Source organism: Colias croceus, chromosome 18 (assembly GCF_905220415.1).
Source record: "Colias croceus chromosome 18, ilColCroc2.1".
In the NCBI taxonomy this organism is placed as follows: domain Eukaryota; kingdom Metazoa; phylum Arthropoda; class Insecta; order Lepidoptera; family Pieridae; genus Colias; species Colias croceus.
In genome coordinates, this window is record NC_059554.1 from 8367912 (window position 1) to 8440000 (window position 72089).

General features: G+C 33.3%; 3 protein-coding genes, 1 long non-coding RNA gene and 1 other non-coding gene across 5 annotated transcripts; 1 reads left to right on the forward strand and 4 right to left on the reverse strand.

Moving 5' to 3' along the window:
* Nucleotides 1–2464: 2464 nt before the first annotated feature.
* LOC123699918 lies at nucleotides 2465–3523 on the reverse strand. The gene has a single exon (XM_045646966.1). It carries the CDS (start codon nucleotides 3521–3523, stop codon nucleotides 2465–2467), a length of 1059 nt encoding a protein of 352 aa, XP_045502922.1.
* A 4136-nt stretch (nucleotides 3524–7659) lies between these two features.
* Nucleotides 7660–7766, forward strand: LOC123700006. Its single transcript, XR_006752588.1, has one exon. It is a non-coding gene; the product is annotated as a U6 spliceosomal RNA (small nuclear RNA).
* Nucleotides 7767–19233: 11467 nt separating this feature from the next.
* Nucleotides 19234–20898, reverse strand: LOC123699919. The gene has a single exon (XM_045646967.1). The coding sequence runs from the start codon at nucleotides 20896–20898 to the stop codon at nucleotides 19435–19437; it is 1464 nt and encodes a 487-aa protein (XP_045502923.1). The 3' UTR covers nucleotides 19234–19434.
* Nucleotides 20899–34849: 13951 nt separating this feature from the next.
* LOC123699921 lies at nucleotides 34850–39868 on the reverse strand. The gene is made up of 5 exons (XM_045646970.1): nucleotides 39806–39868; nucleotides 38061–38224; nucleotides 36770–36963; nucleotides 35476–35674; nucleotides 34850–35060 (listed from the first exon to the last, which is right to left on the reverse strand). The coding sequence occupies exons 1-5, from the start codon at nucleotides 39866–39868 to the stop codon at nucleotides 34856–34858; spliced, it is 825 nt and encodes a 274-aa protein (XP_045502926.1). The 3' UTR covers nucleotides 34850–34855.
* Nucleotides 39869–40770: 902 nt separating this feature from the next.
* LOC123699934 lies at nucleotides 40771–41723 on the reverse strand. Its single transcript, XR_006752575.1, has 2 exons — nucleotides 41566–41723; nucleotides 40771–41436 (listed from the first exon to the last, which is right to left on the reverse strand). It is a non-coding gene; the product is annotated as an uncharacterized LOC123699934 (long non-coding RNA).
* Nucleotides 41724–72089: the final 30366 nt, after the last annotated feature.

Below are 72089 nucleotides of genomic sequence, written 5' to 3' on the forward strand. Positions count from 1 at the left end.
AGTGTATTGGATATTTTTTTCTACTAAAAGTGATTTTTTGGCATTTATTAACATTTACACTTATACGATTCTTAATATAATATGCTGCTAGTCTATCTAAGTCACTTTGAATTAGGCGGCAGTGTTCGACGGATTCAATTCCGTAGTAAATTTTTTTATCATCAGCGTACATTAAGTAGCGTACGTGTTGTATGCAGGTAAATATATCAAATAAGTAGGCATTGTACAGCAATGGCCCGAGAATAGATCCTTGGGGTACCCCAGATACTATGCCCACAAAGTCACTCTTAGCAGAACCCAAAACTACCGCCTGTGTTCTGTTTACTATGTAAGAACAAATCCATCTGTGTAGGTCACCTCTTATACCAAGTGCGTAAAGTTTATTTTGAAGAATAATGTGATCGACACGATCGAAAGATTTTTCAAAGTCCGTGTAGATTACGTCTACTTGCCGTCCATTGTTCATTTCATCAAAAGTATAATTGATTAAAACGGATAGGTTAGTGACAGTGGAACGTTTTTTCATAAAGCCATGCTGTTGAGGTGGTATAAATTTATAGACAAGTGGTGAGATGCGTTTATGAATAACGATCTCGAAAATTTTACTAAACGAATTCAGGATAGATATTGGCCTATAGTTTACAATCTGGTTTCTTGGTCCACTCTTATGTATTGGAACTATAAGTGCCTCTTTCCACTTGGCAGGAAACTCTCCATAACGGTTGACTGACAAATTAAAAATAATAGACAAGGGAAAGCTTAAAGAATCAGCACATTTTTTTAAGAACACTGGGGGTATTCCATCACTACCAGCGCCTTTATTTGTTTTGAGACTTTTTAAAATATGTTTAATTTCAATTGCATCTATTTTAATTTGAGAAATCAATTCATTGTTCAAGCAAGACGATGGAAGGAGGTAATTTTCATATGAGTTAGCAGGGCTTTTAAAAACGCTTTCGAAATGCTGGCTAAAAGCAGAACATACTTCAGTCGCGTCGTTGTAGCTGCTATTCATATAGGCCATAGTATTGGGGTAACCTTTATTATTCTGTCTAAGTGATTTTATGTGCGTCCAGAAGCTTTTTGGGTCTTTACGTATATACTCTTGAATGCGATCTACATAATGTTTGTAGCATTTCTTTTGCAACATTTTTTGCCTAGAACGAAGCAAACAAAATTCATCAAAATCTAAAGGGTTCCCGTACTGTTTCCATTTTTTGTGAGCCTTTAGTTTATCCCGCACAACATGAATAAGTGGCTTACTGTACCAGTTAGGGAATTTAAGTGCTGTTTTTCCCTTGGTCTTAGGTGTAAAAAGGGTGATTTGAGCATAAAGTCTCTGATAAAATACATCTACTATTTCGTTTATATTATTACCAACCAAAATTGTAGACCAGTCAGTTTTAGACAAATTATCGTTTATCACAGTAAAATTAGACCGATGGAAGTTGTACCGCGGCTTGCAGGCTTTTTTCATGCATTTTAATGTTAAATCTCTAGTGTCGATTTCTAAGCACGGATGATATGAGTCCTCAGGTACGAGTGGTTGTGAAGCTCTAAGGACCTCGACTTGAAAATTGCAAAATATTAGATCAAGAGTATTGTGCGCGATATTGGTAAAAAAATTAAACTGTTCCAGTCCAGATAGGTTACATAAGTCTAAAAACTCGCTACAAGCCATTTGTAAGTCCACTGAACCCCTTTTCAATTGAGTACAGCCGTGTTCAGACCATTTTACATGCGGAAAGTTAAAATCCCCAAGTAATAATATATTATCATTCGGGTTATCAAGTAAGAAGTTGGAGAGTAATGAGGTGAAAGCCGCGACAGTTCTAGCTTGATTTTTATCAGGAGGTATGTAAACGGCACCAATATGAAGGCATCGACGATTTTCAGATCCCAAAGTGTTTGAGGGTATAGTAACCCATAGCGATTCACAATCGTCGGTAGACTTCACAGGCTTTTCTTGAGCGAACATAGATTTTTTACAGCAGATCATAACGCCACCTCCAGTTTTCTTGCCAGAAAGATTCAGGTCACGATCATATCTAAAAATGTCATAGCGATCATCACATAACTCTCCATTATAGAAACTGTCAGTTAGCCAGGTTTCGATTGCAATAATCACGTCATAATCATGTAATAGAACATTCAATTTAAAGTCCTCAATCTTCGTACGCAGACCACGAACATTTTGGTAAAATACTTTTGGAGCATTAGCCATTGATATATTGTACTATAAAATTCAGAAATATCGCAATACATAATAGAATCCTATCCCATATACATATTATATTATTCAACGCTATGTATAAAAGCACTATATCAAGTGTAATTATGATGTGTAGTGTAATGAGTAAAGTGTGAGTTTCTTTACAATGCATATTCAAAAAACAAGAAAAATCAACATTTAAATTATACGTAGAGGTTAATATATTAGAACAGAAAATAGCAAAAGTAAATTCTAAGCAATTTTCGACAAGTCCTTTTTTGACGCTATAGATAAAACTGGTGATTCCTCGTTTTTTCTTAAAAAAATATGGCAGTTCCTCACCCAGACAAATTTGTAAGACTTTTTTGCAGCAATATCCTTAGTTTCTTTTAGAAGGACTTTGTTATTGGGGGTCAAGTGATCGAAGACGTAGAACCTGGTTGGCTTGCCGGCAAAACCAATATCCTTCGTTGTAATACCCTTAGTTTTCCGTAAGCCTGATAGAATCCTGTCTTTTACGTTACGGTCTTTTAATTTGATGACAAGTGATCTAGGGCGATTGGGAATGCTTTTGAACGGTTGAACTCTGTGGGCAAATTCTACATCTTCCGCAGACAATTTAACTCCAGCGTGATTAGCAATTTCTGTAATTAACAATTTAGGGTTTTCGTTCGATAGTTCTGGCAACCCAATGACTTCAATATTCGATTGACGACACCACTGTTGCTGCTTGTTTAGCGAGTTATGGAGTTCTGTAATCTGATTGTCCCTTTCGGTGATGTCAGCCCTCATTTTAATAATTTCTTGTTTTAGGTCGCAGTGTTCATTTTGAAGAATCTGATAGGAATTTTCTATATTTTTTACTTGTGATGACATAGCCTTTATTTCATCTTTTATCTGGTTAAGGATGGTGCTTTTAATTTCCGCCACTATTTCCTCTTTAATACTTTTCAGTTTGATGTCAAGTAATTGTTCCAAGTGAGGCATCAGGTCAGGTGTTATTTGAGAGGGAATCGTTCCAGAGTTTTCCATTGTAGGTATGGCTATATCCTTAGCTTTTGAGTGCGTAGCCGGCAGGTTCAAATTTGTTTGAGTTGCAGCTTTAATGCTACGAACGGGCGTGTCGCTATTGTCACCCACCTTTCGCTGGGCTACTGCACAAGAAGGGCACTTCCACTGATTGCGTGAGAGGGATGTAGTATCGCCAAAGTCTACACATTCAGAGTGGAATGATTTTGAGCATATTGTGCATTTTATACGACGTTGGGTGACGCTTATGTTGTTGTTGCAGGCTTCACATTGCAGGCCCATGGCTTACTTATCCAAATTTGTAGATAAAAACAATGACTAATAATTGCTCGGAGGCAGAGATTAATTTTGCAGAAAGTTAGGCAAAATTTCTTTATATGGCAACACTACGTCTCCGTTGTCTTTGCAAAAATGTCATTCAGGATTGACATATGCCATATGGAAGTGACAGATAGTGAAGCTCGTTCAGTTTCAAATTATAATTTATTATTCGCCTACCTTCAATAACATTACTATCGGCGAAAGCGTGTAAGAAATCTTCGAGTTTCAGCCACAAAACGGAGGTTTAACACTGATTTCAATTGTTCACTGTGTTCTCCAAAATAAGTTTAAGTGATATTACGGCAGTTTAGATAATAGATATGATTTTGTGATTTTAAAATCGTTTTCAACAACAGCAACAGATGTATACCGTGAGTGATTTTGACAGATGATGCATAAAGGAATAGAGGTAATTCAATTTATTGATTTATTGAAACACGTATTGCGCTGGAACGCGCCCAAAAATATAACATAATATTAAGTACAGTTAAAGGAAAATTGTCTTGTACCTTTTTTTTTTAATACTTTAATCTATTGAAAGTTGTAGCAATGTTGCTTGCTTGTTTAGCTAATTATGGTTTCAGGCGTTGTAGGTAATTAATTAATTTTCAGATAATATCCGATCAATCAATTTGGTGTCAAGTAACAATAATATGTTGTTACGTGGGATACAACATGCAGTATGTTTGTTACAGTCTGCACGAAAAGCTAGCAATACCAAATAACAGAACACATTTCTACTTTTAAATAAATTGCGTGTAATATTTAAATAATTTAATTTATTGGACCCGGAAAAATAAAAAGCGTTTTTCCTTGGACAAGTATACCTCGATTATGATATTGTATTTCATATTTTTTCTTAGAAGTGGCGGACGTTTTAAGTTTGTTAGAACGTGGTAATCTCAGGAATTACTGGTATGATTTGAATGATTCTTTCGGTGTAAGATAGCCCTTTTATCGAGGCTATATTAGACTACAAGCCCGCATAGGAAAAAAATATGGGTCAAATGAACCACCAGGGGACATATCTAGAACGATAGCAGAGCAAAAAATAATAAGATTCATCACTATGCCGTCACTTGTAAGCTGTCCAACTGAGTGCAGATGAGAATTGAAAAGTACAGGTAGACTCGGTAAATTTTGGTCATTTGACCATGTACGGCATTCTTAACCATCGATAGATCCATTAAAAATAATAAGAAACCGCTCAGTGCCGTACAAAAATGGTGGTCCACAAAGTCGGAATTTTTATTTAATTTCCGAGAGTTACCGGGGGTAAATTTGGTCATTTGACCATGTACGGCATCTGTGTCATACTATGCCTATACTGCTTTTAATCCATTATTCCGCAACGCCGTACAAAAATCATGGGGACAAGGGGAAAAAATCGAGAGTTGCAATCCCCTCTCTTTCCCCACTCCAGGGGGTCATTTGACACAACACGAAATAAATTTATTTTTAAAGTATTTTATGCATAGATAATATTTTTTCATGTGCCGTACATTTTCGTTGGTTCAAAGGGGAAAAATCTGAAAAAGAAAAAATCCATATAACGAAATGTTTGCTTTATATTTTGATAATAAAATATAAATATACATTAATATTAAGAAGCTCGAGGTGGTTAATTATCACCTTGGAAAGTCGGAGTCAGGTGGAATGGACTCCGTTAAATTGATGAACTAATAAAGAAGCTATGAACGAAAAGATGTGAATTATATGCAATCAGCCCATGAATACAGGTAAAGTCACAAGCAAATGCTAGTAATATATACATATTCAAAATGTACAAGTAAAGCGCTTTCAAATGATACCAAACACGGCATATTTATCTTAACTTTATTTTTTTACTCTGTATGTTTTGTCCGCTAGAGGGCGCCACATTAGATTTTGTGAAACCCCATATAGCCTTTAGCTAGCTGGTCGCTGGCTATCCAGTGAACAATTCAGACGCTTCTAATGATATGTCATTTGTCGAATTCTGATAAGTAGTTTAGAAGTTACGAGGGAATAGATGAACATACATACATGACCTGTCAAAATCATAACCCTCCTTTTGCTTTGCCGTAGTTGGGTAAAAATATGTTAATGCCGTACTGTATCAAATGGCCATAAAGCACCCTTAAAATTGTAGCTTTCTTCGCTTTCATCAGCCTAAAAGATGTGGTCTGCACAAAAATGTACGGCATCGTTTTTTCCTAATTTATCTATGTTAATACTATTTAAAACAACGAATAAAGTGTAGAAAACTATTATATTTCATTAATCTACGATGTTTAAACTTTTACAAAATTTCTGTTTTTGCATTTCTCTATAACTTTTTTTAGAACGGTTTCTTTTGAACGGCAATACTATACAACAATTGAATTTTACAATATCATGTTAAAAAAAAAGTTCCCGTACAGGGTCAAATGACCTTACAGCTCTTATATCAAGAATTCGATGAAATTAAGATGATTATTGGTATACATTTAAAAGAACAATTATTTTTTGACGGCATTGCTTTTAATAGTACTTTTGAGTGCTAGATAATGTTTTGGAACCGAAGCCGTACTTAGTCAAATGACCCCCTGGAGTGGGGAAAGAGAGGGGATTGCAACTCTCGATTTTTTCCCCTTGTCCCCATGATTTTTGTACGGCGTTGCGGAATAATGGATTAAAAGCAGTATAGGCATAGTATGACACAGATGCCGTACATGGTCAAATGACCAAATTTACCCCCGGTAACTCTCGGAAATTAAATAAAAATTCCGACTTTGTGGACCACCATTTTTGTACGGCACTGAGCGGTTTCTTATTATTTTTAATGGATCTATCGATGGTTAAAAATGCCGTACATGGTCAAATGACCAAAATTTACCGAGTCTACCTGTACTTTTCAATTCTCATCTGCACTCAGTTGGACAGCTTACAAGTGACGGCATAGTGATGAATCTTATTATTTTTTGCTCTGCTATCGTTCTAGATATGTCCCCTGGTGGTTCATTTGACCCATATTTTTTTCCTATGCGGGCTTGTAGTCTATATATCATCACGCTAATACCATCAGCAGCGGAGCAACGCGGGTGAAACCACGGGACACAGCTAGTATTGTAATGAAATCGTAAACGTTATAATATTCAAACATACACGTGAAGCTAATAAAAGCTTGATAAAAAGTAAAACGTCTAAATAGCTATCAAGATTATTTAATCTTCACTGTATAGTATAAAACAAAGTCCCTATGTCCCGTTGTATGCTTAAATGTTTAAGCCTACGCAACGGAGTTTGATGTGGTTTTTTTAATAGATAGAGTGATTCAAGAGGAAGGTTTTAGTATATAATTTATTAGGTTTGAGACAAAACGGGTGAAGCCGTGGGCGGTAAGCTAGTATATTATATATTATTCTTAAATACCTACACGATATTTAAAAAATAATTTTACTATATTTATTCCTGTTGGTTACTGGATATGAAAATATTTTCAAGAAAAATATATCCAAAGGAAATGTTTAACGCGAAAATTTGTTATGGAGAATGTTAAAATATTTTCCACGTGACGAGCCTTCGTAACGCGGACAGCACAATTTCTCTTACATATGTATCGCCAAGGTGTGTTACATACTCGACACAGGATTTTTTAATACATATTTATTTGTGTTATTATTATTTTAAAGTATAAATGAGATAAAAGATTTAGTACTTTATAGTTCAGATTTTTTATTATGAAACATTAATGTTGAATGCAATAGATACTGTATGTATTATAATAATAGTGGATTGTTTGATTACTCGTGATTGCGTTTACGCAACTTAAATTTTAGATCAAACGTATCTTACCTTTTAACCAATAATAATATTAGTCATAGATAATAAACTAAACTAACTAAAGATAATAGTTTAAATTATTTAAAATACATCAATATCTGCAGGTTTTATTTAATGTTGTTTAATTATGAAGGTCTAGTTCTAGATATTTAAACCTTTTAAAACGATTGGCTGTAACTTCTTTAAAAAGTGACCTCTAGTGGCACTTTTAAGTATCATCAGCTCATCCTGAATCGCGATGTAGTTTTTTTTGTGTCACTGACTATATATAAAGTATTTTAACAATAATAAGTGTACTCGCTTCGGCAGTACATATACTAAAATTGGAACGATACAGAGAAGATTAGCATGGCCCCTGCGCAAGGATGACACGCAAAATCGTGAAGCGTTCCACATTTTTTTATCAATTTGATTTCTATTTTATAAAAATGATAGATCATCAAGAAGTTTGTAGCTCAATAGCCTATTTGCATAAAAATGTCTGAGGAGCATAATCACAAGTTACTTTATTAATTTAAAAAGATGAACTTTTATCGCGGAGTTATCGTGGTAAAGAGTTTTAATAAAAAAAAATCATACAAATATAAACACTTTATTTGCTTCATCAATATGAATTCATGTAATCAAATGACAATGTCATCGAAAAAATGTGTATTTACGGTTAGGATATAATTATACTCTATGATAAATATCTTGAAGAATTCATTAAATCTAAGGAAACGGCCGATTAAGGATATTATAATGTCGTTAAAAGGAAAATTTAAAATACTGTTACTTATCATTGAAAAGAAAAAAACTCTTATATTTACTTGTTTCAGAAATGTAAAAACGACTGTTAGAGAATATTATGCATTTGTTTCCGAATTTCAAGCAGGTATAATTTTATCACACATACAAAATAACACAGAGTTTGAATTGTATTTTCTTACATACAGATCCAGTTAAAAATATGCATATAATTTAAAATATCAATTTACCATCAGGCTACTTCACCAACAAAATATTTATTAAAATTATAATTAGAAGTCGATTATGCAACACGCCCAAGTCAGAGTTTACACAAATTGAAGCATACTCTACTATCCAATTTGACGGCGAACGGTTAGCGTCCTTCAGGTAACGAGCGGTCCAACTGCCTCGAGTGTTTTAGTTTATTTTAAAATATTACTTTAGTATCCTTTTAGATACAAGATTTAGATTTTCTTTTTTAATGAGTATAATATGTAGAGTTGTAGAGTATGTTTCAAAATTACTTTAACCAAAGCAGGTATTCAAGTCAAGAATATGTTTGGATTTCTTGAATTAAAATTAATTGCTGGAATAAATGGAGGCTAGTTGCCAACATGACTAGTCATTTGCTACTATATTTTCGACTGAGAGAGCTGAAAATTATCAGCACATTCCGTTATTTCAAGCTAAGGAGAGCCTTATAGATGTGGTTTCACAGAAACGTAATTTCACGTGTACTTTTTTTGCAAAATTCTGTATTAAAATTATTACAGCTTAATAGTAGGTACTTCATCGAATTGACGTCAGATAATAATTGTTATCTAGCAGATTAGGATATAGTGGATAGTGCAAATAATACAAATTTAATCCAAATTTCAGTCAGACTCGTGATTTATAGCGCAACTGAATAATATTAGACATTTCCAATCATAGCGAGACAAGCCAATCTGTATTTCAAAATGTTATAAGATTGATTAGGTTTATCTCTGATTCTTATTTGATTCATTTTGCATATAATATATTATATTTTGATGTATTTTGTTGTAGTCTATTTTTGTTATATTTTCTTGTCATGAATCACACTTTAACTCCGTCCACGTCGTTAGCTTTTTTAACGATACAGTGTAATGAAGTTATTAATATATTGTGTTATAGAAACGTTTAGCGATTTTATAGTAAATTCGCTACTGAATGCAATCAACTGCACTATGCATGCTGAAATTATAATTTTTAAAATCGTAATATCAAGGAATTTAAACATACCAAGATATATGCAATTTATATTACTTACTTTTATTATGTCGACTAACATACCAAGACACATTTAATATCATATACGGCAAACATAATTCAAACTAATTTCAACCAGCCGAATATCATTACGCCGCCGTCAAAAGTGACGACCATGTTTATATAACAAGAACAGACATCAAATGGTAGGTAATAAGTTTACATTTCAAAATTTAATCCCCGTGGTATTTGTAACGATTTGAACATAATGGGCCCTTTTCACAATGGGGAGTGTTGGGCGAGTAGAGGCAATCACGACAGTGTAGAGAGCCTAAATGTCTGTCTTTGGAGGTGGTGTACGAATAACGTAATCGTAATTCGAAATTTCATTAAAAAGGTCTATTGAGATTAGAGCGGTATCCGCTACCGTGGATAGCGATATCCCGATGGCATGCGATTAAATCTCTTACGTAGTATATTATAGAGACCGATCGGTATACTCTGATAGGCCTAAATATTCTCGAATGGACTCTCTTCACAATGGGCAGCATTGGTCCAACAAATGATCGTCGATGTTTGCCACCATTACGGGGATTATGGATAAACAGCTACAATGACGGATGATCATAGACATTTAGGCTCTCTACACTATCGTGATTGCCATTTCGCCCAACGCTGCCCATTATGAACATGGCCCATTACATTTCAAAATTTAATCCCAGTGGCATTTGTAACGGTTCGAACATAAATATGACTTGTCAGAATGTCACAGAATATTTAATTCGCTCTGTGAGTGTGCATGGCACACAGAATTGAGTCGAGAAACTAATTTCGTAGCGTAGTCCGAATTTGGTACTCGTTAAAACTTTTACTGTGGCATGTGAATGATTAGCGATTGAACTTAGTGAGTCGTATGTGTTACACGTTTCTGAATAAATAGTTTTGTTATCTATTTATGTCAAATTTAAATATACACACACAATAATCTATTTCTATTTTATTAAATATCTGAAAATCTGTGAAATATTTCATGATTCCGTTAATATTATTACAGTAGTGAATAAAAAATAAATTTATTAACTACCTCAAACAAAAATATATTATTATTTTATTATTATTCATCCATGGCTGTCCCACTGCTGGGCAAAGGCCTCTCTTCCCTTCATCCACGTTTTCCTATTGTGAGCAATTTTAGTCCACTCCTTGCAATGAGAGTCCAGTTCGTCGCGCCATCTGATTTTGGGCCCTCAACGCAGCCTTTTCAATTAAATGTAATAACTATTTAATTGAAATTAAATTTAATATTGTAACGATAAGACAATATTGAATAATATATTTAGGTTCAAACAGGAGGTTTTGGAATAATTAGAACTTTAATATATTTGAACGAAATAAGAAAGTGATGTTCCTTTATATTTAAACAATATTTAGAACCAAGAAACTCGTTATGAAATAAATTCCAAGAATTGTAATAGTTTGTCAGTTGATAGAGGGTGCTATCTCTTGGGCCATGAACTTTTTAAATTATGCATGAATATTATCTGTTTAGCGAAGGGCCTTAATTTAAATTATAAGGGATGGTACATAACATCATCTCTATGAACACATGCTCGTAGGAGTGTTGGCAATAAATTCTTGACAACCAAGTTTTTAATGTCTATTTTCCTGTATTCAGAATGTTCCTATTAATCGATCTATGAGATTTGAACTGTAATTTTTATAATTCATGATCGTTATTTCTACTTAAATTGCAGTCTTAGTGAATACCTATCATGAGCATACCATACGTTTTAACTTACATACTAATAATAGAAATTGTTTAAGACTAAAACATTTCAAGGTAAAGAACGGTTGCAGTTAATGAATCTAGTTGCAGTTAATAACATATTCAATAATGTGTAACATATTCAATAAAATATACAATAATTGAGAGAATAAAGCGTGGATACTGCACAATCCATACTAATGTTATAAATGCGAAAGTAACTTCGTCTGTCTGTTACTCAATCACGCCTTAACTACTGAAACAATTTGCATGAAATTTGGTATAGAGATATTTGGATACCCGAGAATGGACATAGGCTACTATAGGTTTTATCCCGGAAATCCCACGGAAACGGGAACTATGCGGGTTTTTCTTTGACTGCGCGGGCGAAGCTGCGGGTGGAAAGCTAGTATACAATAATTGAGAGAATAAAGCGCGGATACTGCACAATATCATTATAAATTTATTGTTTCCTTTATTCACTCTTGCACCTGACTTTTATAAGAACACAATTTCTGAGTAAAGCGGATGAAAATGAAACTTCAGCCAATAATTTTCCCGAGTGAGAACACTCGACGAACAACTTATACAACTCCAATGTTTTAGAGAATAGAAGTTATTGAATGAATATAATATGAACAAAAAAACGCTTTAACACGTACATAAATGGATTTATTACCTTATTTATAAGTAAACATACGTTACCTATTTTATAGTTATTAATATATTTACTTTTTAAAACCAATTCCTAATCTTTGCTTTTCTCGAAAGGAACGGAATTTTATGATCAAATCAAATTATGTTTATTAGCTCTTCTTGACAGGCATTTTCTATTCAAGTGTATTTTGTAATTAAACATTAAACAGAAAAGAATACCATGGCCGGCCAAATTACCCATGCTGGTAGATCAGCTATGTCAACTATATAGTATGTGTAATTTTCAAAGCTAATTTCAACCTTATAACCATAGCTACAAGAACTACTCACGCGCAAATTACCCACTTCATCCAAGCCTTATATAAAACTAATGATAGAGTGTCTTCTAAGACCCTAAACTCTAAAGGGACAGTGTAGGGCCGTTCCAACCCATTAGGGACCAGGGACGTGCGTACCCTTTAATTTTTCCATAATCTCTTTCGAAGTTTAGTTTCCCGGGTACTTCTAAGGGCTATTTCTAAGGGCACTTTGCAAGTAATTAAGCTCGATTTCAATTTACGGAAAACTGATCCGTGACCGAAACTTTACCTGAAGCTTAGCTAGTTTTATTTCTTTTCCGAAGACCGAATATAATAAACTTTTAACAAGCCGTTTTAGATTGTATGGAAAGTTTTAAATTTTTAAATCTTTTCAGTAGCTTTCTTTTTACGTTCGATATTCTTAAAATTTTCTATTTTCTTTAGATGAATTAACTTTAACGATATAAAATCATTTCGCTTTGTGTTAAGTATTAATATCTAATATTATACAGCATAGATATATTATATAGAACATTATTTTGATCATTATTATTTTCTTGACCTTAGAGAGACCTCATCGAGTTCATCTACACTAATATTATAAAGAGGAAAACTTTGTTTGTTTGATTGTAATGAATAGGCTCATAAACAACTGGACCGATTTTAAAAATTCTTTCACCATTCGAAAGCTACATTATCCACGAGTAATATAGGCTAGGTTTTATCCAGGAAATCCCACGGGAACGGGAACTATGCGGGTTTTTCTTTGAAAACGCGGGCGAAGCCGCAGGCGGAAAGCTAGTATAATAATATAAACAATAAGTAAATTGCTTTCTATTACTCATTAGTTTAATAATATACTACTGCTACCATAAACATTTATAGCGACCAAGATCCAAGACTTGATTCCTCGTACCTCACACAACCAAGCTAACAAATTATTAACAATAATATCTTTAATAAAACATTGATAAAACTGATATAACACAAACAGACACACAAATATAATGCTGTTATTAATCGAAATTCCCTATAAAGCGAAGCCGCAAACGCCGACCCGGTCTTCTCTATAATTATTAGTGAATACGTTAGCAACACTAAATATTATGGTTTAATTAAGCGTACTGCTATTCCGTATATTGGTTTTCGTAAATAACGTAAACATAATTATTTATTAGATACTAGCTTTCCACCCGCGGCTTCGTCCGCGCAGTCAAAGAAAAACCCGCATAGTTCCCGTTCCCATGGGATTTCCGGGATAAAACCTATCCTATGTCCCGGGGTAAAAAGTAGCCTATGTCCTTTCTCGGATATCAAAATATCTCTATACCAAATTTCATGCAAATTGGTTTAGTAGTTAAGGCGTGATTGAGTAACAGACAGACAGACAGAGTTACTTTCGAATTTATAATATTAGTATGGATAAACATATCTAAAAGGAAGTATTAATAGAGAAATGCTTTTTGCGAGGTCTGTTGAAAGCAATGCGACTGAATGATGGAAAAATCATGATATATTTCCTTTTCTATTGGAGTATTGTTAGATATAATGTTAATTTAAAAATTCAATTATATACAATATAAAATAAACCCCAGTAATAAATATATGAAGCACATATAATACAGAAAATAGGATGGTTATATAGGTTCAAGACAAGTAGATACATGTAAGTAAGTACCTATATTGTAATAACATTAATTCTTGAACATCCAATACATTATATTTTTAGAATATAAATATTTTAAATTATTGAATTGTACAAACAAGAAACCAAACAAGATTAAATGACAACTTTATTTGTGACTCATGCTTATATTTCTTATTATCTAATGATATAGCCATAGGATATAGCATATCTTATACTAGTGGTCCGCCCCGGCTTCGCCCGTGGTACATATTTCGAAATTAAAGATAGCCTATGTCCTTTCTCGGGTATCAAAATATCTCCATACCAAATTTCATGCAAATTGGTTCAGTAGTTTAAGCGTGATTGAGTAACAGACAGACAGAGTTACTTTCGCATTTATAATATTAGTATGGATTGTAAGAGATAATTTACTACATAATTTACCTTTAAAGTTTATAATTATCCTGTTTGTAATTATTGTCTCTTTTCGTTTAAAGAGTACTCTAAGAGAATTCTGTATTTCGGTGTCTTTCTCCTTCATAAAGGACAGACAAAAAACCTCGCATAATCACTTACACTCGTATCGGTCATCACCAATTCATAAGAAGCCCACACACTATCATAATGTTAATATTGCTGCTGTATAAATTACTAAATGCACGGGATACAAAACAGCGTCTCGCCCCCGGGAAATCTTACATAAATTATTCCATCCCCCGACAGATTCGCTGTCAAATAGAATACTTAATCTACGGCAAAAGCTATATTGTGTAGCTTTTATTCAGATTGTAGGAACAAATACGAATTATTATGGTAGGTAGCGGATATTGAACCGTGTTCGTTCAAAGAGATCGCGTACGGTTTGCTGGGAAATCTATACTAATATTATAAAGCTGAAGAGTTTGTTTGTTTGTTTGTTTGAACGCACTAATCTCGGTAACTACTGGTCCGATTTGAAAAATTCTTTCGGTGTTAGATAGCCCATTTATCGAGGAATGTTATAGGCTATATTTCATCACGCTACGGGCAACAGGAGTGGAGCCACGGGGGTGAAACCGCGCGGAGCTGCTAGTTATTTATAAACTGACAGGCTCAAGTATCACTGAAACCATAAAGTTTGATTTGTATATTATGTAAATTCCTCATCACTAACATCCATACCTCTAAAAGCAACGTTTATTTAGATTATCTTCACGTTTTAATTAACTTTTAATCTAATTTTGCAATGGTTACTTACTACCTTAGGTTACTACTAAACTACTTGTAGTAACTAATTAATATAAATTATATTAATTGAAATTTACTCATATTTTTATCTGTGTAAGCAAGTAGATTAATTTGTCTGTAACTAAATAGGATAAGAATCCTTTAAAATTTATTTATATATTAAAACGTACGTCTATTTTACATTCTTACGTATCAGGATATTTCACAAAACGTGCAGACGTGCATTTAAATGCAAATTTGTTTATGGACAAATTCAACCACCGGGCGATTCTATTAGACATAAATTCGTAACCCTTGTGTGATTGAATTTAAAAAACACTGACCAATAAATTCTCAATCCAGTTTATTTAATCCGAAAGTTTTCTAGTTTAAATTTTCAAATAAACCTAAAATAATTCGATCAGAAATATTTTTATAACTTTCTGACATTTTTTTAAACATCTTATTTCATTTTCTCATTGAATTTAATTTAAAAATTATCTTATTTCATTAAGAAACAATAATTTTTGGGAGTTTTACCAACGTTAGTGATATAGAAAGAAAGAAGAGAATTCTTTCTTCTTCTTTCTTAATGATATAAACAAAAAACAAGCTCTAAATATAGGAAGAGCCTATTTTTTTACATTCAAAAAACATAGACAGATCTAAATAGGCTTTTTAAATTTTGAATTTCATCCAAAACTGTTTAGTTATTTAAGATAAAACCACATGATACTGGTGGATTAGATTCTCCAAAATTAATATGAGATACTCTACGATAAAAGTATGAAACATAAAAGTTAAAAACTCTTTATAACAAAACTTGTGTAGTTTTATTACTTTCACTTGATATTAATTCTAGAACTAGAGAATAATGTTCTCATAGCTGCAGTTTAATATTGTCGTCGCCTGAACATTTTAGAATTGTTTGATAGATGTTCTTCTAAAAATAGATAGCTTGAAGCTTCACAAAGAAAAAATCTATAGAATTAATAATATTTAGCGTTAATGTTGTCTTATGACACGCATCAATTCAATCATTAATGATTGAATTGCAAATATATTAAATGTTATAAAGTATGGCTAGGATCTGGGACTTCATAAAAAGTCTGGGCCAATTTTAGACGCGAGTATAGATTTTGCAAAAATTTAATTAAATTTGGCATTTTTAGGAATCAAAATTTCGACAAAATGTTAATTCTGTTTACCTGCACTTGGCAAACGTGCCTCTCTGTGAATTTAAACATGATGGGGCTGAACATAATGATGAATGACATTTAATTTCGACATAGATAATTATTATAACCATAAATAAATATAAATTCATGATTTCAATGTAATTAAACATAGTATAATTAATGTAAAATTTTTGTTTACTTTATTCAAAAGCAAATATTTACAGTTCACAACAGTTTCAAATAATAAAAATGGCTGCAGTCCATATTTCAGAACAGCAGATGTCAAGATGCTTTCATGAAGACATTTTATTGTGGACAATGCATTTAACACTACTTTATTTAAAATTCTTTTTCTCGCCAATATAAATTTATTTTTTATTTATTTATTTATAACATTTATTTCAGGTAACAGACAATAAATTGTACAGACCCATAGAATAAATACCTTATAGACTAACATACATATAATATTTTATAACTAAAACTATTAAGCACTACACTATACACAATGCATGGCACTGGCAGAGTCATATTACGCTGAATGGGCTTCGGCTGGGTGTTTCGAAGCCGCCCGCGAAACCGCCGGAACATGACACCACGGGGCCAGAACTCCTCGCTCATGAAGGTCGACAGCTGCTCGCTCGGTACACGCACAACAAATGAATTAAAATTAAAATTATTGCGCGGCTCCAGGCGCTGGACAAAGGTATTCACCAAAATTGACAATGTAGATACCCATATGCATATTTAATTAAATAAACGTAGTATATCTCTTAAAAAACAATTAAGAGTACCTATAAAATTAATCGATGTTTACTAAAAATACTTTTCTAAACTTAGAATAATTGTTAAGACAGTCAATATTTTATTAATTACATTTTGTTACTTTGTATAACATAATCCTGTAACTTATTGGAAAGACATTACACAAAAAATATTAAATTAAAATATCTCATTAGCGTTAAAATTATGCTGTAAGTCTAACGTTCGTAGCAGCTGTTACCGGAATAAATTTTAATCGTAAGAACTGTAATAAAACCAGCGTCTAATCTTGGTGAAATGGTGTAAACTTCGTTGTTATAACTGGGAGTGTTAGTTTATATGTATTATTGGAAGGATATCGACAGTCGAGATATTAACGGGAATCGAAGTGACGTCTCTGGCTCTGCCTTGTGCGACTATTTGTGTTGTAACTGAATTGAGAATGAAGTGTTGCAGATTCTTTGCAGAATCCTCGTATTGATTGTTACTGATTATGAAAGTAACATAGACTGTATGCTGTAAGCTTTTTCCGCGTGCTACAGAAATTAAAATCAGGGCCCTTTAATAAAGAAAAAACATCTTTCTTTAAGACCGGCAACACAGTCACCTTATTGAATGTGCAAATGAACAACGTTGATCATCATTAACATCATAATATTATTACTCGTCTGTTCATGGGCTGGTTTTTATAAAATAAATATGGCGGCATCCTTTATTTTTCACTCTCTCATACAGCTCAATATTAAATTTGGGATACATAATAATTGGTAATGCTTTTGTATCAGTAATTCTTAAGTGATATAAATAAGAAATCAGATACCTACTGACGTATAAGTTTTAATTTCTACCAAGTATACGGAAAATTAGACGGCATGCAGTATGTAAAAGACACCGTTTAAACTTCAAGTTAAGTTCAGATAACTTGGTGGCACTAGTTAAAGTGAGAATTTGTTTCAAATCTAAACTTTCTCCGGTAGCTTGGAATTTTCTACTTTTTCTTTTTAATATTGGATAAGTTTATTCTGTAAAAGTGATGAATATTTTTTAATAATCACCCAAACTGGTGCATATATACGCGTTAAAACTCTATACATAAACTTGAGTTAAACTTAAAAAAAAATATTTAGACGTGTTTATACAGGGTTATCTACTTGTAAAACACCAGCAACCTCGCAGGATAAGATAGCTAACATCATAAGTAACAACATTTGTTCTACGACTTTTGATAATTTATTAGATTTTATTTTCATTCAAAAATAAATATTCATTTAATTTTCCGTTTGAATATCATAAACTTTACGCGCATTCCAAAAATTACGTAAACAAGAAGCGAACGGGAGGGGAAAGGGGGCGACGCGTCGTCCTTTCGATAATGAATAGAACATAGACTTACAAATGTTAGGAGAGTACAGTAAAAGCTTAAAAAATCATTTAAAAATAATTTATTGCGTTATGCCAAAAGTATATTTGGCGTAATACACTGCAAAACCATTGGTTCGTAAAGAACATAATAAAATATAGAGTAAGTATACGACTATAATAGAACACTCATGTGAATTTTGCTTCAATATTTATACGATAAATCCAATATATACAAAAGCTCTTAAATTATTAAATTCAACAGTCACGCATCCTAAATAGTGATTATCTAACTATATCCAGATTACCTTCAAAGGTGTCACTTACTAAAGGATAATAGCCTTAAGGTACGGAATAAGTTACCCTTTTGACCCTTCAAACCTAAACCTTTATGTTATAAATTATTAAATTATTTATTGCTCTTTGTAGTTCATATAATGTTGACGTCACGTATGTGATGTTATAAAAATTAAAAACAGTTTTTCAGTCAAACGTTCGTATGAATTTATCATGTTACCAACAATTAAAAAAAGACATCTGAGTGGTAAAGAAAACAATAGACTATCCAAATATTCAAATATAATTTGGAAGTCTTAACTATGTAGAATAATCGTATTTAATAATAATATTAGGTACCTATAGCTAAAACTCGCTAAGACATTCTTAGGTGTTTCAGCTATTTCATATAAACAGACTTTACACTCCCCGGCACGGAATCTTGGCCACTTACAAATTTGCCGATAAAAAATGTTTGAAGTGCTTTTCACGATTTTTTTGTACTCAGATATGTTAACATATTATTTCTTTAATTTTATGTCATGAAATCATTAAGTTTGAGAATAGTCTTTTACCAATTTTTAAGAGTTAGTCGAAATTTGTGATTTGTGCGGTTAAGCCGAAGTTACGAATTGTTCGTTTTAAACTTTTTTCGATATCGGTTATGCCGTTTTAAGATATTGTTATTGTTGTGCTGTAGTCAATGATCATAACAAACAATAAAAAATGCCGTTAGCAAGTTAAATTCACTTTCCAGTGAATTAATAAAAAGAATTATATATCTTAAATTATTTTAATTAAAAAGTAAAATTACAATATACGTGTTATTATGAGCACGATGCTTCACAATGTGTCTTTATTCTAATATTATAATTTAAAGGAATAAAACGTTCTCACGAACGAAAGCACACCGTCAGCGCTTCACATTACATAATATAGCGTAGGGTTGTCACATAACTCCTCCCCCCGCAGATCCGCAACTATTTTAGGACATTGAGTGAAAATGTTGCGGCAGGATCAACTTCTGGGGCTGAAGAGTTATTTGATCTCTGAATGTTCATTTTCTTTGATCTGTAGCGACGATAGCACAGGAACATTAAAGTGGCCGCTGCGCACAGTAGAAAGATGTAAAATGGTATTGTTGTATGGTAGATGGCGAACTCTCTTTCAGGGGCGACCGTCGTATATACTTCTATTTGTCTCTGTAGGTTGTGTAATCCCTGTAGGTTGATGGAGTGCAGTCCCAAGGTTTTTAGCGGTCTCGTCGGAATATGATTGATTGGTGCAATTAAAATTTTTGTAGGTGTCCCTTTAATTTCATTATTAATATTTACAATAGTGAGGTCGTCAGTACGTAGAGAACAGTTTGTCGGCAACGTTGCTATGAAACTGCCTTGGAGATGAAGGTATTCCTTATGATTGCAGGATAATTCAACTTTAGTGAGATGTGGGAAAATAATGGTGTAGTGACTGTCGTCCAATTTCTCCATTGCTGGCTTAGTTAATGTTAGGCAGGTGGATTCACAGTCGCTGGATATCTCTTGCGTGGTGATGAGGTTTGCGATACAGTCGGGTGAACTTCTTGTATGATGGTTTAGGGTCTCTTCACATAGAAACCGATTGCTCAACTTCGGGCATTCAGCCTCTATGTACACATACATATCTTTATTGGTTGCTATATAGGGATAGGGAGGTATGATGATGTGATTTGTACGATTAGGTAAAACGGATAGTTTGTAAAGGTTATAAGTGTGAGGAGTTATAATGGGGAATCTTAATATAATTACTATCCTATTTTTACTAAAGTATGATCCAGTGCGAATTATACCATAATATTCGCGAAGATCTACATTAATAATTTGTTCTGAATCATAAAAGGAACGTAAAGTAACTAACATACTACGTAATATGTCTATTCCTAACATAACATGGTGCGCTCGCGATGTACGCGTAAAAGCTAAACTATCCTCTATATTTCTTATAACTAAAAGTAAATCATTAATATTATCGTCTAAGGAGTCTAGGAGTTGCGCTAATTCTGCATATTTAAAAGAATCTGATTCGTCAAACCTCGATATAATAAATTGCATAGTTCTATTAATTTTCATTTGGTTTTCCACTAATTTACTTATTAATTTTGTATGTTCAGACATCCATGCTTTGCTCAGGCTAATATACCGATTAGAATCAGAATTAAATTTATCCTGATTATTTTGTAGAACTTTTATAGCGTTATCATAAGTAATTGCGTCATTGTAATCTAAGTTGCCTGTTATGCTTTTAATAATAGAACCTAATCCATTTATCAATCCACGTTTTACACGGCCTGGTTTTAAAGCTTCTAACAAGGACGATGCCTTATCCAATTTTTCGTTTAAACGTTGAACCTTAATGTTATATAGTAATAATGTACGATTATCAAAATTCTTTTCAAATTCTAACATTTGTTTTCTAACTAAATTAATTTTTAAATCAATGTCGTCTATATCTATGTAGTGTAAAAAGGTATGGTAATGGGTGATAATGTTTGTCAGGCCGAGGTTAAAGGGAAGTAGCCCTGGTCCATTGTCCATAGTCTCAAGTTGTATTTCCTGAGCCAGTATCATGCCCTTCAGCGACATCAACGTCAGCAGCAGTATTCTGAAACAAGTTAGTGGGTTTTGGAGTACGCTTGAGTCGAGATTTCGAAACAGGTAAGCGTTTTTTGGAAGTATATACATGTATAGGTAAATTAGACACAACTTTGTCTTTTATGAATCGTGAAGCTAACTTTTGTCTCGCGGCTAACGGATTACGTATATATACTTCTTGATCGGGTGCATAGTCAATCTCAGGTTCTCTCCGGGTATTATGTCGCGTCATAATCGCTTCACGTTCTGCGAATGACGAGTCGTGTATTAATTTATAAACTGTCTCCATATTAATGCGATGGTTATGTATGTATTGTTGTAAAAGTCTTTCCGATAAATTTAAGTCAGTTGGGTCTCTAGGGTCATAATGTCCTGTAATTACGTCATAGGGTCGGCATTTAGTCAGACTGTGTACAGAACTATTATATGCTAAGATCGCGTAGGGCACTAAATTTACTGCAGTTTCATTTTTATGCTTTAATTTTAATATTCTTATATGCTCGATAAGGGTGCTATGGAAGCGTTCTATCATACCGTTTTCGTTGGGGGTATGAGGAGCAATCATATGATGGTTAATCTTATGCAGACGTACAAATTCGGAAAATAATTGATTTGTAAATTCAGTACCTCGGTCAGTAGTTATCGACATAGGCGAACCGTGGTGCGTCATGAAAAGTAACAATGTTTTAATTATATTCGGTGCAGTACTGTCGCTTATTCGGTACGCTTGAGCATATTTAGAGAATGAGTCAATAATAGTCAGATACTTATCATGTTCTAGAGTCAATACGTCAGCATGAACAATCTCAAATGGTTTAGAAGGAGGAGGCACGATTTTAAACACTGGGCGTACAGGGTTACGGTCGTATTTTGCACTGTTGCAAATTGGGCATGTATTTATGTAACTTGTTATGTCGGTTTTCATTTTAGGCCAGAAGTATCGTTGGGATAAGGAAAGGTAAGTCTCGTTAATACCGCGATGGTTCGTTTTACCTTCGTGATATTTTCGAATAGTATCTTGTTGAACTAAATAATCAGTTATATCTTCAATCTGTCGCTTAACAAGAAATAATTTCATACATGAATTTTTAAAAGTATTTTGGATTAAAGGTACTATATCGAACATTTTACTAACAGGATTGACCAAAATTGCAGTACGAATTTTAGGATCTACATACTTCTTAATCAGCTCTACAATGTTTTCTTGTAAGCTATCTTCGTTAATTTGTACTGAGACACGTAGGAAAGTTTCAAATGGTTTCTTTATGGTAGGTTTCGTTGAAGGTGAGTTATTCGTGATTTTTATAAATATCTGTTTACGAAATGTGTCAAGTGGGTCATCACTTATAGGAATGTCTAGAATAGGATTTTCACGGCTAGTATGTTTTGTGCCTTCTGGATTAATGTTAAAAGTTTCGTCTGTACCGTGAGCTCTTAAGGAGGGGGCTGTATCTGTTGATGATTGGCTAATTAAAGGTCTGTCGTCAGGTGCAGAAACAGTCGATGATCTACTATCTAATGGTCTGTTGTCAGGTGCAGTTACAGTTGATTCAGAGCCAGAAATATTCACTATCATAGATTCTACGTTTTCATTATGCAATTCTATGCGCGACAATGCGTCCGCGTTCGTGTTACATTTACCTTTCTTATAAACTATCGTATAATCATATTCAGACAGCTTAAGGCGCCAACGTGTCAGCCGAGAATTCGGTTCCTTGAGATTCATTATCCATTGTAAGGGCTTATGGTCTGTTATAATTTTGAACTTTCTGCCAAATAAGTACGGTCGGAAGTATTTTGTTGCCCATACAATTGCCAATAACTCTTTTTCAATGGTACTGTAATTCATTTCACTATCATTTAAAGTACGCGAAGCATATGAAATAGGTTTGTCAGAACCGATTGGGCCTTGGGATAATATGGCACCAATAGCTACGTTGGATGCATCAGTCGTAAGTATAAACTCTTTCGTAAAATCTGGGTATTGTAATATGGGGTCATTCAATAGAAGTGTTTTACATTTTTCGAAACAATTGACGTATTCTGAATCTAGAATAATTTTACTACCTTTTTTCAAACATCTAGTTAACGGTTTTGTAACACGGGCAAAGTCAGGGATAAATTTTCTGTAATAACCTAGAAGACCTAAAAATTGCTTTATTTCTTTAGAAGTTTTTGGAATAGGGTATTTAGTTACAGCTCTAATTTTATCTGGGTTTGGTTTAATTCCGTCTCTACTAATTATGTGTCCCAAATATGCAGTTTCTAACCTAAGAAATTCGGATTTGTCCATTTGAATTTTAAAATTTGACTCACGTAGACGTTGAAATACTTTTTTAAGGTTATCAATATGCTCTTGTAAGCTGGTGCTAAAGACTATAATGTCATCTAAGTAAACTAGGCATATTTCGTTCTGTAGACCGCGCAAGACATTGTCCATGACCCTCTGAAAGGTGGACGGAGAATTCTTAAGTCCCATGGGCATTCTCAAAAATTCGAAATGCCCATGTTCCACGCTAAACGCAGTTTTAGAAATATCACTAGGATCCATCTCCACTTGTAGAAACCCGCTAGCTAAATCTAATGTACTAAAGTATTGACACTTGCCTAATTTGTCAAGGACGTCAGTAATATTAGGTATAGGATATCTGTCGTCAATAGTTTTTTCGTTTAATTTACGAAAATCTACGACTAATCTCCATTTCTGCTTCCCTGAAGCGTCTGCCTTTTTGGGAACAATCCAAATTGGTGAGCTCCAGGCTGAGTCTGAAGGTCTTATTATTCCTTGACTTAACATTTTTAGAATTTGATCTCTAACTTCATTTTTATGTACAAATGGATACCTATAGCTTTTAGTATGAATTGGTACTTCGTCCGTGGTTCGTATGCGATGTTTTATTTTATTAGTAAATGTAAGTGGTTCATCTTCTATATAGAAAACGTCTGAATACTGTGCAACTAATCTTTCTAAGTTAACTCGCTCTTCCTGATTTAAATGATCTGTACGTAACCGAGATATAACGTCTGATGTACGGGTTGATAACTTATTTTGATTAAATAATTCAGTATTATAAATTTCACCGGATACATGTCTATCCATTGAGAAAATGATATCATGTTGAGTTGGATTACGAACCTCTAAAATTCCTCTGTTATTTTTAACCGACGTTAAACAATGAGGTATAACGCAATTTGAAATAAATTGTTCTGGTATGAAAGTGTCACCATTTGGTACATTAACGGGTAATTTAAGTAATTTGGAAGACTCCGCTGGTAAAACGCATTCATATAAATTTACATTGCACGAATTATACATTTTAATAGGGTTAGTAGCATTACGCGTAATAAACTGTCGATTTTTTAAGTCAATTTTCGATTCCAATTTTTCAAGCAAATCAAGACCTATAAGTCCGTCAAATACGTCGTGAAACTTATATACGAATAGTGTAATTTTATCAGTCTCTTGAAACTCTTTGAAACATGGTATAGTAATAGAGAAATCGTTTCTAGTGGTGGCATGTATATTAGTGACTTCGAAAGGATCGTAATTTAATCTTATATTTGAATAAAACTTTTGAACCGCTTCGGGACTTATAAATGATTGATTAGCTCCAGTGTCTAATAATAGTTTTAATGGTGGGTCTAAAATCTGTATGTACGGTAGCTGCCTTTGCGTCTGCAAATTAATTTCTATCTTGGTTTTCTTGTATGGCTGGCCTTCGGAAAATTTTCGTTGTCAGTCGAGTCAGTGTGTTGGTTAGTATCATTACTTTCATTAGTTTCATATACGTTTTCCGGAGGCATGTCACAATTTTGATCATAAATCGCGTCGTAGTTAGAGTAATAATCGTCAGCATAGTCAACATAATAGTTATTATAGTCAGCGTCATAGTAGTCATAGTACGGAGAGTAATATTCATATGGCACACATTCATTAACATTGATATCACGAGTTTTAAAATAGTTAGTAGGTGGTGGGTTACCATGCTTACGCCAGTCATGTCCAGTCGAGGGTGATTCCTTCGTGACATAATGACTCACGCCACTCATTGGCGTTGAACCTTTATAATAATTTGGTTGAGGACGTTGTGGTAATCGAAATACGTTGCTTTGGGGGTTATAGTTAGGTGGAATAGCTCGGAATATTTGTTGGGTACGTGTGGGCATTCTAGGAACATGCTGCTGGTTTTGAACAGGCATTCTAAATTGATACGGTGGGTTTGGTCGGACTTTAGGAGGAAACATATACGGTTGAGGTAAATAGAGGGGCTTGGGTACATGGAAATTGGGTGACGGCATTAAAGAATTATTATATATAGACTTAGGTACATTATTATAATTCGAATAATTAAATTTGGATGAAGCATCGTTTCTTTGTTGTAAGTACATTGTATTTAATTCCTCCTGAACATACTCTAATGCTTTCTCTATTGTTTCGGGCCTCATACAGCGTATACGCGACCCGAGGGGTTCTTTAAGACCCCGAACAAAAGCTTGTTTCGTCAATTTTTTATATAGGTCCCGTTTTGCATCTATAGTACTTTTAAGAGATTCATGTAAAGTTACGTAAGTCATCATGGTACTGAATAAAGACTGTAATCTATCATAAAACTCTTGGGGCGAGCTGCCGCCCTGGGTTTGTGACGCTATATCATTATACAAAGCCGTCTCGTCCCTCTGGTCAGAAAAATTGTTAACTAGGGCCTCACGGATTCCACCCCAACTATCAGGAATACCGTTAGTATTAATGAGGCGTGCCGCCGGTCCCGTGATTTTATTTAAAATACCGTTTATCAGCGATAAATTAGAAAGAGTGGCCTCGGGGTCATCTTTTATATATTTAATAACTAATTGGTCGCATATTTTAATGAATCTTGTTAATACATGGGGATTACCATCAAAATCTGGGACCACCCTTAAGCATTTAAAAATTTCTTCCGTGTCAAACGACATATTAAAACTATCAATACTTCTAATACTATCAACTAAACTATTTCTCGAGGACTGTTGGGTATTAACAGCCTCGGTACCCCGGGATTTCCTAGGATGGAAAATCGTGAAGGTTTATTCTAAAATTAATATAGGAATATAATATAGGAAAGCAACACAATAAAATAATTCTGTGCAACTCACATTAACATGGTTTCTGTATCGATGGCTGGATACTGCTGATGTTCTGGATACTCGCTTGGGTTTTTAAAAAAAAACCGGTCGGCCGCGCGGGGCCTCGGAACCGATATTTATTTCGGATATCTTCCCGCCGGGCGACCCGAGTATCCTACCGACTGCGCCAGTTAAATTCACTTTCCAGTGAATTAATAAAAAGAATTATATATCTTAAATTATTTTAATTAAAAAGTAAAATTACAATATACGTGTTATTATGAGCACGATGCTTCACAATGTGTCTTTATTCTAATATTATAATTTAAAGGAATAAAACGTTCTCACGAACGAAAGCACACCGTCAGCGCTTCACATTACATATAGCGTAGGGTTGTCACATAACTAGCATCTCAACAGCCTGCACAGGCCATCACAATATTAGACCAAAGACTGCCACAACATAAAGTACCTAATGTACAGTAAGTACGACGTTCAGCTATGCACTATGCATGGAAAAGATAGCAGGAGACTGGCAGCTACACGTGCAGACCAGGAAGTGGAAGCGTGAGGTGCACATCAGCTCGAGAAGACCGGTTTATTGGTCAAGAGATACTCAGAAATGGCTTTCTGAAAGTTTTTGAGATACGCCACCGGCTCCAAAACACCAGGACAATAAATTTGAGTGACCAATCAGTGAGAAGACTAATGAAGGAAGTTAATTTGAATGTTTGCAGACCAGCACGCCGTACAGAACTCCTCAGACATCACAGAGAAGTACGTCTTCGTTTTGCGCGAGAACATGAAAACTGGACCCACAGCCAGTGCGCTCGTGTGGTGTTCACAGATGAGTGACGAGGCACTTTACGAGCTTCTGATAGCCAAGAGTCAGTATAGCGGAGACGATAAGAGAGGTTTTCATCCATCACCAAAACTCAAACGGCGATTTTCCATGGAGGGTCAATAATGGTATAGGGAGGTATAAGTTTGGATGCTCGTGTGGTGTTATTTATCGTAAGTAATGACTTAAATTTGATCAGGTACGTCGAGGAAATTCTCCAAAAACATGTTCAGCCCTATAACAGGTTTATCAGTGAAGAAAGATTGCTACTAATACACTTTAACGCACGTCCGCATGTCGTACGAAGCGTATAAGAGTACCTTCAAGAGGTTATTATTGAAAAATTGGAGTGGCCAGCTCGTAGCTCGGATCTTAATCCAATAGAAAACATCTGGAACATGCTGAAAAGAAACATAAAGTTCGATTCCAACCCACCACCAATGTAAGCTGAGCTTAGAAATACAGCTAGGGCCGTTTGGTACACTATAGCTCAAGTGGACATCAAAAATGTATTCTAGAGTATGCCAGAAAGGATGTAAGCAGTGTTTCAGGCAAGAGAAGGAAACACCCAGTAATAAAAGATTGGATTTTTTTTATGGAAACGCTTTTTCTAATTTTTGTGATTTTTTAAAGAAATCATTTAAAATTCACAGGAAAAGCATAAATTCTTGTTTAATTCATATCTACGCTGTAAAACTTCTTATAAACTTCCAATTATTACTAAAAGTTTGTAAACACATTACATTAACTAGTGTTGATTAAATTTTTATTGAATTTTGTAGTAGAAAAGAAATAGTGTAATTTTTCGCAGAAATTTGAAGTGGCCAAGATTCCGTGCCGGTGAGGTATTAGCAAACATTTATCAAAACATCCAATCTAAGGCGGTGGATTGGAAGTAAAATTAAATAAACATACATCAGCAGCTCGGAGTAATTTCCGTAAAACGGTGCACCGTGCCGTGACGTCACTCGCGTTTATTTTGTGTTCGATTTTCAATTTGAATTGATAATTTTTTTATGTAACGTTCTTTTAAGCCATTATGTTTTAGTACTCTTATTCTTTATTATTTTAAAAGTGAGATATGCATGTAAGCGTAAAGAATAATATCATATATTTTAATAATAATTATTATGATATTATTTAGAAAATATAATTCTCTTTAAACCTATCGATTTCGAGTTGAGTAACCAAATAGAGTATATGGATGGGTTTAGTATGAACATACGGTGTTATATAATTTCAAATATAATAAGAGAACTACCTACTATACTAAAAAAGAGAACACCTTTGACCTTTACCTCATATAACTCTGTATATTAGTAGTATTTATTTGCTAAACAAAATGTTTACTGCTGAACACGTAAAAACTTTTTTAATAAGCATCCGAGTTCATAGCTATCACAATAACAGAACAATGTTCATACAGTCTTTCCTCGAGGTTCATTTGTAAGTGTGATAATCTTGTGTGATAATTTGTTTAGAAACTTGTAGAATGTTCTAGAAATTGATTTGTATGGGTTTAGATTTTTAATTTTTATACTTCTTAATTCTTAATATACCTACACGATTATATTCTTAACACGCTTTTATTAGCCAGCGGTTTTTGTATGTAACCTTTAGGCTCGATTTTGAGCCACAGCCCACTTCATGATAAGATTTTATCCAAAATTTGTACAAGGTTCGATGATAATAAAGTGATTAAAAAAAAAAGTAAAAATGTAAGCGTGTTTTTCAGTTTCTTTTGCCTTGGAAGCTTTACAATTTTAACATATAACACAAAACGTATAAATATTTAAATCGGCTAATAAAATAAAAGATCTGTTATAGCAGTATAAAGCATAATAGTAATTCAGGGAACGCTATCTCCATACTAATTCGTTTCAAAAGGCACGGTTACATTAAAATCAAGTGACTTTCGAAGCGAACCGAACTTACCTACGTGTAGGGTGACTATGAACGCAGAAAATGGCGGATTTTTAATTTATTAATTAAAAAAAAATGACGTAGAAAAAGTCGGTATTGTTGAAGTGAAACCTTCTTTAGGCGCGTTGACAGTAAAATTTCGAGGTCGCATCATGGAAATACCGTCACGTAATAGATTTAGGCGACGATTTTGCTATCTTTGAATCTTGCCAAACAAGTATTACTTCTGACACGTGTGCTAGGCACACACACCCCTTTTTTGCCAGAGCATCGTTTACATGCATGTTATAAGTGAATGCTTAGTCGAAGAAGCTGTTTTTATCTTTCAAATGGGTATTAGTTAGCGCGATTTAGTTTAAGTGGGTACCAAAACAATAAGAGAAAAATAGCATGGACTAAGACCATTTTTTACTCACAACAGTCTTCTCCCATGAAATAAAGAGCTCGACAATTTCAGGATAATAATGCTTTATAGTATAAAATATTGCTTCATTCTGCTAAAATAATATTCACTCTACAGACGCCCAATTGAAAAGGTGGCTCGGCCTAATTATATTGAGGCGACAACTTTTTTACTCGAGTCTTTCCAGTGAATACAGAGTAGACGCTGCACTAACGACTCCGTTTCTTGATTTTGAAGACTCGCCTAACTATTTTCATTACTTTTCTTCTAAATTGTAGTTGGTGCTTCGTTGGTCTGTGGAATCGTTGGGACTATGTTATGAATAGTTTTGTTCTAATATAGTGGAGAGGAAGATTTTGATATTTTCTCTCACCAGTTGCAGTAGGAAGGTAATTTTTTTTTGGAAAAGTAAGCTAAGTTAAAGATCAGTCAGCTGATGTTCACCATACTACATAGCGTATTATTTATTACCTTTGGACATTAGTTAGAAACAAAAATACGGTCAAGTAAACTCTATTTTAAATTCATGAAAAATAATAAGTATTCATATATTCAATTTATATATCAATAGCAGCCAACTTTATTATTTTACACTACCTACATATTATCTTGTTATTTATAGGCGTTAAAATTGGATTGTAAAATAAGCGGTTTTGTTAAATCGATGTTAAACAAAACAGATTTAAAACAACCCGTGGTTTTGTTAAACACATCGTTGTACATGTATGATTTTGCTCCCTGGGGAAATACATAGTTTTATATTTCTTTATTTTATTATTTTTAATCATTTACTGATAGAAAAAAAATAAACATACATTTAGCATACAGAAAAGACACCACATATATTAATACGATTTGATTGTGGTGCACACGCATTGTTAACGTCTAACAACTATGTAATGATTTCAATTATGTATTATATATAAAGGCGCCCTTTTCCGCTAAGGCTTCGCCCGCAGCCAAATTACATTTAAATTGGAATGGGATGTTCTTTTGCAGTAAGAAGTAGCCTATACCGTTGTCTAGCCTACCAACTGTATCCAGACGGAAAAATCATTCTATAAAACCAGTCTATATCAGACATACAATATTTAATACAAACTAAAACATGATAAATAAATATTTATTTATTTATTATTATTATTATAATCTATTGTAAAGGATAGCAGCTCACAAAAAAGAGATATACGTAATTTTATTATGTACCTACTGAATATACCTAGGTGTACCAACTACCGTCGGTAGTCACCGTACTCAAAAGTCTAATCTACTAGTTTTCCGCCCGCGTCTTCGTAAAAAAACTCGCATAGTTCCCGTTCCCGCGGGATTTCCGGGATAAAACCTATCCTATGTGTTAATCGGCTCAGTAGTATTTGCGTGAAAGGGTAACAAACATACACACACATACATCCATCCTCACAAACTTTCGCATTTATAATAATATGAGTAGAATGGTACCTACTTAGTCACTAAAAGTACAACTTTCGATGGCAACAACGTTATTAGAAAAGTAATTTATGATGTATTGACAATAATTATTATACATATATCGATGATAGGTACATGGTGTGTAGCAAACGGCCTATTTCAGTCGTTTCATACACCAACAGTGGAGGACGTATGATAATATATATATATAAATCTTAATATTATGATGTAGATATTTTGTGATGAAACCCTGGACGTTATATAATTTTCATTTTCGAAAATATGAATATAATATTAAATATGTATTTTTTATAAAATATATCTAATTTAATAAAATAAATAACAAACAATACAAATAAGTACATCGGAATAAAGAGAATCCCAAAATTGGTTTACTTTTTCAATTCGTGTATTTCTATGTGTTCCGAGTTGACAGAACAAAATTTTATTTATTTACAAATTTATTAACTTACTGTTTAGGAGTGGAAAACTTAAAAAATATATAAGAATTGATTTTAAAAAAGTTAAAAATATAAAAGTATTTTATAGGTTGTGTAACAGTTAATACACATAGAAATTGTAGAATCATTCCAATCGACAATTTCAAAACCGCGTTCCCGCGTAAATAGAATAAGATTCATTCGTCTCCAAAACACACGAACGATTAAACAGAACAAACGAGCGAAGTCGTCGCTTCGTCAGCGCTTGGCTACACGTGATATATAATACTGCTGGTCGCTGAAAGCGCTGCTTTAAAGCGTTTATGGCTTTAGACATGAGAGTAGCGATAGCGTTGACCAGTTTTACCTTTATTTTAATGTAAGAATTATTAATTTGGTATTATTAACCGTCATTTGTTATTAGATATCGTATTGTGATTTTATTTGGGGTGGTTTCCTGGTAGATATTATTTTGAATATTTTTAATATCAGCTTGAATCATAATCACTATGTGCAAGATGATTTCGTTAAAAAATACATTAGAACTTTACCAAGAGTTTTACGACTATTTCTTTATTTACAAGATTTATAACATACGCACAAAGAAATTCCGCTTAAATAAACTCCAATTAAACAGTTTTGTATTTAATCAAAATTGAAGTAGCCTGCGATATTAAATTTTACTTGCTATTATACAAATAGCATATTATATTTTAGTTAATTTTCCGCTAATTTCATCGCCCGCGCTTGTACTGAACGCGGCTTAACGGCCATCATATTGTACACACGCTTCAATGGATTCTTGGTTTTTGAAAATGGAACACTGTTGGCCTTGTATGAAAAATGTGCGGCCAGCGATGGTATTTTGTTTTAAAACTATACTCTGTGTTGCTTTTTAATTTGATACGTCGGAAAATGGTTATAGGTTATTGGAAAATTGTAATTACAGTCGCATGATTAAAAAATATATTTTTTGGCGGGATAAAAGCTACATACCATGCCGCACATGCAACAAAATATTATTATCTAATTCACGCTTAAAGTTTTATATAGTTTTATTAGCATTAAAAATTATTGCCTATTTTTTAATATGAACCAATTTTACTGGAATTTTGTGTTGTTCCTTCATCCTAACATTTCCTTTGCCATTTCGATATTTTTTATAGTAAACGTTATAACATTCCTTCTTATAAAATTGAAGACCTCTAGAAACATCAGGATTCTAGAATTAAGCATCAAGTACCTATTTGTTAACAGTTCACTTAAAAAATATTTTTATACATCTCGGATTTGTACAAAGCACCGTGTAGCCACACCATTACAGAATTATACAAACGCAAGTGAGTTCTACATAAAATATGAAAGGAGTACAAATATAATTTACCTTACACGCGTATCATCTTAAAGTCGCCATTTTCCTTAACCTGTTTTGGTTTTTGGTACAAAATTGACTATTGTGTAAAATGGAACGACACAGCTTCTTGCTCGCGGGTTTTTGCCGCCATTTGTAAAGATTGGTGCGCACTGGGTAATTTATTTATTTATTTCTATATCAAATATTATTAGTATCGGTTCCTTTGCTAGTCGAAAAACGTAAAATACAGTTATACAACGACACTGAATTTAACGTACTGAATTTTTTTTAAGACAACATGGCAGGTTAACTTTAAAAATATTTTATTTCACTTTTTTGTTGGTCAACGCTTTGACCCAAATAAACGTGAATAAAACACAAGTATTTCTGTAACATTATTCTGTACATTATGTTACCGCAGAGAAATATAAATATTTGTGAATGTATGGAGTTATTACTAAAATAGGCACGTATTCAATATTTGGTCAAAATGTGTTTTTGTCAATATTTTAGGTAACATCCGAGTTTTTAAGCAATAATAGTTTTTGGCTCTGGCCTTTACTGATTCAGGAATCAAGGTAAATGGTACTAGTTTCTAGTACAATTAATACCCTTTTAACATCTACTAGCTGCGTTCCGCGGTTTCATCCGCGTGGCTTCTGTCCTATTGGTCTTAGCGTGATGATAATAAAATACAATAACCTATAGACTTCCGCGATGAATGGGCTATCTAACACCGAAATAATTTTTCAAATCGAACCAGTACCTATAGTTCCTGAGATTAGCGCGTTCAAACAAATAAAAAAAATATAAATAAATAAATAGGTATATAAATAAATAAACCCTTCAGCTTTTTAATATTAGTATAGATTGATTTTACTAAGTTATTTTTCTTCCTCTGATAGAGTGTAATAATAGTAAAACAGTTAATTATTACTACTTAAATGAAAAGCTATTATGAGTAAGTATGAAAACTGATGGTTGACCCAATTTATAATGAAGCATGCTTGACGCTTATTGGACCTCTTTTGGGCAATGGTAAAATTGTTGTGTATACGAAATACAGTATTCATTGATTCATTCTAGACTACTACATTTTTGGAAAATGTTTAAATTTTTAATAATTACTATCGTAATTAAAGCTGATATCCAATACAAAAAACCACAAATAATTAAAATCTGTTTAGAGGCTTATAAGCCACAGTAAGTCATGTAACTAACAACTAACAACTCCTATAAAAGTTAGTCGCACTTTTATACAAAAGGAAAGACAATGCCTAATGAACAAATCTTTATACGAAAATGATCCTTACATATCTATATTTAAATTCCATTCTCTTGTCAGCTCAATCAAATTTAAAGCGCAAATAAAAACCCCTGCACAGAATTAAACCCATTGATTAAATACCATAACTGTCCGAACTGAGAAACTAATTTAAATTCATTAACGGTCTCTCGTTGTCTAAATATTTGAATAATTAGATTTCGCTCTGTTGAGTTGGAATAAACGCAATTCAGGTCCGTTAATAATTAGAAGGGACAGTGGTAACAAGGGTGTAGCTATGTAAGTATAAGTGAGCTGGAGTTCTATAGGACAACACATTTTTGAAGAATAATGGACCATTTCTAACAAAATTCTATTAACAAAAGGATTTTCTGTATTTTTAACCTAATTCAAAAAAGGAGGAGGTTCTCAATGCTACTGTATTTTATGGGTATGGGTATGGGTAACTTTGGAATTTGCAAAGTTGATGGATGAACCGATTTTGATGATCCCATTTTTATAATATCAAAGCCTAATGCTTTCCCGTTGATTCCATTTAAATTTTGTTCACTTCCTAGTATATGAAGTGTGAACGATATATTCGACAATTGTGAACCGATTTAAGTTTTTATTTTGCTTACAAGTGACAGTCCTGTGTAAATTCTAGGTTGCTCAGATTTTATCCGCGGGTTTTTCTCTTGGGCATTTTTGTGGCGCATGGATAATGCGAATGGGCATTATGAATTCAGTCCTTACAAGATTTGACTGAGCTACGCAACTGTCGGATATCATATCTGACAGACCGTAGGCCTTTACCCTAATAACAAAACATATCAAATGTAGCCTAAGAGCTGCTGGAAATTATATAAGATCAGGATTTTCAACTATTTAATTTGAGTTGCCTGTTGCTTATGTTCTCGAATTAAAATAAGTCAAAAGGATAAAATAAAACGAACATTCGTTTAAGAATTAAACATTTATTGATAAAATTACATAATAGCCATTTCATTTTTTATCAAGCATATACACATTGATAGAGATACTCCTTAAGAGAAGTAACTCCTTCATCAGTATTCCTCCTCACAACAGAGCAGCAATTGGCCAGCTTTTCGCAAGATTGTCCGTTGTGACGTCGAGCATTGGTTAGACTGAGGTCCAGTTCATAGCCAAGAGAAGCGGCCGCGCGAGATATTTCCTTGAGACATGATGTTACATTCGATCTGGAATAATAATAAAGCAACCTTTTAGTATCCGTTGTGATCTTATGGAAAAAGTGTATGCTGTTATGCTAATATAATGCTGTGGGAACAGGTTACCCAAATTTTACATGAGTAATCAAAATGTAGATTTGACCATTTTTTCTACAAGATAATGTTTCATTTGTTAGGGCATATTATGAATGGCACAACTTAAGCCAAATATGAAAACGATTGCTTTTATTTTTCAATATCAATCGCTTTCATAGCCTAATCATCATGTGTGTGCGTAATAACATCAACCGTATGATATAAAGCAAACACGTCAAACAGGCGTCAACTGAACTAAGTCTGACGAAAAGTGAGTATACGAAAAAAGTATTATTTCACATCAAAAAAATATATCATAGCTTAAACAATAGTTAATTAAATAACGTACATCGGTACATCCTTATTCATAAACTTAGTAGCATCCGCAACAGCAGCTTGCATATGATTTCTTGTGATGCTGATCATTTCTTCAGCATATTTACCCATTTTGGCTATAGATGCTCTAGCTTCCTCTGTACACCGGTATGTTAGTGCCACATGTCTGCTGGCTAGTGTTCTGGCATCGCGTTTCTCTTCGTCACACATTTCTGGAAAATATTGGTGTAAATTTATTAATGGATCGAGAATTTACTTAGCGATACATAGGTACAATGAGCCAATCATCTTAGTTAACCATACTTTTTCAATGTAAGTTCTTCGTTCCCTTTATACTATCGTTTATTGACTTGAACGCGTATTCTGTACAGTCTACGTAAATTTATCTATTCAAAGACCTTCTCATAAACACACACACACTGTACAAGAATAGTTACTCTTTAATATTTTTCTGGAATTGGTAAGAGCAACAATAGTGTTTCCAAATTACTATATTAGTAGCTGGTTGACCCAAATGATTATTTGGCTGTGCACTTCCCGTATTGTTTAATTTCAACAAAATATACAAAACAATTCAATTTTAAACATTTTCAACAAACACGGCATTTGTTTGCAATACTTTGCGAAAAGATGCAGAGTAGCTAACCCAGTTTTAAAATATTTCATAAACGTGTCCTCTTTTCGTTTGAATGCCGTGGCATATAAAATGTCACCTGATACTTTTAATAGAAGTTTTCTGTTTACATTATAAGCTTATTATACAATGGAATATTTTCATAGTATAATATAAAGATGAAAAGTAAAATTAAGTTAATGGTTGGAATTGAATATAGCTCTCTCGACGTACTGTATAGATCATCTTATTCCGTAGAAATATATTTAAACTGTTTTATTATTACTGTCAATTGATTCGACCACGAAAAGCTGAAATGGAAAGACTGCCTAGTTGGTCTGGTTGTGAGTATATTTGCTTACAGATCAAGAGGTTTAGAACCCGGGTAAGTTTAAAAATAATTATTAGAACCTTTTTTAACTAATCTAAACTAAAGCCAGGAGGGAAGTAGTAGAAACAGAAGGAGAAGAAGATTATGTAGTGGTGTCCATTCTACGCCTGATTTCATCCTGGTCGTGACAGTCTTCTGTTAAATGGTACAATTGGAATTTTGAATTTGTGCATTTGTGTTTGCGTACATTTTCGTGCACTTTAATATAATCTCCGAAATAGCCGAATATATACCGGGAGAATAATTATTTCAGCGAGCTATTTTAGCGAAGGTAAAATAAAAATGGCGTTTTGATGAAAATACCTGGTACGTTTAATGTATCAGCCAGATCAATGAGCTCTGAATAAATCTTCTGTTTCTTTCTTAACGCTGCATTAATTTCCTCTTTTATTCGCTTAAGTATTTTATTGGTAAGTTGCTGATATGCATTCTGGATGTTTCTATGGTATGTGTCCAGAAACGGTGCTATTACTGTCGCCATGTATCGGTTCACCTCGCTGGAGAAAATATATCAATAAAATAACGTAATGAATAACCCTACTAACCCTACCAATATTATAAATGCGTAAGTAGTTCTCTGTCTGTTTGTTTCTTCTTCACATCTCAACCACTGAACTGATTTCGATGTAATTTCGTACAATTTAACGCTTGAGACCTGAGAATACACCAGGAATGGGAACTATGCGGGTTTTTCTTTGAATATGCAGAGCCGTGGCCCAAACCTTGTTCAGAATAAATAAATATTATTGTGCCTGTAATGGAGTCGACAGCAATAATTGAAATGATCTGGAATTGAAGTGTTCTCGTGATAATATTGGTTAAAGGTCAAACATAAGCATCGCTTTCATAATGGATAAAATGAAAGGCTATTCAGCTTTTATTGCAGTACGTATATAAATAAACTATTGTTATATAAATGCTTTGTAGAGTTTTAACTTGGCTATTTAATGTCATTGTTATTCGTTATTCGCAAATAATTAAAGGCTCGCGTACAATCAGTTTAATGACTAGAAAAGTTATTTTTTAATAATGAAACATAAAACTTTATCCATATCGGTAGAATTAATTGGGATAAAATCGAATAAAAAACTACAGTCTAAACATAGGCATAGGCATTAATAGTTTTTACTAGAAAAATAATTTCCAATCAATAGTTCAGAATATAACTTCCAGCCAAACTTCCTTTTTTATTTTCATTTAAGGTGGAGAATACTCCTGCATGCCTACGGCCTTCGGGGAAAAGGCCGTAGGTTAAGTCGGACTCCCACTACCTAAAGATCCATAAGCAGTGGACCGACCAACCAAGAAACTTCATATCTCTACTTTATAGTATTACTATATGCAGTACTAGCTTTCCGCCGGCGGCTCCGCCCGCGGTTTCAAAGAAAAACTCGCATAGTTCCCGTTCCCGTGGAATTTTGGGATAAAACCTATCCTATATTACTCGTGGATAATGTAGCTTTCGAATGGTGAAAGTATGTAGCTTTCGAATGGTAAAATCGGTTCAGTAGTTTATGAGCCTATTCATAACAATCAATCAAACAAAAAAAGTTTTCCTCTTTATAATATTAGTGTAGACATGTAAAATTTTCACCTATTTATAAGTGATAATCGTGGTTTCCTCAATTGCCGCCTGGTATCATTTCCCCATACATCCTTTATTTTATTGAGATGTTGATCAACCTCAACTGGTTGATGCTGCCATGGAGGTATCTCGAAGCAAAACCCTCCATCTTGGCGAAGATGATTGCTACGGTCCTGAAAGAGAGGAAGAAGAGTAAGAAGTAAAGTCAGAGGTGACGAAATAGTAAAGACATTAAAGTAACTAAGGAAACAGTCATTCAAGTTAAGACAGATATTTAAAAAAGTTTTATTTTTCAATTTTTGTGATCAATAATGTTGTTATGAAAAGGCAATGCCTATTAAATTGAATTTTGGAACATGTTGTATACTTATGTTCATGAATTTCAGAATTTTTTACTTGGCGATAATTCTGACGCATCTGCATGTTTGTCGCAGTTGTGATTATTTTTAGACTGTTTTCTTGTTGTCAATTTCTATTAAAAGTTAAATCTGCTTCATGCATAGTATAAGAGCTAGTGACAAATGTTTCAAATAAACATTAACATTATTCAAATATTAAACTTAGTTGGAAACAACCGAATAATACCTACTGACAATTGGATGAACAAATGACACTCATTTTAGAGCTACCCAAATTATTTCATTCGTAACTAAAAACGGACGTCAAGTTATTAAAACTGTTCCAGTCTCACGCGAATACTAAATGCAAGTTAAATTGCAAATCTGGTAATACGAAACATACTGTATTTAACCGACTTCAAAAAAAGGATGAGGTTATCAATTCGATCGGTATGTTTTTTTTATGTATGTACACCGATTACTCCGAGGTTTCTGAACCGATTTACGTGATATTTTTTTTGTTCGATGCGGGCTGGTTTTTTCGGATTTTATTCGGATAGGCCCAGTAGTTTTTATTTTATGAGCATTTTTGTCTGTATTTGTAAATGTTGCAAGTGCAAGTTTGAAATCGGTTGTTTTTAACGCAGTTATCACTTGTTTATATAAATATTTAAATAATAAATAGGGTGTACTTTTTGTTAATGTCAAATCAAAATGATAATTACACCCAAGCGACGGTAAAACGTAAATTACACATTTACCCACCTGTAAAAATACACAGTGGAGTTCATTAAATGCTATTTTTAGCTATTTATTAATTAAAAATTTTCCGTAAATATACTTAACCTAACCCTTTACAATACGAAAACTTATATAAAAGTTGTAAACTATTCTGTCAACCAACGCCACTGGAAAACGCCCACATTGGACGAGCGGTTACTTTCCGCGGTTTTTCGCTATATTATGTTGTGGTAAAATTTCTTTCGCCCGTGAACCGCAGCGGGTAACACTGTAATTTGCTCCATGTTACTTGAATTAAAATTATGTTTATTGCACTTAGTAAACTGGTATAAGCCGCGAAACAGTGGGCATCAGTTACAGAAAATTCCAGATTTTTCTTTCTTGATTTTAACGTATTGATACATTCTGTATAGTCTCGGTTTATAAGATGCATTTACTAATTAGTATTATTGTTTCCGGAGATCCTTTATGTTACCTTATTTTCAGTTCCTTAATTAGGTGTGGCAACGAAAGTAGTAGTAGTACCTACTTAAGAAATAATTATTTGATAATGAAGTCAGGTATTGGCAAATGTTTAGATCAATTTATTCGTGTGTTGTTCAATAGAGGCGATTTTATAGTCACAAAGAAAAGGATACAACCAAAACGTGTAACTATCTTTTCCATAAAACTCACCCTGCAGTTAACAGCCGGGTGTACGGTACCCACCAACACACATGCGATCACAAAACACAACATAGCCTGTACTTATTTCACATCAATTTCACGTAAAGCAAACCAATTACAGGCTTCAGTGAGACGTATAAAATGAATCTTATATCTTTATTGGTTTTTAGGGTGCCGTGAGTCGAAGAAATTAGTTTCATGGAATGCGTCAGTGTAAGCAAATGTCTATGTTTGACGAACATCCTTTTTGCATAAATATTAACTGTATTTGTTATTAAGACGTTTTTATAAATATCACATTCTAATGTATATATTAATAACGACTTCAGAGAGTCTTAAAATGAAAACTTAGTTTATTAAATATGCATTAGGCATTTTAAATCATACGAATAAGGCCTTTTACTATGCACATTATCGGCTCAATAATCTTCTGCACTAAATTGTCTAAATCATTAACTATTTCTACATACCAAAATCAGCTGTTTACTAATGAACATACAAACACTATATTCACGTACTCTAAACGGATTATTTAATGCATTGTTAATCTAAATCTGTACCGATAAACCTTACAGAATGCAGTTTTACTTGTTACATAACTTATTATGTGTAACAAGCATTGAAGGAATATATTAGATTGGTAATCCGGATATCGCAAGATTCTGTTAGTGATCAATACAAAATTATAAGTGCATTTTCAATAATATGTCTTATCCGATATAGGTAATGCCTATGATATATAAAAGGCCTAGATACGTTACCCGCTCTCTATTTTGGCAAGAAAAAACTCAGCTAAGTGCCCGAGTTTCACTTAGTCACGCACCATTCAGCGTCGTAGCTGGACGTTCTTTTTATATTTTAATCGGCAGTTGTTATTACCAAGTACATGAGTGAGACATGTATTATGTCTCGTGCGTGAGAGTGAAAGAGAGAACAACTGTATTGGTGATAATGCGTTAGTAAGTAGGTATGTATTAACCCTTAGCTGGTATCGCCTTTTTTGGCAACACTACCGGTATCGTGGGTCAAATTCTACCCATACCAAACAATCTGTTGTAGAACGTAGATTTTTTATTATTTGTATAAAATATGGTTAGAAAAGAAATAAAAAAATATTTTTTTACAAAATAACCTTATTTAATATTAGAATATAAAAAAAAATATCATGTTTTACACACATTTGTAAATAACCTTATTTTTTGGCACTTTTTGGTTAATGTGAACTTAAAACATAAAAAAAAAATTGAAATGTTAGAAAAACTTTTACTAAAATATATTTATGGCACTTCTAATATCTTTATTATAACAAAAAAACAAATTGCTTCTGAAATCAGCATAAAATAAAGAAAATGACAACCAAAACCAAAATGACTTCTACCATCAACTATCATCCTCATCTTCTTCACTCTCATCTCTCGTATTTTCGTTCCTCGTATATTTTCTATTATTCTCGTATCTCCTCTTCGTTTTCACTGTCGTCAGAACTTACTCCAAATACACTGTCTTCTAAGCAACTAACAGATTAGGGATTGTCTCGATCGCTGATGATTTCGTCGTCACAAAGTTGGTTTACATTTGGTATTCTTTCATTTTTCAATTCCAAATCATCACTTAAGTCGTTCATCAACTCCTCGATTTGTCTGTCGTTCAAAAAGCCCTCCAATGTAGTACAAATAAACAATAAAACCAAAAAAGTAAGTAATTACACTCAGTGAAAAAAGTTACTTATTTGGTATCGTGGGTCGAACGTGACCCAGAAAGCTACTTACCTCCGCTCCTAAGATAGTCACAGTTCTGCACATCAACACCCCGCTGCAGCTAGCGACGCACTGAGAATACTTAGAAGCGCACAGTCGTTGCATAAAATATTTAAAGAATTATAACCGAAAATGTTCGCTTCTGGGTCAAATTTGACCCACGATACCTGCTAAGGGTTAATTACGCTGTTTTTTAGTGCAATGATGTTTGCGTATGCCGCGTCTACTAGTATAATAGGTCATTGGGTAATGCCATCTAATCCCAATATAAAGAAATATTATATTTTCTCGACTTGATTGTACGAACTATTACGACTAAAAGTTCAAAGCTTGCGATAAAGTTAATCTTTATATCAATTTAGATAGTGTATTTACACTATAAGAATTAAAAAAAAAAAAGAAATTCTCCAAAAAAATTTTGTCACCAGCAGATAAATTCGTCAGACGTTCGACAGACGTTATAAAATCCAAAAGCACATCACAAACGCATCACCACAAATCTTAATTAAAACAAGCTAAACACTATAAAAATATAAAAGCACGTACTTTGCACCGATTTCGCAGACGGTGGAAGAAATTTAATTAACTGTCTAATTAATTCAGGTAACGCTAAGACTGGTCTGGCACTTAACGTTGAAAAAACACATTATGAAAGATCCTTTGCAGTGCTGGTATCCTGGTAATATTTTTGATGAAAATAACTCAGCGTTTCCAAGCATTTCATTATATTTGCTTTGTTTAGTCTTTGGGGGCGTTTCTTTAACATGTTTCTGTTGTGTCTTGTGTATAATGGACATGTTCTTTGAAATGGTTTTAGTTTAAAAATATGTTGATTGTACTTATATTATTTTTATTGGGATTGAGTTAATTTCCAAAAGTCAAATATGGATTTAAAATATATAGTGAAATTTTAATCGACACTTTATAATTTAAGAAAATTTTTAATTTTAAGAAAGAAGTAATAATATTTTTCCAGTTAGAACAATTAATTAATTAACAATGTTACAAATATTGCTTCTAGGCTATAAAATCATATTTCTAATTTTAACGTGTTTACTCATTAAAAGGGTGTCTACATTATGTAAGGTCATACCTAAATTTTCTTCAGTTTCTATATTCAGTGAACACCTGGAAAGCCTTTTACGAGCGATGTGGTTCTTGTGAAAGCATATTCTTTGTAGCGGACGTACTGTTAACCCTTCGTTAGTCTGTATATTTTTTTATTTCTTTGTCGCTCTGGTCATTATAGCCATAAATTGCTGTTAAAGAAGAAAAGAGGGTTTAAAATTGAAAACTAAACTTTATTCACATTCATGTATGCCTTACATAAACTGGTAAAAATTGATAGATTTCATTTATGTGCCCCTTTAGAAAATGTTGTTTGACTATGATGTTAAATTGTTATTTTTAACCGACTTCAAAAAAAAGGTGGAGGTTATTAATTCGGCCGGTATGTTTTTTTTATGTATGTACACCGATTTCTCCGAGGTTTCTGAACCGATTTACGTGATTCTTTTTTGTTCGATGCGGGATGGTGTTGAATTGGTCCCATAAAAATTTTATTCGGATACGCCTAGTAGTTTTTATTTTATGAGCATTTTTGTCTGTAGGTATTTGTAAATTTTGCAAGTGCAACTTTGAAGTCGGTTGGTTTTAACGCAGTTATCACTTCTTATTTTAGTTTATAGGTTATATTATTATCAACGAAGCTAAAAAAAGACACAAACCTAAAGGCAACAACGCAGCCAAGTAAGGAATACCAGTGACATTTTAATCGGATTATTTCACCCCACGCTGGCCGAGCAAGGGTTAAACTCTAAAGAAATATTCTATCGCCTGCCTACGTGTTGCGAGGTAAGGCATGCTGCAGACTTGTTCAGAATAAGAAAAGGCTGAACATAAAATACGGGATAAAACGAAATTTTTTTTAGCTCCATTTCCAAGTGCGGTTCTTTGAGGAAAAAATGTTTTCATTAGAGTTTGTTTGATACGCTCGCTTTGAATTTTTGTTATTTGTTTATACATGTTCTATCTAGTTTTAGAATGGTTCAGCGATTGAACATGAAAGGCGGTATGTTTGTAGCAGCTTTCGAGATCCTTGAAGCTTTAGTCGATTTAAGGAAAGTATTCGTTTGTGTTGAACTACTAACTAGATAGTTGAATGCGGATGTTAAGCTATTGCATAGCTTCAATCGCGGGCCTTGACCGCGGGGACCGAATCGAGAAATTCCGTAACGAAAAAACCTCACGCTCCCCACTCCGACGGGCCCGGAGGTGTGGCTTGAAGGCATGCTATGCAATAGCTTTACCGCGGCAGTCCCACACGTCTTTTTTATGTAATTTATCGAACAATATCGGGTTTTAATCATTCAGCATTTATTACAAGCCTTTTAAGCAAGAAGCGTATTCACGTAACATTCCTGCCCCCCTAGCCAAGTGGCTTTCTGTTAGCGTAGCGTTAGCGTAGCGCAGCGTAAGAGTAAGTCCATACGGCGCGTCGCGTCAGCGTTGCGTCGTCGTAGCGCTGTCGCTGCGTCGTTTTACATACAAATAACCAAGGTGTTCACACGGCGCGCTGCGTCGGCCAGCGTCGGCGCAACGCATACGTGACGGACAGCAGCCCCCGAGACGAAGCGGGAGGGGGTGTACTCATAGCGACGTCGGAGCGGCAGCGCTCAGTTGTAGTAGTAGTAACGCTGCGATGGCGCAGCGCCCGTGTGGCCGGCTATGCGTCAAATATTTGCGTTGCGACGACGCAACGCTGACGTGACGCGCCGTGTGAACTTACTCTAACGTCAATCTCATACATTCGTAGTCTATTCTATTGAACGCTACGCTAACAGGAAGCCACTTGGCTAGGGGGGCTGCTGTACGTATACCTGTGTACGAATACTGATGGTAAATATGTGACCAAAAGTAAGAATTCTTACAGCCCGCGGATCCTGATATTAGTTCACACAAGCATAAAATTTTATAGGTATTAGTTAGGTCTCAAATTATATACTTAAATGTAGCTACTATATTTCTCGAACATTCGATTCACATTTGCGATGACGTCACCGTCACAGCTAATCACTCAAACTGCACATGCAGGTCTATCTATAAGATATTTCACTACATCCCTGTACTAGACAACAGAGTTTCAGACACATAATGTAAACAGTAAATAGTAAAGCGACACGTATAAGAATGCGTTAACTCCAGCAATGCAGACGGAGTTTTGTGACTTGAATATTTATTTCTTCTCACTCTAAGAGCATTGCTCCTGAGATATTGGGTGTTTCTGTACATTTGTCTGAAGCTGCAAAGTTATTTGGCTTGAAAAGAAACCAAAGTACCTAGTGTAGCACAACAAATGTTGAACAGAAAAGACGTAGAACGTTTAATGCAGAAATTAAAGTTATAATATTGATATTTTAGTCCATCATTTACATTTTTTCCGTAGAGTAGAGTACATCTATAAATTTGATAGTACAATATTGAACTCATAATCATCATCGTCATCAGCCCCTTATGTTCCTACTGCAGCTGCAGGGATTATCATAGGAATGAACTAACTTATCAATTATTTAAGAAAATATATAAATACAATTTTATCTTAGCAACTCCGAATGCTAAAATCGTATCAAGCGCGAAACAGTTAAACTCATTTCCGTTCATTCACATATTATCGCAAGGAGCGTACAAAGAAAAAAATAATAATTTCACTTTTATTGGTAAAGTCCTTCAACAAGATTTTTCCATACGAAGAAAGCAATTTATGTGATAACGTTCGGGGAAAATTGCTTTCTGGCCTTTTCTTGCGTCTATTGAATTTATTGCCTGATTCAAATTGAGTGATATTTATTATACGACCATTGATATATAATACAAAGCCGCGCTATGGACGCAAAGCCAATTATTAACTGATTTCCTTAAGGCTACTAATATAATAAGTAGGTATCTTATGCAAGATTTAAAATGATAAACTGTTATCATCGAGATAATATAGCTAATAAATCAACGAAAAAAGAATGAAACAAAAATAACGCTATGTACCGAAAGCTCTATCTATTTTTATGAAGCTTACCTTATTTTAAAATACGATACCGCATACCACTATAAACTTTGAGTTAATTTTTTAAGATTTTCCTATAACAATTTTTCATTATTAATTATTATAAATATTTACTTACATTAATGATTAAATCTTCTTGTGTCTAGCAAGTATTTACTTTAAATAATAACATCACAATTCATATCATAAAATTTGTTTCAAAGAAAATATTACAACGAATCCTACATATTTCAATAAGAATTCACACAGTTAAGGCGCAAACAAGAAACACGGGATTAAAAATGGAATCTGAAAAGCGCGCCAATACACCGCGTTCTGTCATTGTAAAAAAAAAAACAGGCAATGGCCGAACGGCGTTCAGCCTATATTTCATTCCACAACCACAACCCTCCAAGTTCGATAAATCTACAAGATTTCTATTACAGATAACGGCTTGATTCTTTCCGGATATTTTAATTTTATGTCCGCTCTGCAGCTTCGGATTCTCGGTTTGTTATTGGTTTTTAATTTTTATGTATTCCCTCGCTTCAATTTGTTACCTGAGCCGCGGTATTCGTATTTCGAATTTTAATTTAAGCAATTTTTTTTCGTGTATTTGCGTATCTGTGGCTGGGTAATTATAATTATTAAGGTGTATTTGATAATTTTGTTACTTTAATACTTATTGAAAGTTAATTACACCACGAATAATATTATTATAATACTACGATCAGGCTTAGTTAATAACATTATTAACAACAGTACACACACAGACACACATACATATTAGGTATTATGTGTGTGTGTGTACTCTCTGTTTCAAATTTCCTACGTTTCTGTGTCATTATTTTAATCTTTTATTTCTTTCACTATTAAATGTTTTATATCCATATAAGCATTAATTTAAGTAACAGAAAGTATAAAAATAATACGTTAGAACAACTACATAATAACAAATCGCAAAATAAACGTTCTTACTGAAATAATCTCACAAATCCTTGAGGAATGATCATAAAATAAAAGAAGCATTGCAGGTATTGCAGAGTCGTCATATTTTTAAAATTCGTTAACAGTAAACATGAGAGATAAAATCTCAACTTTAGACTTCTGTATTTTATAGAATACAATCTACGGACAATATCAAGCTGGCTGTGCTATTTTTCAATTTATTTCCAGGTAAAATATTTATCAAAAGATTCATATATGAATTTTTATTCCCTTCAGTTTGTGTGACGTGGTTTTTTAATGTAAAAACGGTGTGTTTAAATTAATTTCGCTGTAACCGGAGATAAAATAGTACCTATTGAATATGATATTGTGCTGACATTCGGGAATCAAATAACAGAACTATTGAATATTATTTCAGGATTGTGTCGTTGGATGTCGAATATCATTCTCGATGCTAGCACTCAGTAAAGTGTTAGCACAAATATAAGAGCCAGCGCGCACGAGCAACTTAGTTGCCCGGCAACTATTTGTCTCTGTCGCTGTCTCCTCGCAAAGTTTTGAACGATGCGCACACGAAAGCGACAGCAACGCAACTTTTTCTTTAAAATTTTCTGCATTTATCAACATGGATATCGAAGAGACGGTTGTGGTCTGTGCTCTTGTCCTTAGAAACCGAAGACGGCAGCGAAAAAGGCAATATTGGGTGCACCCACCCAATATTGCCTTTTTCGCTGCCGTCTTTGACATTGGGGAAATTCCATACAATGTTTTTAAAATTGAGAAAATTTCCAAAAAAATTTTTTTAGTAATTAATAATATCAATATCAATCTTTTTTATTTTTTACTTTTCCGTTTTTGAAGTCGGTTGTTTTTAACGAAGTTATTTTTATTTAATACTTTTTAGTGTATTTTTCAACACGAATCAAACGAGCCCAAACTCGATAAAGTTGAGTCAATATATTACTAAGTTCCTATGGCCACCTTCCGATTCCATCATCAAATCAGCTCTATGTCATGATAATGTTTCATCGCTATCCAATTTACATACGTATACAAAATTTCAGTTCAATCGGTTACCTGGAAATGAATCAAAGTTACTTGCTACATTTCAATTAAGTCATCGAGATCAGACAAAAATGCTCACAAAATAAAAACTACTGGGCTTATCCGAATAAATTTTATGGGACCAATTCCACACCATTCTGCATCAAACAAAAAAAGAGTCACGTAAATCGGTTCAGAAACCTCGGAGTAATCGGTGTACATACATAAAAAAATATACCGACCGAATTGATAACCTCCTCCTTTTTTTTGAAGTCGGTTAAAACTACTGTGTACGAGAATAAATACGTTGACATAAATACGTATTATCCAAGGTATTATCGCTACGCCAGGCAACATTTTTGTCGCCGTGCGCGCACTTGCATTGAAACCAATAGATAGGGCGACAGTTGCGTCGCGGGCTTGTCTCCGAACCCGCGGACAAAAAAGTCTCCCGGGAGTTGCGTCGCTACGTACGCGCACTTTCATACTAGCCCATGGCTGGAGAGACAAAATAGTTGCGGAGACAAAATAGTTGCGGAGACAAAGTTGCTCGTGCGCGCTAGCTCTAAATGTGTATTTGTAGAAATTCACGGTTGATGTTTTAACGGTAATAAGTATTATTATTTTAAAGTATTATTTCATGTTTTGGGGACGAATATAGTGATGAATGACGAACGATGATGATTATATTTTTTTGACAGATTAATATATATACCATCTCTTCGCTAATATTTTACAAAGCAAAATAATATTGATCAGGATACCTTTAAAATGATTTTTTAGAATTTAAAAATGCGTATGGATAGTCAGAATGCTGGGTTTTCTGGCATTGGCCGGTATATCCATCTAATCTATATTATTTATGAGTTTCAAGAAATTAATTTGCAGTAATAGCAATCAAAGCAGCTGGAACAGCTAGTACAGAATAAATAAATGAACCGCAAAGCTGTAATTATATATCAAACGAATTCACAGATTAGTTTCTGAATGCAGGCGCTGTAAACACTTGGTTCTAGTACTAATGTAACTAAATAGGTAAATTCCAGCATTGAAGCAGGCGCCGCAAACCTTTTGTTTGATTTGCGAATGCTGTTTGCTTTTGGGAGATTTCCAAAGGTTTATGATTTCTGAGCAACATTATTGTGGCTATTTAATTTATGTCGAATGGTTTATGTTTACTATGTAACGACAGACACGAACGACCATTTCGGTAAATGGAAATTTATTGTACATTTATGAATTATTCTAAGAAAAAGTATTTTAAGTTCTATTTATTTGTAAGGTAATATTTAAAGATAGTGAAAATATTTATTATTTGATCTTACTTTATGTTATTCTGAATTTATTTAGTAAATACGTGGGAGTAAGATTGAATTATGAACAAGTACTAAAGTATGATTTCCCTTTGCAAGAACTATATAATATGAGAGTCGATGAATAATATGAAGAAACAAATCTGTTTTAAATTAGTAAGCAAAACAGTATTTCCATTTATTAAAATGTATAAATTAATGTTATAATAAAAATCGGCTTTATGTATGTTCCAGACATACCTAACATAGGTAAAGATCATAATCAAGCAGTATACAAATTATCAACTAAATTAAAACAGTTAACCAAAAAACTCAATAAGAAAATTCCAATAACACGCAAAACGAAACTGAATAAAAATATAAACCAAAACGTTAGAAGTTGAATTTGGATCCTTGTCTTTGGATACTTTCCAATTTTTGCAATTAACAGAAAAGATATTTAAATTTTAATTGGACACTGAATGACTCGTTACCTTAATGGATACGAGTGCCTACTTTTAAATAATTAAAACTACTACGAGCGACTTTGACTTCTTCTGCCACAGATAATAAAATATTAGACAGTTCAAGAGTTCGCCAGTCAGATAAAATTACGCGAAGCAAAACTTTTGCGGGGTTTCTAAGAAAACAAAAACCAAACGATAAAATTATTCTTAGTGTTTATTATCATGCATAAACTATTAGTAAGTACATAAGCTTGAATTATGGTAATGGAAAGGCTGAGTAAAAATTAAACAAGACTTTTTATATGTCTGTAATAGTAAAATGCAATTTCCATTATGTATAACGTTTTCTATTTCAGTGTAGTCTTACATATAGCTACTCTGCACCATATAGTATATATTATGTAAAACTTGTTAATGTATGTTTTTTATGTAAGTTTTTGTAACCTGCTTAAATCACAATATAACTAGTAATTGAAATGGTTACTTACTTATCTAATTTCGCTATTAACTCAAGTTAAATATATTATATCCAGAGTAGGTACGAAAGAACAATTATTACTCCAATACCTATTATGTTTTATTTCCTTATAAAATATTATTTATGATAGTCTCATACAAACGATATGAAAATTAGATTCTAATATAAAATGAAGTAATCTCTCATTTTTTATTTGTCTGTGTCGTTATTTAAAAGCGAATGATACTTGATGAAAAGGGACGCTATTTCGTCGCCAACCCTTTTCTAATCTTATCTATTTCTAACAAATATTACAATTCTAATATTAGTAGGTAATAGAATAATTCATATTTGGTATATTTTCCCCAACTTGTACGAATTCTATACATTCTATACATCATTCTATACATTCTTTCTATAACCTTGATTGATTTTACCCAGAATAGCTTTGCTATTTGTAGAAAATGTTATGAACTGATAAATAACTATTATAATACCGAATAATTTTAGGCTTATAGTTACATACCCGGATGTATATATATATATGTAGTTACATCCCAAAACGAGCATTCTAATAATTATTTTTAACAAAAAATAACCCGACAAATTGTCAGAGCAAAACCAAATTTGAATGGGAACACACGGCCCATGGGAAGCACCAGCTTTCAAATAGAGGACATATTGTGTCCTCTTGGGGACTTCTTGGAATGGGGGAACAGATAGACCTCTGGACAGAAAAATGGGAAGCTTATTTGATACAGTCGTAAATATAGGGTTAAGTATATAGATGTTTAAAATATGAAAAACACGCTAGATAGTTCCTCGCACGTTCAATTCTCAATTGGTACAACATCAATCACTAACAAAGTGGGTACATTTCTATATGATTTTAACATGTTTTATTCAAATTGATCGCGTGGGTGAGAGCGCTGTTTCTATGAGTGCTTCTATAATAGTATGCCTTAGGCGTTAGCTTTTTATAGGCTGAAATTTATCGTTATTATAAACAAACATCGTAGAGGTTGTAGAGTCAGTTTGTAGAAAGCTTTTGTAGTTTTATTTTACTATTTTCACTTTATGGCTTCAACATTTCGCACTTATAAATTGTGAACTTTTAGTATTCATAATATCTTAACGATTTTGTATTAATGGTATTTTCTATATAGTTGCAGTAAAATTATAAGGTTAAATTACATGAATAACTACCGATGAACAAGCGACATCTGAAGATACATATTATTAACGACATCAAAAACAAACGTTCAACATTCTCAAGAAGGATTAAAAGTTAAACAGAAAAGCATGCATTCTATAACGACACTAAGTTCACATCTCCCTTATCCTTTAATTAAAATAAATACAATCTTACATCCGACTTAACGAGTTGGTGCCATATTGCCCCAATATTTATTTAGGCACGTTCCAGACAAGTAATGACGATACATTTTAATATGGTTCATGCACCAGGGGTTACCATCTTATAGCAGTATTATGTATTTCTAGTGTGGGACAGTGATGGCGCTAGACGACCTAGATAGCGCTGTCTCTTTTCCACACTGGAAGTAATACTGCTTTAAGACTTCATAGTACGGGGGTTTTGGTATCGTTTTTGAAAGGGCTCTTTAATTGGTGGTGAGGAACGTGTTAATATGTCCCGTTATAGCGTGCGTAATCGTTGTTAGAAATTTTAATATCATTCAGATATAAGTACGTATGCAAATATGTATTCTTGAAAACAATTTAGATAAATTAGACTATAAACACAACCTTAATGAATGATTGTGTATTGACGGAATTATAATTCAGTAGCTTATGTTGATTTAATGTCAATAAGTAGAGCGAGAGCGAGTGAGAATTGAAGAAAACAGTTGAATAGAAATCTAACTCGTTAAAATGACTATTTTAATAGATTTTCTAGTCCTTTTTAATATAACTTATGGTCACGAATTGCAGTTACCTACTATTTGCGTTTATTTCAACATGTTTAATCATAGCAGTATTGTCCATCATATGAGTATAAACTGAAACCCAAGATTAAGATTATTTCATCGTCATTTCTTGCACTTAAACCTAACAAGAAAACGTCCAATTTCATTTCATATAATATTTAGCTCATCAAAAGCCGGAATCATATCTGCTACTAACCCATAACCTGTGAGCAGGTAAGCGGGCATCATATTAAAGAACGAGCTTAAGGGCTGACCCCCTTTTATCATCGCCCAACAATGGACGCGGGAAATGAAATACTGAATCTGAGATACTTTCCGTGGATTACGCACTGCGCGGTGGATATCTACACAATATCGATATATGAGTATCTTAAAATATGGAAAAGTAGCCGATTGCCCCAGCTTCAGTTTGCATAAAAAATAGCCTGTGTTACTATGTAGCTTTTAAGGTAAACTTATTTTAAAAATCGATGGAGATGTTTTTTACTTAAATTGAATCTTCGAGTTAAATAATATAGCGTATAAGTCTCATTTAAATCCTTCAAAATTCCTTGATTTATCCAAATGTTAACTTAGGTAGAAGCAAACACAAGAAAATGCCATGTTTAACAATGATTAAATCAGTTTGCCATGCAAAGTAAAGTCTTTGTTAGTTTGGGACCAGAGAGCTTTCTATGACATATTATCCGGAAATATTTTTTATGTTGACGCTGAATTTTTATTTACAGGTTTAAAAAGTTAGTTGCATGTGAATATCTATACTAATATTATGTAACTGAAGACTTTGTTTAAACGCGCTTATCTCAGGAACCAAGGGTTCTATTTCATAAATTATTTCTCTGGTAGGAAGTCCATTTATCGAGGAAGGTTATAATATTATATCAACACGCTTCTTAGCATTAGGAATGAAGCAATGCTGGTAAAGCAGCGGGACACAGCTAGCTATACGAAGCACGACTGTGCATTGTGTAATGCTTTGTTGTAATATTATTATTTTTTTAGCGTAGTAGGTAAACTAGCTTACCCGAAAGAATTGTTTCCATAAGAGTTCCTGCGGGGCACGTAAAAATTAAATTGCCCTTTCTGACTGAATATCGGATGGGTCGCTATGGCGAATTGAATTTGCCCTGTATGATACAAGAATCAAATTATTTTGACGACACTCGGTACAAGTTGTGTTGTGTGGGATGAATAGAATATTGATAACATAACATCAAAATTTTCGAGTAAATAAGTGTGATAATAACCAACAAACGTTGGTCTAATAAATAAATAATAGGTCACAAATGTTATTGTTGATTTGTGTAATAGAGATAATGAGAGACAATAGAGATGTAGTAGATAGTTAAATAGAAATCGCTGTGATAATACATCAAATTTTATAGACTTAACTTAAAAATTGCCTTGTTTTAACCTACGAAGAGCTGTGAAGTATTACAGTGGTCTTGAAGCCTTCAAGGTTTTGAGGGTAAGAGGGCGCGCAAAACAGACAAATTAATGATCTTGGAGATTAGGTTCTTATCCACATCACTACACAAACAGTGGTGGTAAAGGAAAGTAAGGATTGATGTGACGTGCCATGTATGAAAAAAATTGATCAAGCGTTTAATTATAATATATAATATATTTTTAGGAGTCAGTCCAGATGTTAATGGTATAAACTTTTATTCTTACGTGGCTTGTCCCAGCATAATTAAAGATTTGTTGAACAGAAGCTCATTTTGTAAATTATCAACGTGTAATTTGTACCTTTACAATACAAAAATATGGAAAGAGATTAAGAATTTCTTTGCGCATTTGAATACTCTAAGTGCAAATACAATGAATTTTAAAACGTTAATTTACTTGTCCACCCTGACGCAGCACTCGAGAAGTTTCCTAACAAATTATGTCATGAATAGACAAATAGTCTGTTTTAGCTTTATTTTATATTTTGATTGTCTGTAAATAAACCTCTCATCTACAGCAATAATAGGAATTTATGGGGGCAGAAATGATCCCGTGTCAATACTCGTGATTAATTATATATGGACATGGACCGTTGCTTAGTCACCGTGAAAGGGTTAAAAGGGTGCCTGTGATACCTTCGATTGTGGGAAAATCTATTTAAAATCGTGGCGCTAAATGATTTTTAGGGTTATATTGCTATGTATAGGTTGGCCTGAAAAGAACGAGCCGATGGATGCTGCCTTTGTTGGTTACTAGATTATTGTTTGATTTGAATATAATCAATTAGGCATCATCAGGCGCATATTGTAATGGTATTGTGAAGAGAAATTGACGATTTATTATATATTTTTTTAATCTCCACCTTATGATTTGAAACATTCATGTCATTCCTACATGTATCTTAATTATTAGATCGCATTCAAGTGATTTTTTCAAATATTTGCAATTAAATACAACTATCATATCATAAAATATGTTTCTACTAAACTGTAACTATCTTCAATAGCTGTCTCGAGGATCAGAAACTCTCACAGATACAATATTATCCTATTATAGAATTCAAAGCATGGTCAAATTTGTCCGCACGGCTTGTTAAACATAATACGGTTCTACCTCAAAGCAGTCTGTTTATAAGTCGCTTGGGATACTTTGGGGTCTACACTTAATGTCATTAGTCCCACTTCTGAGTACTTTGAATCTTGTTAAATTAATATAGAAGTTAATTTTAGACTTTGATTTAAGGAAGTGTGCACTTTTAATTTGAGTGCTCTTGAATACGCTATTTAGGACTTATTTAATGTTGGTATTTTAAACTTCTTTTTAATCGACTTCAGTTATAACTATTATAAGATGTGAATGATATTATGATAAGAATATTAAAAATATAACAACCAGGTGAATATTTCCAATGAATTATTTGGCGTAGAAAGTCTTCCATTTACCATTGACGAGTCTAAATTAAATAAGTAAAATTCAATATAATTTGCTTCAATGAGTAAACTGATTGTTGTGTGTATTTTGATTTCAGAAAAATAATATAATTCTGGTTTAAAAAGACCGATGTAAACAACAACTACTAAACAAAAATAAATCAAACAATAGACCTCAAGAAAGAAACATTCAACAAAAAGTGTACAATATAAATTAAAAATCTTAACCGCTTTTATTAATGGATGAACAGAAATCCGAGGGACGGTCCCCGCAGCAGACAATTACGTGCCGTAGTTTGACAAACTTCGCTTCAGTGACTTAAAGACAAGTTTATTTCTAAAATACAGCTTTCAAACAGAATATTTTATCTTGAAAGTAAGTAAAACTGACGTAGGGATTCTGGATGTGATGGATGGAAAATTTTTAAGATTACAAAAATACGAACAATTTTTCTTAGGTTCATACTTTTGTAGTTATAAGAAGATTAAGTAAGCAGTTTAAGAATATTTTTTCGCATTCAGAAAAACCAAACCAGATTGTCAATAGATTGTTAATAGAAAGATTGGATATTTTTACTTTTCGCTACAAAGTCTATGTTATTTTGGTAATATAAGATTCACAACACGTTCAGTCGAAAGTACCACGTGAAGTAGTAGTATTATTTGTCTGTATGGATATGGTTATGCAGCTATGCAGCTTTACAGCCATTTAAATATGGACAGAGTTGATAATCACTACATAGTATAAAACAAAGTCGCTTTCTCTGTCCCTATGTCCCTTTGTATGCTTAAATCTTTAACCCTAGAAAGATAATCATATTGAGTAGTACGGGAAAGATAGTCATGCGTCAAATTTACGCATGTTTTTTAGTTAGCTCTAAGTCGAGGTATATTAATTTTTTTTCTATAAATATTAAGTCATTATATATTTACAGTTATATTAGAATAATTAATACTACAAATAATTTATTTATAATTATTTTTATACATATAAAAAAAAGAAAACATTCAAAGTCTGCTTTAAATCTACAATTCTTGTAACACGTATTATTTCTAATAAAAATTTATTTTTTACCACAATTATCAGACTTTTTTATATTTTATGTATATGGTGTACATATTATAGTTATATGCAAAATTAGTGAGAAACCACTTTAGCACATATCAACGTATGCTCACGTCATATAACAATGTAACATTTTTTGCAGGACTTATTTGCCTTTCGTCATATTTCAGAAGGACAAAAAGTATAGTAAATATGTTTTTTTACTGAAGGCTTCGTCAGTACTTTCTTACAATGTACCAGATACTATATTTGGCAACAAATTGGAGATATTATCACGCAAATATTATCTTCTCAAAGCTGGTTATTCTAAACGCCCACACATAACCAAAGAAGACAGTTCCATGCTTCTATATTTCATGTTTTTTTGACTCAGATGTTTTTGTGCTTTATAGTTAACATTGTGGCTATAAATTTAATATGCAATATGCAGGAAATTTTAATGATTCTATAAAATAAAGCCATTTGCCATAACATTATCTTCCTACTATAGGACATCAGGGTACACATTCGGTTTAATGCATCTACTCCGCCTTTTGCTTGAATGTAATATATCATCTTTGTTTTGTACCTCATCGGGAAAAGCTTCTTCTGTGTCACTTTGCTCGTCGTCTTTATTTGCGTGGTCCTCCTGCTTCACTGTCGGTATCTTCATAGGGACCTTCATCGCTTTGAATAAGAGCGGCCAGTATACAATATTCTTCCAATTTTCTATCCTCAATTGTTTTCTATATTTGCTTCAATATGTAAAAAAATAAATTTTTAACATAAGTCACAATATGCAGTAATAATAAGCAAAAAAATATTCAAACTACCATAGAAGTCAAAATCTTAAAAGTCACGGTAAAGATAATCATGCGTAATTTTGACTCACGTAGTAGTTATATTTCAAAATTGGTTACATTAGCTTTATTGACACGTATACCATAGGGTAGCTCTCAGTGACTTATGAAATGTCCTAAACGCACAGTTATGGATTCGCGACATTTAAAAAGATACAGCTATATTTCGAAAACGCAGGAGTCAATTTGACGCAGACTATCTTTCTAGGGTTAAAACTACGCAACGGATTTTGATGCGGTTTTTTTAATAGATAGAGTGATTTAAGAGGAAGGTTTTAGTATATAATTTATTAGGTTTTAGACAAAGCGGGCGAAGCCGCGGGCGGTAAGCTAGTATCATATTATATAGTGCCCAAGTTTTTATAGTTATAACACATCGTGTTGTTGTTTTTACAACAGATACATAGAAGTAAATAGTAAAGTATTATTCAAACAACAGCTCCACGTATTCTTCTTAGTATATTCAATAGAATATACAAAAACACACAAAAGCTATTCATAAGCGATATCGTTTTATTAATATTCTATAGTACTCTTAAAACCCATAAAACAAATATTTTAAAGGCGTAGAGCATTAACCAAATAATCACATTAAATCATAAAATATGAATAGTGCTAATGCTCCACTTATTAATTTAAAGCCAATTCGTGATCAATAAATCGCCGCTCAAACAGCTATGAGAAGTTAGAACTGAAATCAGCTAATTCTATGACTTGAATATTTAATGAAATGCACTTCTAGACTTTGACGCTGACTTCGTAATTTGCAGTTCGACTGCCGTAGTTTTGAATACAAGAGCTGCTGATCATTTTTGATCTGTTTTATTTAGTTTTACTCGTTTATTATCTATATAGGTTTGTTAATAAGGTCAAATTTATAATCTGTTTACTGTATGAAAAAATATATCTATTTAAATTTAAATTGATTTGCAAGGTAGTATTTGATTACCTTTATTTTTACAGCGTTCTCGTACGACTTTTGGCTTTTCAGCCTTCTTAACTGCAGCACGACGAAATACTGCAACTTGTCATTACAATTTTTACTTGTCATTACATTGTTGTCATTACAATACTAATGACAACCAATACACGAATGCTACACATTACTACTAATAAAAATAATTTGAAGCACCACAAGTTACACCTGCTATAATTTATTAATATAGAGAAAAATATTAAAAAAATATAAAGAATATTAAGGTTACCAATAAATTAAAAATAACGTCCTCCAATATTTTTACTACATATACAACCGCCGGAAACTTGCCAAGTGTCCTTAACCACGAAAATATTAACATAATTAAGAACGTTAATTATATCATCAGCTCTTGGTCTAAAAGTCCGACAAAATTCAGTACACCCCCAGCGAGTTCAAACTACTATTTAAAGTGAAACCATTGCAATCGGTAGCTTTTCGTTTTAAAGCAAATTTGACGGGAATCCGGGACTCGCCTTTTAGCGCAATTTTCATATTGCTTTGGGAGATGGTTGCCCCTAGGTTATTAATTAATACATTTATGTGTTTTTTTATCAAGGGAGAACGAATTGGCTTGTAATTAATGTAGTTGATTGTATTATTTTTATATACAAATAATTTTTCATTGAATTAAATTAAATTACAATTATTACAAGATACATTACAATTATGTACTCGTAGATAAATAATTATATGTCTAAAGATAAATATGATAAATCATCACTTATCGTCGAAATATAACTTCTTGAGATTTACGAGTTAACTACAGACTCCATTTAAAAATTTTATGATTCCTTGAACTATTTTATAAGAATGGAAAGAATATTAAATTCTATTACAGCGTCATTGTGTAAATGATCTAATCATTTTATTCTGCCAGATTGAAATAATATAATCTATACTAATATTATAAAGAGGAAAGGTTTGTATGTATATATGTATATATGTATGGTTTTCACGCATAAACTACTGGACCGATTTTGATGTAATTTGGCACAAATAATCTTAAGACCCTGAGAAAGAACATAGGCTACCTTTTATTGCGAAATATGTACCACGGGCGAAGCCGGGGCGGACCGCTAGTCATAAATACAGCTCTAACCTTTATAGGCTCTAACTTATAAATCTGTTGATACTAAGCAAGTATGAAGAAATTAGGCGTGTTACAAATGCGCTAAAATAGGAACATCTTCACAGTACAAAACAAAGTCACATTCTCCGTCCCTATGTATGATTGACTCTTTAAAACTACACAATGGAATTTGATGGGTTTTTTATAGATGGAATGATTCAAGAGGAAGGTTTTATTGTATAATTTATTAGGTTTTACACAAAGCCGGCGAAGTAGCGGGCGGAAAGGCAGTCAATCATAAATATAGGTCTAATATAGAAATCTGGGTTGATATTAAACAAGGCGTGTATAATGAGCTAAAATAGACCATCTTAGGGTTATAAATCACGTGCTCATTAGGCATTCAGTTGTTCCCCACACCACGCTGCACGGCCTACTATCTAGATCTTAAAATCAGCCTTCTGTTTACAGTATTAGATTAGGGCATACAGCCATAGGCTTTGCTGAAATATACTGAAGTTTTAATAAGGGAGTCGCTTTTTTTATGTTATGGGGAGGCAAACGAGCGGACGCACTGCCTGGTGGTAAGCAGGTTGCATCGCCCATAGACCATAACAGAGGTTATGGTTGTTGCCTACCAGAGAGATATTGGAAGGATTAAGGGATTTGGAAGGAATTAGGGAGATAGGGGTGAGGATGGGAGGGATTAAGGATAGGGGAGGAGAGGATGGGTTGGAGATAGGAAGGGATGTGGGCCTCCGGACCCCTCACTCACCGTACGGAACGCGACAGTAAACTGTCACTATGACGCCGATATTCTGTGAGGGTGTGGTACCTTCCCCGGTGCGAGCGTGGCCCAATTCGTGCCGAAGCATGCTCGAATCCCACTTTTCGCTGAGAATCGCTTTTGTATTTAAAACCTGTGCTTGTATGTTATGGTATGAGGTAAGAGGCAATCATTTTAGCATGAAGACAATAATTTAAGTATTTTAAAGTGAAACTTTTATTACATCGTCTCAAACTTTTTGGTCTGTGTAGCGCATGTCGTGTGACGCACGATACGTACGATAATTATCGTACAAATACGATAATTTTTAGTTAAATGTCTATAGTGTGAAAAAAGTTTCACTTTTACCGTGGTTTCATAAAACCACACAACATTTTTTTTGAGTTAGCGAATGTCATACGCGTGTATGTGCGTATACGTAATTATGTAGCATATGTTACAACTTAATTCTGATTACAACCACACCGTATAATTCATAATCCGACCAGTGGTTTTCGCTGTAGGGCGTGCCAAAGAAAAATAAACACTTACCTACCTTCTTTCGCAGTCGGATAGAAATACATCGGCCTATTGGCTCTTTTATTCGAGTGAACATTGCGTTAAGGAGTAGCGTTAAGAATCGTTTTATATCGCTTCATAATTGAATACATAATAGTATAGCCTACAATGTTTGCTGGAGTACACGTATTTCCCTGTCGTGGGCAGCATGAATGCATTATATAAGCCCTGCCCTGATAATATCGTATTGCACCGAATTGCCACAAGGTCCGCTTGGAGTCACGCCAGGTAGAACTTAATCTTTGATGCCCGTCTTGAATTATTCTTGCTTTATCTACGCGACCTTCTGAAAAGAGGTGTATTTATATACATACTTTACATGTTTATTTCAATAATTTCTAATCTTTTTATAATAAAAAAAAACTATTAATAATGGAATTGAATAATGAAAAATTATCGCACACCGGCACCGCCGTAATTTAATTGTTGGATCGCCAAAGGTGTTGCTAAGCGCAAAACTCGAGAACGGCTGAACCGATTTCGTTAATTATTTTTTTATAATATTCCTTGAAGTACGAGCATGGTTCTTATGTAGAGAAAACGGGCGAAGCCAGGGCGGACCGCTTGTAATAAATAAAAATTGTATGACTAGTATGTTTTTCTTCGATATATGCATTTAAAAAAGCAAATAGGGTTAGAAATATTCAAACACCATTAATTATTGGCAAGTAGAATTTGCATTTATTAACTACATCGCTATAACTAAATTGTGAAAAATGGTCGTCGCAACTAACAGACAGATGGAATCAATAAGCCAGTGGATTGTATTACATCAATCAGCCCCGGGTCTATCGGATGGGATTTGTAATTACAAGGGAGGGTTCTTTTTTGTAAAAAAAACATGTATTTTATTTTTATTTTCAAAGTATTTAGCGTAAATAATAGGCTACGATAACATTTTACCGCCACGCAAAATACGATATAAATCAATTAAAAAAAAAGTTTATTGCAATCATTGTTAAAAATGTTTAACAAAGCCATTGTTTTTATAGTTGACTAGATTTATGCCCGCGGCTTCACCCACGTTTTCAAAGAAAAACCTGTATACCTAGTTCTCGTTCATGTGGAATTTTGGGGATAAAAAGTAGCCAAATTTCATTGTAATCGGTTCAGTAATATTTTCGTGTTCACAAACTTTCGCCTTTATAATATTAGTAGGATGGTGGTTATTATCTATTCTAATATTATAAAGCTGAAGAGTTTGTTTTTTTGTTTGTTTGAACGCGCTAATCTCGGGAACAACTGGTCCGATTTGAAAAATTATTTCAGTGTTAGATAGCTCATTTATCGAGGAAGGCTACGCTACGACCAATAGGAGAGGAGCCACGGGGGTGAAACCGCGCGAAGCAGCTAGTTTTATATATCTAGTTTAAATAAAGCGTTATATGAATTTAAATTAATTGTTGCTATTCCCAGAAATTTTAATTTCATACAATGGATAATTCATTATTACAGAAATCAAAATAAACGTAAATATATTATTGTTTATTGCATTTGCTAATCGGTCATTGGTCCGTAAAGCTATTTATACTATAATCAGTCAGAAAAAAACTTAGATACCTACATTAGTTGTGGAAATAATAACTTATTATAGCTCATGCTTTCATTCAATGTGTCTTAAAAGCTGTATTTTTGAGTAATCTATACTAATATTATAAAGCTGAAGAGTTTGTTTGTTTGTTTGTTTGAACGCGCTAATCTCGGGAACTACTGGTCCGATTTGAAAAATTCTTTCGGTGTTAGATAACCCATTTATCGAGGAAGGTTATAGGCTATACATCATCGCGCTACGACCAACAGGGGTGGAGTCACGGGGGTGAATCCACGCGGAGCAGCTAGTTAATAATATTGAGGAGGATTAAATTCTTAAATCTATACTATCATATTATAAAGCTGAAGAGTTTGTTTGTTTGAACGCGCTAATATCAGGAAGATAGCCCATTCATCGAGGAAGACTATATGCTATATATCATCACGCTAAGATCAACAGGAGCGGAGCCACGCGGGTGAAACCGCGGAGCGCAGCTAGTTTAATAATAAACTGTCTATCTAGCCTAAGGTACTGAATTGAACGAAAAAAATGTAATTACTTCAATAACTATCAGCGTACAACAAGTGTCATAAATAAATAATTAACAAATTGTAAAGTATTACATATTTTATTTTAATACCCTTCTTTAAATACAGTTTCAGAACTAATTTTAAACACTGTAAAGAATCTACGTGTGCAATTTAGTTGGAGTCGTTAAGTCATCGTCCAAGTTCGGCTTAATTTAATCCAACTGAAACCAGATCGAACTGAATTAGCAGCTTTCTTAGTGCGCATGTAAATTGCAATTTGCGAACTATTGGCATATGATGGGCTCTCTTCACAATGGGCAATGTTGGGCGAGTAGAGGCAGTCGTGATAGTGTAGAGAGCCTATGTGTTCGCCCGTCATTTTAGATGTTTCTTCATAATCACCGCAGTGACGACAAACATCGACAATCATTTGTTGGGCCAACGTTGCCCATCGTGAAATGGGTCTATTAGGCGTTCACTATATACTAGTCAAGTGTCGAACTGACAGAATCAATAATCGTGCTGGGATTCGCTTACATCAATCATGATGTGCCGGTTGACGTTTGCAATTTGGCTATGGGCCGGCTTTATTTGGATTGTGTAAGATTTGTGTGGTGGATTGCTTCTTATAGTGTTACTGGTTATGGAAACATTGTTTAAGAGTCTTTAATGCTATATGCAAAAAAATAGACTGAATTGATAAATACGTAGGTACCTAACAGACATTAATTACATAAAAATATTTAATTTTTTTTTTCTAGCTTTTCATTTTGTTGCATGCCAAAAAATATGTTGCTGTATCATGTATGGGACAAAAAAATAATGTTGAATCAAGGTTGCGATTGAATGAAATGAAAAATATGTACATACTATTTAGGAAGGATATAATGAAGACGGCTGATACCTGAATAATTTGAAAAACATATCGGTTAATAAACCTGAATGCTGTAGAGTTCTTTAGGTTTCCTTCTATCTTTATCTGCATGGGAAAGCGATATACCGAACCGCCATTTTCAAAAACTTTCTTTACGATGGCTCGGCGAGATCTTTACATTTGAAGTTTGGTTTAGGTTATAAGTTATTGGAGGAATTTATTATAAAAGATTATATAAAAATGTAATAGTGTGAAGGCACTTATTGGTTACTTATGTGCTGGGGACAGTAAAAAATTTTTTGTGTATAATACTTGTAGTTTAAGTTCATTCATTTACATTTGCCTAAAATATTTTGTGTTTACGATTCGGTTTTTAAATATTGGTAGTCAAACGTGAATTTGAGACTGTTATTATTAGAACTTACTTATTCAGACCTTAAAACCGTTGTGGAAAATCATGGATTATTTTGTTCTTTAACATGATCGATAAATTTATATTATTTTTACTACTTACGTATTTAATATATTACAACTTCTTCATTTAGTTATATACTAGTACATACTTATATTTACCCTTTCATTTCGGCGTGTAGTTTATTACCTAAGCTGAAATTATACCATTCCAGTATTGTTATAGAAAAAACTAACCTACAGCCCGCGGCCTCGCCCGCTTTGTCTAAAAACTAATAAATTATATACTAAAACCTTCCTCTTGAATCACTCTATCTATTAAAAAAAAACCGCATCAAAATCCGTTGCGTAATTTTAAAGATTTAAGCATACAAAGGGACATAGGGACAGAGAAAGCGACTTTGTTTTATACTAGGTATGTAGTGATAATCTCCTACAACTTGTACCACACAAAAACTCCCTCTAGTTCTTGTTAACATATTGCAAGATTTTTGTAAAGTGTTGGGACCTACGATGTTTTTCTTGTGTCTATTCAACGAGTTTTATTGGACGCTCGGCTAAGTTTTATGATTTCCGCTGAACACGATTCAGACTTTATGCCTTGGTGACAGAATGGTTTTTCACTTGAACCTAATGAACCTATTTATTATAAAACATTTAGTTTACTTAGATTTTTAGTACCTATTTATTATTAGTTATTACACATTTGATCCGGCAAAGATGCTGTAAGGATGCCCCTAGTAGAGAAAAAGTAGTGAACCGTTTCGGGTGACTGCAGGGGAGTGGGGTGGCAAAAAACTGAAAATTTCATAGTCATGAATTTCAATTTTGTTAAATTAAAAAAGACTCGAAGTGATTTAAAATGATGTGCTGTGTCTTCTTGTATGGGGCAAAAGCTTGACGATTGTCGCTCGTTACTTTCCGATGGGAATGGAAACCATGGTTCTACGCCCATTTCCTATCCACAATACATATAGGTATTTCATTGACCAATCGTCTACTTATGAATAAACAACACAAACGTATACACACATTTGATTAAATTATAATCAATTAACACAATTCTAACGTATCGAAACTCATTAATAATATAATAGCTCGAAAAATTAATTATATAGCTCGTTTTGTTAGATCTCTTTTAAATGCAAATTAGTTTATGATTTATGAAGCATTACTGTTACTGTTTATATCAATGCATATTCAATTATGTATTGTCATTCAAAAAATTGTACGTAATATTCAACCTCGAGTTCAAATAAACCGCATTCTATTTTAATTAAAGCTAAAGTAATAATTTACACTAACATTTACAGTTTGAAAGAATTGTAATATGAAAAATGTGTATAAAGTACAAGGTATTCTAGCCATTACGACTTACAAAATAGAGCCGTATTTAGGCAGCAATAATTAAGTATCCAATTTAATTTGCGACTTGGCTTCTATTTCAGCAGAAGATTGAATTATACGGGACAAACAATTTATTTAGTAATTTAATGCAGATAAAATATACCATTTCTGTTTGACATTCTTTCTGAGTGTTACTTTTAGTGTGAATATAAATGGAGATGTTTTAATTGTATTTTATATGTGTATCTTTACAAAGGTTTGGTTTATTCTGTTTTTTATGGAAGCCAAGTTAAGTGAGGGAACTGAATTCATATAAAATTTGTTAAATTAAAAATTCCATTATCGTGAAAAGAAAGAAAACCCAATTCAAGATTTCCGAAAATTGGCTTGCCACGCCCAGAAATCGAACAGAATAAAATCTGATAATATTACATACTTACTCTATTTATTGCATTGATAATTAGGACAATTATAGGAATGAACTCCACGGAACAAACTTGATAAATCAAATGAATGAACAACACTGAATTCACTTGAATTTTACAAAATTAAATGTCTTGCGGGAGATGCAGTATTATTCATTGTTATTTCAGTCCCCTTTAAAATATTTCATGCAAATGTTTAATAAATAAAAACGTTGTACAATCGATCACGGTCTTCGGTAAGCTTGTAATATAAAGGTCAGCGATCACTGAATGCTATTTTAAGTTTTAAATAAAACGTTGTTAGGGTTAGAATTGTTTCATGATGAATGGTAGATCCATAATAATAGATGGATGTTATATCATGCCTGTTTAATTAAATATTTGTTAAATGATATGGTCAGTATTACAAAACTTGCCAATAAAGTATATTTTCTTTCATTATAATATTATGTTCTCATTGTAAGTGACATATAAGCTAATCCGAGCATAATATTATGTGGTAATTTTGAATCCGAACATAATCATAGCTATTATTTAAATGAAGCCGTTCGCCAGATAATAGTTGAAAATAAATGATTGAAAACTATTGGTTCAAGTAGTTCTAGTATTTCTTGAAAGATTGATTTGTTTCGAAACGTTTCCAGAACGAGTACATAATGGTGATTTATATGATAAATAACCATGTATTAGATTACTTATACACACAATTAACACGTTAAATACCTGGTAATATTCCCTTGGTTCATTGTTCACGTAATATTTGGTTTTAAAAGTCCAGACATTCTGTAAAGGCAAACGTACTACCACGAGCGCAACATTTCTGTACCGGATTATTCCTTACCCTGTGAAGTTATAAAGTATCCTATAATATATATTGGAATATTCCAAAGCAGAAATTATATAAAAATCTCATACCTACACTGGTGACCGCCGCGGCTGGCGCACACAAAAATGTATGACGATAAAAAAGCGCCTGCAATACGTCGATAACGCTGAATTCTCACTCGAAATTCCTGATATATTCTCCGTAATAACCATTCCAATTGACTTTATTCGACACAGCAATATTTCGACGTGACAAAATATCTGGATCGTGTTTCTTGACTACGGTATTGCTGTATTAATTAGGATGCGGTACTAAATGTTTGTGGATTGCTTCTGATGCGCTGTTTTTGGTATTGTGTGAGGGGTTAGGAAAGGTAGAAATATTGTGAAAGGGGAAAATTATTGTCTGGGGAAATGAATACTAGTGGATACTAAATAAAATTAACAATTATTTTACTAAATAATCACTATTGTCATTTTTTACGAATCATAATTATTTATACTTCAATATACTATATAACACAGTTAAAAATTAAAACTTTTGCAATTGGTTTTTGTATTTGGAGTTGATGTATAGAAATTCATTCTGTTTGTTCTACTTGCATACATAGCAGAGAATCCTTTCATATATTTACTTTCTTGTGTCGTCTGTCCATAATATATAATATTATATTACTAAGAAACTAGTTGTACCCTTGAACAAACTATGTATAACTCTATAGTTATCCGCCTAGCTTCTACAAAATCTCTCCCACACAAGTACCGTTTCCGAAGAGTATCAATGAGCCATCTCGCCTCATCCATTATATCCGAAACATCGACTCACAGGTTGTTAAGGGATGTCGGTCACGAAACTTAGATACACTGCGGGACAAAATGTGGAAACAATAATAGTACCTACAGTTTTTTCCCAGAATCTAGACAAAAGATTATTTATAATTTCCAAGTAAGTACCTACTATTATACTTCACTTATATTATTGATGAGTTAGATTTGAAGGTGTGTTTGTAATAAATGTCCAAAACAATAAAATAAAAAAAATATATAAATGGAAAGTTATTTTCGTACATTGACAATCTGAGTAATTGTGTAATTGTTATACATATATACACAGTAGCAAGGTGACACATAATTAAACAATATTACCATTTAATGATCTTTTAAATATCTTTTAAAAATAAAGAGAATTTACCTAGGTACTTTATAAATGGTTTTTCTATTGAAACTGACATAAAGGACTGTTAATTCCTGTGGTTAATTTAAATAACTTTGCATTCAATGAAGCTACCAATTACCAAGTAATTACAACCCAAATTGAGGTTCACAATTACATTCATATATTGCAACAACAACACACACACATACTTTAATAATTAAGGCTGTAAATAATTTTAGTACAAAATTAATTGCAAATTTACTATGTACTTGGTTATAAATGTGAATAAACTCGCTAAAAAAATACAGGAAATAACATCTAAACACGTCATATTCTTCTATTTTGCTAAGTGTTATATTATAATTATCTATATTATTTCTATACCTAACTAAACATATTAATATCTACAAGTAACATTAAAATGTTACTTTTTCAATTCTGCTTAGATTTATTTTATGAAAACTGGATGGGTACAAAAACAGGTACATAAGATGAGATGTTAAAATTAGCATTGTTATTATTCACGTCTGAATAAAACACTATTTCTTTAAATACTTACAAGAAACTGAAATATTGCTAACTACTACCTATGTATTACGTTACAAGTTTTAGATTTTATTATTTTATATGTACATAGTTTATAATAGTCATCAAAAGCATTAAACTGTTTAATTAGGTACATACATTTGTAATTTTCTAAAATTCCTAAAGATTGCTTTACCACCGTAATCTAAATCTGCGCCGTCAATTTTGCTCTGAACTATAAACATTTTCTTTCGCTATACAAAGATAAGAGTGTATTATCGTCACTGGTGAATAAATTAGCCCTATCCATTGTTGTTTAGGGTTTCCCTTTGTCCTTCTCTCATTTCTTCCGATTCAATGGGATAAGGAAAGTCTATTATATTTTGAAGAATGTGAGTGCGCGATCCAATCTCATTATACTTTTTGATTTATTTGTGTCTTAGTTTTGTTTTATTAAGTACGAAAAACAATATTACCTATCTGTTTTAATAATAAACAGGTACTTGTTTTATAAAGGAAAAGAAGGGAGTGAATATTGATTTTAATATTAAGCTAACATTGAGATAAAATCTAATACAAAAATATACTGGCTGAATTGAGAACCTCCTCCTTTTTTAAGTCGGTTAAAAAGTAAGAGTACTCATATGTCTAATCTTAAGTGCGACTCGAGTTATGCATACTTATGTTAGCCTAGGAGATTCATCAAAGATAACGATGCAGCCGCATCATTACAATGATTGCATTTTTGCTGCAAACTAATGACCAACCTCAAGTGGGCACGATTTGGAGAATTGTCAAATTTGTTTAGAATGTGTGAGTCAGGAGTCAGAAATACAGGGTCTGGGCGGTAAGTTGCAGTAATTTAGTTAATTTGTGCCTATGTTATCGTGGGACAGGGGACCAGCGTGAGATAGGGGGGTTTAAGCCTTGGCGCCCTGCCAGCCTGTGGCATCTGAATTGGGAGCTATGTGTGCTAGATGGTACACCATTATGTTAAAGACTAGTTTCAATTATTTAGAAATCTAGTTTCAATTATTTAGTAATCTTCATTTGCAATATCTTGTATGATTATTGCACTTTTTGCAAAATATTACAATTTTCCAGAGCAAGTTGATTGACCCTACAGATTCTTGATTGCAATGTTACTTATAATGTCTATGGCTATGGTTAGTAATTTTCATAAAAAAACATAGCTATTTTAACTGTGAAAGGATTTTATTCATTGTCTTTACTTCCCGTAATCATCATCACCAGCCCGTAATTGTTCTCACCGCTCAAACTCAAGCTTAGAAGTGCGAAGACGAAGGTGTTGGCCACGATCCTCCTGTAAGAATAAGTCAATCAATTAAGTAGGATTATTTTAATCAAGTGTCACATCTAGTATTGCTACGATCTTGTACCAGAACGACAGTGCAATGTACCCCGCACCGTGGCTCTGCATGCGATACACGTGTGAATATTTGAGATTTTGTCAGCTTTGCGCCACATTATTCTAATCGTACTGCTTTCACAACGCCAGGCCATGCCAACGTAGAAAATTCCAGAACCTTGCTATATCTATATCTTAGTGACCAGAGATAAAAGGAGGAACGGATAATCTAAAAAAAGACCGTGTGTGCTACGTGTCAGAAGTGAAACTTCTTTGGCAAGACTCTTGATACCATAATGGTCGGCTTACTCCATGACGTGATGGTATTGCCGTGACGCGACCTTGAAATTTTACTTTCAACGCGCCTAAAGGAGTTTAAATTCAAAAACAATTTACTCTAAAATTTAAAAGCTAAGGCAAATCTACATGGACACATTAATGTACGAATCAACAATTGATGATAAATATTGTCCTTCATGTACTCGACAGGGACCAAATAGTTTCTACGAGAAAAGGTACTACTAACTTTCTTAAACCCCTCACCCTTATCTAGCATGAAATCTGTTCCTTAGCCTGAAGCACGATGAACATTAATTACTTGGACGTGCAGGGCTGCGTCACGAAAATTACGTTTCAAAGACGAAATATACAAAACTATGAAAACATTCCTAATTAAATCGTTCATTGTCTGAAATAAAAACGAAGTGCGCCATCTTAACTAATTTGCGAAAGTAACTCTTGTTTGAATGACATATAGAAATATTTCCTAAGATTGCATAGGTCATAGAATAAAAATTGGGTTGTCGTGGAAAATAAATCATCGACTTGTAAGAAAAAATCATAAGTTATATTTTAAACTAGCTGGGTTCCGCGGTTTCACCCGCGTGGCTCTGCTCCTGTTAGTCTTAGCGTGATGATAATATTATATAGCCTTCCTCGATGAATGGGCTATCTAACATCGAAAGAATTTTTCAAATCGTATTAGTAGTTCCTTATATTATGCGAGCGTTCATACAAACAAACAAACAAACTCTTCAGCTTTATAATATTAGTATAGATTCGTGCTATAATTATTAGTACGCGTATTTTTGCATCTCGAATGACTGAAGTATCAGGGGCAGATGCATTTATTATATTCCATGAATAAATTCTCAGGCTAGGTACCGTTGTAAATTGTGAAAAAAAAACATCTATATTTATATTTTACGTTATTTAATTTACTCATACAGTAACATCCATATTTGCGGGTTTATAGGCTGTAGCTGTCCGTGCTCGTGCATACTAAACTTTAAATTTGCATCGTGACAGTTTTTTCCACGTGATGTTAATTATTATTATTATGTAAATGAAACAATGCCGATCCGTGTTACACAGATAACTCAAAAATACTGATATTATTTTGGTTTTCATTGCGAATTTATTTTAAAGGTAATTCTTTTAATTTACAGTACTTTTGTATGTTCTTTTTACATCGATAGATTGACTGACTGACTTATATTTTTTATGTATTTTCTTGCCGGTTCTTCTCCATAGATGCTTTCCGAATCGCTGGTAGATGTAAAAATATGTAATGACGATTCAAAAGTGCTTCTAGAAGAAGTCTAATTGAATAAATAAATGTTTGAGTATATATAATACTAGCTTTCCGCCTGCGGCTTCGCCCGCGTTTTAAAAAAAAACCCGCTTCCCGTTCCCGTGGGATTTCCTGGATAAAACCTAGCCTATGTTGCTCAGTGAAGATGCAGCTTTCTAATGGTGAAAGAATTTTTGAAATCGATCCAGCAGTTTATGCGTGAAAACCATTACATACATACATACATAATTACAAACCCTTCCTCTTTATAATATTTATTATCTAATACAGGGTGTCTCAAAAGAAAGTTTATATTTTGTGGATGAATAAAAAAAAAGTAAGCGGTGTATTGAAAAAATGTTTATTAATTATTAAAGTGCATAATATGGGAATTTATTTCTTAAAAATAATATCGTCCAAATGCAGTCCATTGCGTTCACGGCACTCATTTAATCGAACACTAAAATTATTTATGACATCTCGGCAGGTAGACACAGTGATGGCTGCCATTTCGTGTCGGATATTTTCTTTTAAATGCACTAGAGAAGTTGGTTTTTTGGCATACACTTTAGATTTAAGATACCCCCACAAGAAAAAGTCCATGGGAGTTAAATCAGGGCTGCGTGGAGGCCAATTTATATCACCTCTCCTAGAGATCAATTTTCCCGGAAAAATTTCATGAATTCGAGGTAAAGACATATTGGATGTGTGTGATGTAGCTCCGTCTTGCTGCAACCATGTTCTCTGGTTATAGCAGAGTCTATCACACACGCCCTTTTTAATTTTGGCGTGCATATTTAACTCATATGATAAGTTTGAACTGCATTTTTATATGAAGTACTACCTACAGTACCTATTAGTTATTACTATATCGATGTCTAAGCCAGGCTAGTACTGATCATACACACTTTCTACATGACAAGAGTTCATTTGCATGCTAGCTAAAAACTCGTAGCGAATTTCAATTTCGCACTTCTGATATTTTGAGATGAACTGTGCTCGTTTCTTTTGAGTCGTCTAATGAAGCCTTGTTGCCGTTGACTGCAGGCTGGTTGATTGCATCGATTGTTGATCTTGGTAACGAATAGTTCTGGAATTTTCTGTACTGTTTCATTTTACTGGCTTGATTGTCTTATAGGCGGATGAATTAGAGAGGTGTATGGTGCGAGATTAGTGTTACATTGGAGTTAGAATATTGTTGAAGTGAAACTTCTTTATCGAGGTTGGAAAAAAATTTAGTGTAACATTTTTTTGTTACGCGTGACATTTTTCCGTTACGCGCCATCTTTTTCTTATCCCTACCACGCGTGATTCGACGTATTTTTGTAAAGTTGCATATAATAAATTATTTTGTGAAAAATAAGGTCATAAAGAAGTTTCACTTCTTACGTGTGTACACTAGTACACGCAAACATTTTTTTTTTTGATTAATATGAAGAGGAAAAAATTATTACAGATGTTACATCTCCGAGAAGAAGCAAACTGTAATTGATTTAATATAATATTTTGATATGATATGCAACTTATAATGTTTGGGTGGCATTCTTGTATGACTTTGACTACTACGGTCGTGGTGTAGGTACATGCATAGTAGGTATAG

Excerpts from the sequence above, each read along its gene's own strand:
- LOC123699918 (XM_045646966.1), bottom strand. The coding sequence starts at position 3,523 with ATGGGCCTGCAATGTGAAGCCTGCAACAACAACATAAGCGTCACCCAA.
- LOC123699919 (XM_045646967.1), bottom strand. The coding sequence starts at position 20,898 with ATGTTAGAATTTGAAAAGAATTTTGATAATCGTACATTATTACTATAT.
- LOC123699921 (XM_045646970.1), bottom strand. The coding sequence starts at position 39,868 with ATGTTGTGTTTTGTGATCGCATGTGTGTTGGTGGGTACCGTACACCCG. Across the intron at positions 38,225-39,805 it reads ACCCGGCTGTTAACTGCAGG|GACCGTAGCAATCATCTTCG; the intron begins GTGAGTTTTATG and ends CCTCTCTTTCAG. Across the intron at positions 35,061-35,475 it reads ATGAATAAGGATGTACCGAT|ATCGAATGTAACATCATGTC; the intron begins GTACGTTATTTA and ends TTATTATTCCAG.